Here is a 72,089-nt window from a genome sequence, read left to right as displayed (position 1 = left end):
GACCCTTCATCTTTATTTTACTGAATTTAACACTGGCGACGAGGTAAAAAAGGACCCATTTAAAAGAAAAAGGACTTCATTGAATTTAAAAAGGACATCATTGCAACCAAAGACAAGAAGAGAAACGTTTAAAGTTACTTTCCTGCTTCTGGGTACCCCACCGGTGTCTGAATCCAACCGACAGCTTCAACCCAGAGCATTGGAATAACCTTTGCTGAAGTAATACTACTACTAAATCATCTGGCACTAGAGCAAACTTAAAGGACTCCCTGTTTTCATCTAGGGAGTCAGCGTTTTACGTGAGTAACGTGGCTGCTGCTGTCTGTCCTAGGTGTGCCTGTGCTACTTCTGCAAACTCCTGTTTAAATGAAAGTGTGCCTGTGCTATTCCTGAAATCTGCTGTTTAAAAGATTGTCAGCTCACTTTGTGACTTCAGTTTATTGCCTGCGCAACTTGTGCCAACCTGCTGTTTAAAGGTCTCCTGTTTACAAAAGCGCTACTAACTGGGACCGTTACAACCTGCAATTAAAATTAAAGTCTGCCTGCATCAATCTGTGTGAACTCCATGTTTCGGTACCTTGGAGGTTGTGCACTAGCAGTTTGAGTGAAGAGACGGCTATTCTACTTTGTTATTTGGCTTGCCGTGTGGCCTACGCTGAGACCTGATGCCTATTTCTGCCAACCACGTCCTGAGCATACTCTGCAAACGGTGCTGGAATTCACATGCCAGCGCTTGGCTCTACACCATTTGGGAGTCTGTCTACATGCCTGACTTCGAGAATTGGAACTTGATCTGCACACCATTAATTTCTGACATTACACTACGTTTGGATCTGTAACCCGGGTGAGAGATCGCTCACCGGTGTTTGCTGTTTCATGACTTATTTATTTATTTATTTCCCTTGAAAAAAAAATTGTGTTCTCCAACAAGGTACTGTTTGATTTTCTTTACATTTTCCCATGGACATTTCTACAGAGCTGTTTGTGTATCCCTTCATTCAAATGACAACGGTGACTACTTTTATTATTTTGATTTGTTATGTTTAAGATGTTGTGAACAATTTTGCATATTTCATAATTTATGCAATGTGTAGTTTGCGCTGTAATTTACCCTTGAGTGCATTTCTTCTAAGTACTGTGGTGTGCTAAATATCTATTTATATGCTCAATGCTTAGAACTCTGTTTCTAGGTTATGTATGTATGCTGTTACATGTTCTTTTCTGTGTGGATTTCCAAGTGATACATTTTGAAATATTTTATTCTATTATTGCCTACTTTACTGGAGCCACGTTTGTGCTCAACCTTTGTTGAGGTGCTCATTTGCTTTCATTTTGGTGATGATTTGTAGGCGTTATGCTTATTGGGGTCATTTATGTGCTCAACTATGTTGAGGTGCTCCAATTTGTTTTCATTCTTAGTGATGATGAGCTAGAGTGATGCTCAATTTTGACGTTTATTTCTGTTATGAACCACTTTATAGTGCTCTATTGTTAGAGGTGTTCATGTGCTTGCTATTAGAAGCCATAGGGGCTCAATTTTATTGTCATTTCAGATGAACCACTTATAGTGCTCTATGGTTAGAGGAGTTCATCTATTTACTGTCAGGAGCCGCAGGGCTCAGTTTTATTGGTGATTTTCTGTTACTTACTGTGAGGAGCTGCATGGGCTCAGTTTTATTCTATTGATAGAGAAGTTGTGCATTTTCTGTGAAGAGCCCTTTTGTCATGAACCACTTTTACTGTGCTCTATGTTTAGAGGAGTTCATGTATTTACTTTGAGAAGTTGAGCTCATTTTTATTGTGCTTTATTTTAGAGCAGTTTTATTCTATTGATAGAGAAGTTGTGCATTTTCTGTGAAGAGCCGTTTTGTCAGGGACCACTTTTACTGTGCTCTATGTTTAGAGGAGTTCATGTGTTTACTTTGAGGAGTTGGGCTCATTTTTATTGTGCTTTATTTTAGAGGAATAGAAAATATTCGAATTTGAGGAGTTGATATTTCATTTTCTATCAACGGTACTGAGCGATACTGTACCTTTGCTCATTTGTATTGAGATGTTCAGTTTTCATTTCATTTAAGCTTACATTCTTTTGTTAGCTTACTGTGCTTGTACAAGCTTTGTACCTGCTCCTCTTTGATACTCTTATTTCCATCATGTTGAAGAGGGTGTTTATTTCTGGTGCATTTATGTTCTTTCTTTCTCCTGCCTTTCTGCTTCTGTCTTCTTCTGTTTCATCGTATTCATTTTCAATTAAAGGAGGGAGGTGTGTTATATCCTGCTCTTCCTCTCTCTTTGTCCCTCCTTAGTGTTAGTGTCTGCTTGTCTATGTCATGTCTCTGTGATGTCATCCAGGATTCTACCTGTTGCTGTTCAAGGGATTTATCAGTTACCTGGAGGCTGAGCAGGAAGTTATCTGCTCCCGGTGGGGTTTCTTACCATATTACATTCCTACCTGAATGCTGTACCTTCTATCTAATCTCAAGAATAAATATACTACATGTACATTACAACAAGGACCCTTCATCTTTATTTTACTGAATTTAACACACAGGTTAATATAGTGACTTCTGTGGTTCACCCTGATGGTAATTGAGGCTGTTGTTTGAACAGGGGTAACACCCCACTCAACCAGCAACCCAATATGTCACAATCAATATATTCAGCAAACAATTATTATAATTAACAAACAATGAATAAAGGATACTATCCTCTGCATTACCACTGTTATGCCTTGCTTGAGGAAGTGCAGGACTTTGGTGCAAATCACTGTCTACAATTTTTTGTAGATAGGAATCTGCTGGGAACACTCCTTGATCAAGACAACGCAAGGCAGTACATTTCGAATTGTGCAACTTTGTGTTATTTTGGATAAAAATCCCACACTAATTGTGATTTGCATTGGATTGTAAATACCACCACAAAACTTAAACAAACAATACAAACCTGCTGCAATGTGTTTGTAAATATGGTGCTTAAAATTAGTTGACACTCCGCAGCTATGCTTGCTTGTGAATAAAAATGTGTGCTTGCTACATAAAACATGAAATGTTAATCTCAAGTCAGACTCTTCCGCAATATGATGATTTACTAATGTAGAACCCAATCCCTCAACTACGTTGAATAAAATTGTATGCAGTTTATCAAACTAAATCAAGGACGTGGTACAAAGTCATTAGAAGGAGTCGGAGATGGTAATTCGGCAGGGCAGACGAAAAAGTAATTTTAAGTCAAAACAATACTGTCTTTGAAAAAATGTCCAAGACAATACAAACACACGAGCAGCAATCAGTTCTACTGAAGGAATTCAGCGGACACAACAAAGAGTTTTTCCACTGATGAGTATAGCACAATTAAGTCTTCAATTTGAGTAAGATGAGAGCCAACAAAAAAATGTCAATCAGGAAGCATGTTTCTACAGGGTAAGTGCCTAGATAGACCAGAGTTCAAAGATGGCCATTCAGGGGGGCATGGCTTGATGGCAAAAGATGGCGGTCGTGGGTTATTGGAGCTCCATGCCTGCAAACTTGATCCTTCTATCCTGCTCCATCCTGCAACATCCTGTTTCTGAGACTTGCTGGTTACCTGCATCTGACACCCAGGGGCACTTTGGGCTATGGTTTGGAGGGGCCATGGAGTATCAGATAATAAGCACCCTGGGACAGAGGCTGCAGGCTGAGGCTGGGCCAGAATGCATTGGGACTGCCATCCCTGGAGGGGAGAGGGGCTATCAGTGATACCGGTGATCCCACACATGGGAGAGCAGCAGCCGTGATAGAGAAGGTGCGGAGGTAGTGGCTAAGCGGTGCTCGTGGCTTCCGAGGCGCCATATTGGAGGCCTCTCATGGATATGCATGGCACCCCCAGGGAAGCTGTGCATGTGTGACTCCACTCTAGACAGGAGAGGATTTTGATGGACAGCTGCTGAGGCGGGCAACCCTGCAGCAACTTAAGGGGCCCCTGGGCGGCCAGCTAGAGCCTGCGGCTGGTGGCTCTGTATGAAAGAGGTTGGCAAGCCCCCTTCTTCCTGGGGACATTGGCGTGCTGGTGCCGAACGAGACCTGCGGCATTGGCTAGGCTGCCAACCTGGACTAAGGATGGCCCCATATGACCTCGAGGGCTGGCTCAGGATGAGGTGTCGATCCGCAGGGCCCTCAACCGGAGACTACACTGGCCAAACCGAAGTTAGACACATGGGAACCCTGGGAGAGGGGCATTGTGAGAGTCAGGGCCCCACCTGACAGGACAATTTGCGGTGCATTTGCCTGAGGTACTGCTGGACTCGGCCTTTTTGGCAGGTTCACCCCAAAACTTTTTGCGTTCTCCTAACCTTTTTCTGTAACCTGGTGTTGGTGATCTTAGGCCTCTGAGCACTTTTCCACTGGGGTCCAGTGTAAAGTGTGTGTGTTCTCTGTGTAGGTGTGGTGAGATGGGCCTGCCCTCCCATAGGCCTGCATGGCGGATATGTGTGTCCCTGATAGTTCCTGGTATGAGAGGAGTGCAGGGGCGAGTTTAGTACGTATAAACTCGTGAGGATAAATGCTGCGCAATGGTGTGCACAGATTTATGGTGACTGGTGGAGGAATGCCACTTTTAGAAGTTGGTACAAAAGGGGGTGGTGATGGACGGAGCATCTGAATCACTCAAACACTCACACCCAGTCAAAAGATCTGGGTTTAATCCATCACAGTTCTTTAGCCCACTCTGTCACCCCAGTTCAGACATGGCTATATGCAAATCAGTCTGACCCTGTGCCTCATGGGAACAGTCCAGCCCGAACTGCCAAGCCATGTCTTCCCTGGACTGAAAACAAGCTTCCGATGACCGGTTTCTAGCATTCCAGCCGTCGTCAGCCCGGCTTGCTTGAACCCATTGACAAAGTGAGCAAGGGACTCACGTCTGAGCATACCCTGCCACACTTATGGCAGCCAAAAGCGGTACAAAAGGGGGTGGTGATGGACGGAGCATCTGAATCAATCAAACACGCACACCCAGTCAAAAGATCTGGGTTTAATCCATCACCGTTCTTTAGCCCACTCTGCCACCCCAGTTCAGACATGGCTATATGCAAATGAGTCTGACCCTGCGCCTCATGGGAACAGTCCAAACCGAACTGCCAAGCCATGTCTTCCTTGGACTGGAAACAAGCTTCCCAGGACCGGTTTCTGGCATTCCAGCCGTCTTCAGCCCGGCTTGCTTCAATCCAGGGGCAAAGTGAGCAAGGGACTCACATCTGAGCATACTCTTCCACACTTATGGCAGCCAAAAGCGGTACAAAAGGGGGTGGTGATGGACAGAGCATCTGAATCAATTAAACACTCACACCCAGTCAAAAGATCTGGGTTTAATCCATCACTGTTCTTTAGCCCACTCTGCCACCCCAGTTCAGAGATGGCTATATGCAAATCAGTCTGACCCTGTGCCTCATGGGAACAGTCTAGCCCGAACTGCCAAGCCATGTCTTCCCTGGACTGGAAACAAGCTTCCGAGGACCGGTTTCTGGCATTCCAGCCGTCTTCAGCCCGCCTTGCTTGAATCCAGTGGCAAAGTGAGCAAGGGACTCACGTCTGAGCATACCCTGCCACACTTATGGCAGCCAAAAGCGGTACAAAAGGGGGTGGTGATGGACGGAGCATCTGAATCAATCAAACACTCACACCCAGGCAAAAGATCTGGGTTTAATCCATCACCGTTCTTTAGCCCACTCTGCCACCCCAGTTCAGACATGGCTATATGCAAATCAGTCTTACCCTGCGCCTCATGGGAACAGTCCAAACCGAACTGCCAAGCCATGTCTTCCCTGGACTGGAAACAAGCTTCCGAGGACCGGTTTCTGGCATTCCAGCAGTCTTCAGCCCGGCTTGCTTAAATCCAGTGGCAAAGTGAGCAAGGGACTCACGTCTGAGCATACCCTGCCACACTTATGGCAGCCAAAAGCGGTACAAAAGGGGGTGGTGATGGACGGAGCATCTGAATCAATTAAACACTCACACCCAGTCAAAAGATCTGATTTTAATCCATCACTGTTCTTTAGCCCACTCTGCCACCCCAGTTCAGACATGGCTATATGCAAATCAAGTCTGACCCTGTGCCTCATGGGAACAGTCCAGCCCGAACTGCCAAGCCATGTCTTCCCTGGACTGTAAACAAGCTTCCGAGGACCGGTTTCTGGCATTCCAGCCGTCTTCAGCCCGGCTTGCTTGAATCCAGTGGCAAAGCGAGCAAGGGACTCACGTCTGAGCATACCCTGCCACACTTATGGCAGCCAAAAGCGGTACAAAAGGGGGTGGTGATGGACGGAGCATCTGAATCAATCAAACACTCACACCCAGTCAAAATATCTGGGTTTAATCCATCACCGTTCTTTAGCCCACTCTGCCACCCCAGTTCAGTCATGGCTATATGCAAATCAGTCTGACCCTGTGCCTCATGGGAACAGTCCAGCCCGAACTGCCAAGCCATGTCTTCCCTGGACTGGAAACAAGCTTCCGGGGACCGGTTTCTGGCATTCCAGCCGTCTTCAGCCCGGTTTGCTTGAATCCAGTGGCAAAGTGAGCAAGGGACTCACGTCTGAGCATACCCTGCCACACTTATGGCAGCCAAACGTGGTACAAAAGAGGGTGGTGATGGACAGAGCATCTGAATCAATCAAACACTCACACCCAGTCAAAAGATCTGGGTTTAATCCATCACCGTTCTTTAGCCCACTCTGCCACCCCAGTTCAGACATGGCTATATGCAAATCAGTCTGACCCTGTGCCTCATGGGAACAGTCCAGCCCGAACTGCCAAGCCATGTCTTCCCTGGACTGGAAACAAGCTTCCGGGGACCAGTTTCTGGCATTCCAGCCGTCTTCAGCCCGGCTTGCTTGAATCCAGTGGCAAAGTGAGCAAGGGACTCACGTCTGAGCATACCCTGCCACACTTATGGCAGCCAAAAGCGGTACAAAAGGGGGTGGTGATGGACGGAGCATCTGAATCAATCAAACACTCACACCCAGTCAAAAGATCTGGGTTTAATCCATCACCGTTCTTTAGCCCACTCTGCCACCCCAGTTCAGACATGGCTATATGCAAATCAGTCTGACCCTGTGCCTCATGGGAACAGTCCAGCCCGAACTGCCAAGCCATGTCTTCCCTGGACTGGAAACAAGCTTCCGAGGACCGGTTTCTGGCATTCCAATAATCTTCAGCCCAGCTTGCTTAAATTCAGTGGCAAAGTGAACAAGGGACTCACGTCTGAGCATACCCTGCCACACTTATGGCAGCTAAAAGCAGTACAAAAGGGGGTGGTGATGGACGGAGCATCTGAATCAATTAAACACTCACACCCAGTCAAAAGATCTGGGTTTAATCCATCACTGTTCTTTAGCCCACTCTGCCACCCCAGTTCAAACATGGCTATATGCAAATCAGTCTGACCCTGTGCCTCATGGGAACAGTCCAGCCGGAACTGCCAAGCCATGTCTTCCCTGAACTGGAAACAAGCTTCCGAGGACCGGTTTCTGGCATTCCAGCCGTCTTCAGCCCGGCTTGCTTGAATGCAGTGGCAAAGTGAGCAAGGGACTCGCGTCTGAGCATACCCTGCCACACTTATGGCAGCCAAAAGTGGTACAAAAGAGGGTGGTGATGGACGGAGCATCTGAATCAATCAAACATTCACACCCAGTCAAAAGATCTGGGTTTAATCCATCACCGTTCTTTAGCCCACTCTGCCACCCCAGTTCAGACATGGCTATATGCAAATCAGTCTGACCCTGTGCCTCATGGGAACAGTCCAGCCCGAACTGCCAAGCCATGTCTTCCCTGGACTGGAAACAAGCTTCCGGGGACCGGTTTCTGGCATTCCAGCCGTCTTCAGCCCGGCTTGCTTGAATCCAGTGGCAAAGTGAGCAAGGGACTCACGTCTGAGCATACCCTGCCACACTTATGGCAGCCAAAAGCTGTACAAAAGGGGGTGGTGATGGACGGAGCATCTGAATCCATCAAACACTCACACCCAGTCAAAAGATCTGGGTTTAACTCTGCCACCCCAGTTCAGACATGGCTATATGCAAATCAGTCTGACCCTGTGCCTCATGGGAACAGTCCAGCCCGAACTGCCAAGCCATGTCTTCCCTGGACTGGAAACAAGCTTCCGAGGACCGGTTTCTGGCATTCCAGCCGTCTTCTGCCCGGCTTGCTTGAATCCAGTGGCAAAGTGAGCCAGGGACTCACGTCTGAGCATACCCTGCCACACTTATGGCAGCCAAAAGCGGTACAAAAGGGGGTGGTGATGGACGTAGCATCTGAATCAATCAAACACTCACACCCAGTCAAAAGATCTGGGTTTAATCCATCACCATTCTTTAGCCCACTCTGATCCCCAGTTCAGCCATGGCTATATGCAAATCAGTCTGACCCTGTGCCTCATGGGAACAGTCCAGCCCGAACTGCCAAGCCATGTCTTCCCTGGACTGGAAACAAGCTTCCGAGGACCGGTTTCTGGCATTCCAGCCATCTTCAGCCCGATCTTTTGACTGGGTGTGAGTGTTTGATTGATTCAGATGCTCCGTCCATCACCACAGTTCCTTTTGTAGTGTGCCTGCGATATTGTTGCTGGGTGCGTGTGCAACTGCTTTACACATGGCCTCCGGTATAAGCCTGACTGCTCGTGCCAAGCTAGGAAGGGGGTGAGCAGGGGTTATCTTTGGCGTGTAACTCCCTTGCCCTGACTAGAGTGGTGGTTTCTGCCTGGCTTTGGCGCAAGCCTTACCCAACCAGAAATCCCATTTCTAACAGGTACCCTCACTCCCCCAGCCCACAATGGAAATTTGCACAGTTCAGTGGTGGTGTTGAATGGTGGGGCGACGACTTCACTAGAGCAGTAAGATGGTTGATTGGAAGGCGCAGGTCCGCCAACATACATACGAGTGGGGACTGTGGTGTGATGATCATGTCCTAAGGTCTGATACCTCGCCATGGGGCAGGACAAAAGTGGGAGCCATGCTAGGACATGTAAAGATAGACATATTTACTAAGCGTGGGCTGGCGGGACGATGGCATTTGAGGATACAGCCCCTTCCTAGTGATCCAATCACCCAGGCCTCAATCTTGCAAGCGATCAAGGATTCACACAAGGACTTAAATGATTGGAGGTGTGAGCTCTGAGCTCTCCCTACTCAGGCAAGACCTGAAGAATCTTTCCACATGCACTGCAGAGATGGAGCACAGCATCTCTACACTTAAAGATGAACTGAATCCAGCACTAAAAGAACTTAAACAGCTGCAACTACTATCAGATATCCTAAAGTGGAGGGTGAGTTATGCTGATGGTAGTACCTGCCAGAACAACCTGTGGCTCGTGAACCTTCAAGAGAGATTAAAGGGCTCGTGATTTGTTGTCTTTCTTTCACAGTGGTTCAAGTCCTGGGCACTCACTGACCTATCACCGTGTTTCATCATTAAGTAAATGTACAGGGCATTGGCGCGTAGGCCCCAACCAGAGGCCCTGTCTTGCCCCTTCATTATTCAGAAACTGAGCAATGCAGACCCTAATGCAATCCTTTGGCTGGCCTGTCAACAATTGGTCTTCCGCAATGCCCCCGCAAAAGTTTTAGAGGTTTAGCTGGTTCCAAATTACACTAATAGGACACAACTACTGCTCAAATCCTTCCTTGGGATTAAACTAAAACTAACATCCCTTTAGTTACAGTACATGCTACTCTATCCTGACTTGGAATGTTGATGGGTTGAATAATGAGATAAAGGGAGGGGTGCTGCTGCACCGTTTCAAGGCCCTGTGTCCCTCAGTACTTTTCCTCTAGGAGACTCACGTCCTGGCCTGTAACTGTACGTTCCTAGACCGCTTCAGGTACAATAGGGTTTACCACTCAGGATTTACCAGGGGATCCAGGGGATTTGTAATACTGTTTTATAACATCTTCCCAGTGGTAGTCACAGAGACCCAGGCTGACCCTTTAGAGTGCTTTCTCAGAATTGCAGGAATTGTCAAGGGCAACATGTGATCAATGTTTAGCGAATATGTCCCACTGGCCATGAAAAGCCAAACCCTGGCGGCCCTTACAGAAGTCATAGCCACATCTCCAGAGGTGCGCACTATAATTAGTGGTGACTTCAATAATATCATGGATGCATTCCTCAAAACTAAAGACATGAAAGCTATATGGTGAGTAGGCACACTCAGTGATTGGGCAGACTCCCTGGGGTTACACAACATTTGGAGGTGTTTACATCCCGACACAAAGGCATAGACCCAGTTTTCGTATCCCCCACCTCTCGTACTTGAGACTAGACTATATTTTCGTACCAGCGTTGGACTTGCTGTGGGTCGAAGGCACAGTGATCCACCTAAGGGGGGTGTCGGATCACTGCCCAGTTGAAATAAGATTCTGGGGCACAGAAAGGGGATATAATAGGCAATGAAGCCTCCATGCCAGTTGACTCAAGAATGCTGAATTCTGGGTTAGCATCGGAGAAGGGATTGAGGACTATTTTATGCTAAATACCTCCATAGAGTCAACCTGCTCTAATCTTTGGGAAGCTATGAAGGCAGTGATACCAGGGCAGATAATGTCATGCATAACGGTAAGCGCAAGAAAGAGGAAAGGGACTGTCACTTCCTAGAACAGCATATCCAATTCCTTGAGGTCCAGCAAATCTCCTCCCGATGGGAGGAGGGGGCCAACCGTTGGAAGCCATCTGGCTAGCCCTGACCCAAAAGTTAATGGACAGTTCGAGAGCAGTTTTGCAGGTAACACAACACCAAATATACAAATTTGGTGATAAATTAGGTAAACTTTTTTACTGGTTAGCCTCTAGGAAAGCAACCTCCAGATTAGTGCCAAGAGTGAGGAAGGCTTCTCTACAGCTTCACATCCTGTTCAGCAGTCTTTTGCAGATGGGTGCCCTGCCTCCTGGAGCCTTTTTGAATTCCAAAAAAGAGACTATGTCCAAACGGTTTACGATGCACAAGGGGCGGCGAACACCTTTGCGGATTACTATGAAGCGTTCTATAGTTCCTTGTGAAAAACTTCCCTCAGCCCTAAGAGATGAATGGGTTACCGACATTTGGGAGTTGGAAGAGGAAGTTGGGTAGAAGCTAAAACGGCAGTCAAGCAGTTAATGATTCCAGCATGCCTCAAATTAATCCAATTTAAATTGTTGCACAGGGTCTACTTCACACATCAAGGCTATGGAAGATGGGTAGTGCTCGAATCTCCCAGTACCTCCAATGTGGAGCCCCAATTAGGGTGTGGATACACACTATGTGGGAATGCCCCATCCATAAATACTGGGACAGATTTTTTTTTCAAATTAGGGGAGTTGATAGGCTTCCCAATAGAATGAGATCCCAAAGTAGGATTACAGGGAGTATTTTATGGATGGGACGGCCTCAGGGAACAAAGGATACTAGTGGGGATTGGGAGGCATATTTACAAGAACTGACACATCAGAATTGCTGCGTCAGATTTCTTGCGCCTGCCGCAAATGCCCTAGCGGTGCCATGAATTCTCTGTATTTACAATATAGTGTTTCATGGCACAAGGATTCACAGATATGTCAAAAATTCGGACACATCTTTTGGCAGTAAAGTGATGCATTGCTGGAGTTGGTCATAAGACTGATGCAACTCCAGCAATGCGACAGATCCCTGAGGCGAGTCCCATGTTAAAAGCCCTGTGTCAATCCTTAAACCTGGTTTGAGAAGGCAAAGGGATGCAGTGAAAAGTTGTACATTTCACTGCGTCAGTTCTACGTGGCTTTCAACATGGAAACGGCTACCTTGCATACATTATACCTAGCATGAGTATAATGTGACGCAGGCCTCTACAAACTGATGCAGTGGACCCATTGCACCAGTTTCGAAATATGAAACAGGGTGGAGCATGGATTGCAGGCTGCTGCATCAAAAAACATTATTCTGTGGCATTGCTATTTCCTTGTAAATATTCCCCCTAGATGCATACTCGCCAAATGAGACATAACCAATAATAGGAGATCCACAGCTCCACCATTGGTCGAGGAGTGGCTTAGGGGCATGGGCTACTATGCAATCACGGAAGAGGAGTTTATAAATCACAAAGCTGCCCGCACAAGCACACCAAGATATAGGATTCTTGGTTAGGCCAACTCCAGACTTCATCTGGAGGGGTTTAGGAGTTGGGGTGGGCTTTTGGGAGGAGAGGCTGTTGGGATGCAGACTTGTTGCACTGGAAGTGGGGGGTGTTTGAAAGGGTTAAAATATGGTCATGTTACACTGTTATGAAGCAGATTATATCTATAATCCAGTATGAGTAATGCCAATGTGTACCATACCAGTTGCCTGGTTTGTTACCTTCGAAATAATAAAGAATAATAAAAAAAGATGCCCATTCATGAGCGTCAGTTTGGTTTGGGTAGATGCATCAAGTACTCACCATTTTGGCTTCCATCTTTGTAGTATAGAACATTACTTAAATCTGGATTCGATGTTACATACACATTAAATCAATATTCAAGATATAAATGATCTGAATAACTAAATGTAATGAATCATAAATCTACATAATTCTTATGACTATCTGCCTTTATTTTTTTCAAGTGAAGAATCTCATCCTACTTTGATCACAAGTAATATATTCTATTCTGATAATTCTAACACAACTCCTACCCACACCCTTGAGGCACAGTACCCCTGCGAGCTTGGTTGGTAGAAAATAATAATTTTTGTTTTTAGTCTAGGTGTATTAATATGTGTAGCTGGTTCCCAAGATTTCTCTGCCTGACCAAATCCATATCCATCCACTAAATACTGTAGTGTACCTGGATGTACCTGGGAATCTAAAATTCTTTTAACTTCTAATTTTTCATTGGACCCTAATATAATAGATGGAGGTGGCTGTACCAGATGAGTGTTGGATTTCACCTGTTAAAATAGAGGCTCTTGAAACACTAGGTGAATATTCATTGTTGGGGGCTAAGGCTAATTTCACAGCTGAATCATTAATTATTTTTGTGGTAGAAAATGGACTAATAAAACAGGGTTGAATGTTTCATTTACAAAGCAAGTAGAAAACAAGACTGAATACCGAGGGTGAACATTAGAAGTCTTAGGAGGTTGTTTTAGACTCCTTATGCAGATTAGAAACCAGGGGCATATGTACGAGGAAGTGGTAAAGTGAGGCGTTAGCCGTCATGGCTTAACTCCGCTATTTCAGAAACGTACAGCTGCACCATATTTACAAGGATATGGTGCAGCCTTACGTTTCCCTCAGCGCTGGCACTACACTTAGCAGTGTAGAAAGAAAGAAAAAAAAAGCATTTGCAATGCAATAGGTCTCGCATTTGCAAGAGTTTAAGCAATTGGCATTGTAAATGACAATGCCTTTTATTTATCTGTTTTTATAATTAAACGTAAATAACAGGCATTGTCATTATCAATGCCAATAGCTCAAACTCTTGTAAATGGGAGACCTCGATCGCCATGGACGGGCTGCTTGGAAAGTGAAAGCGTGCTTAGCGTGCTGAATGTTGCAGGAAAGCATGTTGTGCATGCAGTAGGAGAAACTCATTAAAGACAATAGTGCTTACAGACCTAAAAAGAGGCTGCATAATGCTCTTTTCTTTTTTGCTCAGTGACATTACGGACCAGGAGCAACCGTGTACAAATCAGTCTTGAGGCTACCCCAAAAGAGAGAGGGGGACAATCCAGTGCAAACAACTCAACCTCTTTGGTGGTAAAACTGCTATGAAGCTGTAGTGTTGGCTGAGTGATGCATAGAAGATAAAGGCCTTTAACCTGCATACCAGATTTGAGGATTTCTTCTTGGTGTATCCGAACAGTTTGTCTTGACTGAGCCCACGCTTCCTGCATAGCAATAAACGTGTGCAGTGTGTTATTAGGAACAGCCTGTTAAAAAGGCGGGTTGCCATGTTGAACAGTACAGACATTTGTGTACTTGTTTCTCTTTGTCCCCACACATTTATTTGCTCTGTTCTTTCTCCCTACACACGTCGGTTCCTTCAGCACCAACAAAATGACATAGAGCACCATGCTGCGGCCTTATTTCTTATTATTTAGCCATCTGCAAGTATGGGAGATGCTGCACAACGTAGTGTAAAATCCAGTGACTAAACTAACAGATCCCAAAGTCGAGACACACTGGCTTTGTCAGTGGTTGTTATTATTCTCACTGCACTGTCTCTGGATGCTCACTGCACTAGACTCCTGTTAAGGCCATGCGAGCGACACACTCTCTCGGTATGTATGTTAACCTCACCCACCCACGCGAACTGCACTCTTTTTACTCTTGTTGTGTTCCAATTGGATCCAATATCTGGCAGCCCCCAACCTCCAAAAACATCCCTAATACAGTGCAAAAATCACGTGAATCTTCACACATCTGTGCAGAGATTTTTGTGGGGGGAGGTGGGTGGAGTAATGACCCCAACTCTTCTCCCTCCCTCTTAGTCTGCTTGACTTTCACTCTGCTCTCATTTTACAGAGCACACTTCCTCATACCAGTTGCATAAAATACTTCTGCGGTTGGCGATCACAGGAGTCCCGGGGAGAAAGCGTGAAAACAGAGATGCCCACAACCGAACGAAGGCAGCAAGCAGAAGTTCACAGGTTAGCTGCACCTCCAACAAGTCACTAAACGTGCATCTAAACTAAACTAAACATCGGGTCTCATAAGTGCAGCCTTTAGTGCAAGATTGTATCATTCACCAGAGCTTTTAGGGTCCGTTTCTGGTACACACGCTTGTACTGTCTCTAGTGCAGTACTGTCTCTTACTAAGGCTGCATCGTGTGGCCATCACTGAAGTACACTTCTTCTCACTTGCTCTGTCGCTGGTTCTACCTAGGTATTTCTTTAGGACTGCTGCTCGGATGCCTCTATGTGGGACGGATTTGGTGTTGTCTGTGTGTGTGGGCTTTCTCAGCTCCACGGTCATGCCACTAGTGCTGCTTGAGGACAAGTGTAGCATAGGTGGCTCCTCTAACTAGTGCTATTTGGAGATTGACTTACTTTCGAATTTCCAAACAGTAAGGACCCCCCCTCTGCCCCCTTCAGCGTGCCGATCTACAGGCTCACTGCAACTATCTCCCCACGAATTCGGCCATAAAAAAAGTGCGTTTTTAAATATTTTTTTTGAAGTCTGTTTGCGCCCATGTCTGCTCTTTGTGTGTGTTTTTGCCTTTAACGGTGCTACCATATTTTGTCCCCTTTACCTTCTCCCTGCTACTCAAAACTATCAATGCATAGACAATTAAAGATGGCGAATGGGAGGGGGGCAAATATGGTTTTGTCCAGTGCTTTCCAAGCAAAGGCCAGCTCTTGATAGGAGAAAAAGAATATTGAGTAATGAAAGCGTGCCCTGTGCATATTAAACTTATGAGCTGGCGGCCTGAGAAGCATGAGGCACGGCAATTTAAAAAAACATAGTGTCCCTATACGAAGCAGATACTGACCTACAATGTAACAAATCTGTAGGTGGTCCGTACTACTTGCCTTAAAACGGAAGTGACATTTCGGAACGGCACCCAATAATGAGCAACAAAAGCAGAGCAACACTAGAATGAACCAATGGCAAGGGGCAGGCAGGATAACCCTCCATATTCTGTTTACTACAGGTCTTGCGACAGCGCATGCGCTGTCTAGGCGAGACTTAAAAAGGGAAAATTGAGGGACAGAATGCAGAACAATGTCATACATTCACCCCAGTACAGAGATCTGGGCCTCAATCCATCGTTTTTTTGCTCGCCATTCCAATTTGGACCCAGCCATATGCAAATCAGTCTTGACCCTGCACCCAATAGAAACTGCCAGGCAAGGTCCTCCCTGAACTGGAAACAAGCATCCTAGGACCGGTTTCGGGCTTTAAGCCCTCATCAGCCAGGATAGCTTGACTCCAAATGATGAACAGAATGAAGAACAATGTTCCCATGAGTCACAGGGTCAAGAACTGATTTGCATATGGCTGGGTCTAAACTTAGGTGGTATGGTGAGCAAAAGAACAATGGATTTAACCCAGATCTCTTGACTGGCAGTGAATGTATGATTTATTCAGCAGTCCGTCCATTGTTTCTTTGCGTAGCACTTTTCGCTCTAAGTGGGATAGGTATGCTCAGACGTGGGTTCCTTTCTCACTGTCAGATAGTGTAATCTCCGTGCACTCCCGATTCAACACTAAATTTCAAAAGATACGGAAGGCGCAATCCTTGTCGCACTGTGCCTGGCAGTGCCTTACGTAATTTAGAGAATATGTGATGTGGAGATCACTAAGGACGCGCACATTTAACATGAAACCATGGGGTTTCTTCACTCATTAAACGTAGCTTCATTGTCTTATTTCAAATAAGTCAGTCATGTGATTTTTGAGATCATCATATGTTTTAATTCATTTTCAGATGAATTTTCTTGTCAACAATGTTTATAGAAATTAATTCCACACTTAAATCATTTGATAGCATTACTTCATGCCCAATGTTTTTCGGGTTAAAAAGGGTAACCCTCGGTCAGGGGCCTGCGAAATGAAAACATACAGGACCTTAGCAGTCAGCAAGCGAACCATTAACAACTGAAATGACATTATACATTCATTAAATATGAAATTACATGCATGTATAAAGCCTAAAATGTTATCATTCATCAAACAAACAAATTCGTAAACAAAAGCGCTACTAGATTGATTTGGAGCAAACTACATGTGACCAAACAAATGTTGCAAAATATCACCAGCATTTTAAGTTGTAGTTAGTGTAACATTTAGACTGCGTAAGACACAGTTATAGTAGAGTGTCAAGCTGTAATGGTGAATCGTGTAAAATAAAAGAAGGAGAAGGGAGAAAAATGACAGATATATGAACTTAGTGAATGAGTTACGCGCGGGGCTCTCGGCGTTTCACACACAGAACCGGTCTGTATGGCGGGGAGCCAATCAGGAAGAGTATTGTAGCCTAATGGGTTGATCACGTGGTGTCCGGAGCTTGTGAAATCTAGAGAAAATCTATCCGTGATATTAAACGGTATATAAACCCGAGGTGATTGGCCTGTACTGTTGAGCCAATATGATAGTCAAGAGGCAGAAATATATTACGGTTATCAAAAGCGGTTCGAGAACCATAAAGATTAGACGGCGCGTGGTGATAGGTCAGTGATGTACATCACGTGACAGTAACAAGAAAGTAAACAAGGAAGTAAACGAACAGCGATGTCAAATGCGATCACTGCATCAATCATTATATCGATCGGGATGGGGGAAACAATAAACATCGATGATTAAGAAGACTGTAGTGTCAGAGAAAACGTAAACTATGTGGAACCGGACTGTGTCTACATGTAGGATGTGAACAGTATGGATGTGACAAATATTCAGTCATGATAAATTACAGTTGGCATAAACTACAAAATACAGATACATATTTCGTCACAATATACCCAGATGGTGTGTAGCATTATAAGTGGTAGTGCAGATTAGCAGTCTTAGCTGATGATATTTAATCAAACAAGTCTCTAGTAGATGAGGTGAGGGAGCGAAGGGACCTCAGAGTTCCAAGTTGTGCCAAAATATCAAAGAAAACATGAAAATTCAATTCTATCATTTATCCCTGTTGGTTGGAGGGAATTGAGTTTTGATCCAGACAAATTCTGCCTGTAAACGCTGTTTCACAGGATCCATGTCCCAGCGTTGTGGGAGTATCTCCAGTATGGTAAACTTGAGTTGTGCTATTTGATGGTTGTTTTCAAGCCAATGAGTGGCTACAGCAGATTTCGTGTTCTTCGTACGGATGTTGCTTTTGTGTTCTGACATTCTTATTTTTATCTTCCTTTCTGTCTGGCCAACATATATTTTGCCACATGGGCATTTGATAGCATAAATGACATTTTTGGAATCACAGGTGCCAGTGTATTGTAAATCTATTTTGTGGCCTTTGGTAGGATGAATGAATGTGTTTCCAGTTATTACATTATTGCAATGTATGCAATTCAAGCATTTAGACATGCCTTTATGTTGAGTTTTGTCTACTTTTGTGGTGATTAGAACCTCCTTTAAGTTTCTTGATCTTTTGAACGCGAAAGTTAATTGATCGCTATACAAATTTTGTAAGTCTGGTTCATCTTTGATAAGCGCCCAATGGTGGTTGATGATTCTCTTGATTTTTTTGGCAGCTGTCGAAAATTTTAGTACACATACTGTTTTTTGTTCTGTAGTTTGTACTGCAGGAGTTAATAGACACTCTCTTGAGTATTTCGCCACTTTTTTGAATGATTCTTCAAGAATCTCTTTAGGATATCCACGGGCCAGATATTGGTATTGTTGCTCTTCAATAGTTTTTTCCAGTATGTGCGGGTCAGAAGTGATTCTTTTGAGTCGAATGAATTGGGATGTCGGAAGATGTTTCTTTAAAGTTTCAGGATGAAAACTTTGGAAAAGTAAACTGGAGTTGCGGTCTGGGGCCTTTTTGTATACTTGAGTTTGTAGTTGTTGGTTGATGATAGTGATTTGTACATCTAGGAACAAAATTGTTTCTTTGTCCATGGTGTGGGTGAATTTAATTCTGGGGTTTAATTGATTGAGTTCCATGATTTTGGTGAGTAACTGTTCCTTTTCTCCTCTCCAGATCAGAAATAGATCGTCGATATATCTTTTGAATATCACTAGATGGTTTGTCCAATTGGTATTTTTTAAGATGTTGTCTTGTTCGAATTTCGACATGAACAAATTAGCATATGAGGGGGCCCCCCCAAAGCCCATTGAAGTACCATTGCATTGGTTATAATATTTGTTATTCCATTCAAAATAACTATGGTATAACGCGAAGTGCATCAGTTCAATGAGAAAAACTTTGTTAGCTTCACATTCTTCATCTTGAAGTAGGTTCCATTCAAATGCCTCAAGGCCTTCGTTGTGGGGAATTGATGTGTATAATGACACAACGTCAACTGTACATAACCAGTATTCAATGTTTGCATCTAGTTGGATCGTTCTGAGCATGTTAAGGAAAGCTGTTGTGTCTTTTATATAGGTTTGTCCTTTTTGCATAATCGGCTGTAGGTAACAATCTATATATTTACCAATACTGTCAGATATAGACCCACAGGCTGACACGATTGGTCTGAAGGGTGGTTTCTCAATGTCTTTATGAATTTCTAGTAACAAATATAATTTTGGTCTGCGAGGGTATTTGGTTTCCAGAAATTTAAATGTTTTTTCATCAATCCATTTCATTTCAAGAGCGTGCTCTAAAATGTGTATGAGTATTCTTTGGTATTCTTCGGTTGGATCACTGTCCAAAGGTATGTATGTATTAGCATCATTCACGTGTTGGTTGACACTGTTCTGGTAGATGGTGGTATCCATAATGATAAGAGCCCCTCCTTTGTCAGCTCTTTGGAATGTGAGATCTGGATCTTTAGATAAGGTTATGACAGTGCTCAATTCTGCTCTCGACAAGTTGCTTTTTGTGTTTCTGCTGTAATCGATTTTTTGTATATCAGAGAATATTGATCTTTTGAATACTTCTATGGTCTTGTGCGAGTATGGTGCACAAAATGTGCTCTTAGGTTTGAATATTTTTGTGCTGGGTATAGATGAGGATGATACATCCTTAAAGAAATACTTGAGTTTCAGAGTTCTGAAAAATTTGAATAGTGCGATTTCAGTTTCAGCCAAGTTAGTCTTGTATGTAGGAACAAAAGATGTTCCTTTGTTTAATACAGCCATTTGAGCTGGAGTTATGTGTTTAGACAAAATGTTGATCACTAAGTCGTTTTTGGTGTTTTCTGACTCCTTGTTCTTTTTGCTATTTCTTCCGGAGATTCTTCTACCTCTCCTATTGTGACGGTAGGAGGTGCGTTGGCTGCTGGGCAGATGTCTAAAAAAGGCTGCTTTTTTGTTGAGGTGCTTGGTTGTTGTGTTTTGTCAATTGGTTGTCTAGTTTGAGAGATGTCAGATTCTGAAACAAGGGTTTCTTGTGATGAATTACCGATTGCTTTGGTTTTGGTTGTTGCCATTTCTTTTGGTTATATATTTCTGCCCAAGTGTACACTTCGTCGTATTTATAGTCAATTGTGTCTCTTTTATACTTTCTGACTTTTCAATCATTTACTTCCTTAGCGTACTTATCAAGTTTTTTGTTCACATCTTCAAGTATTGTTTGGATGTCTGGTAATTTGTCAAGCTCTTTCTTCATGCTGTCAAGATCAGATTCAAATTCCTTTAATACTTTAGAGAGTTCTTGTATGATTAGTAGAATTAAATCAAGTGAACATTTGTTTAAGATCTGGTACCATTTTTCTACGAATAGTTTATTGTTTTTGCACAACATTGGTTTGAGGGCAATTCTCAACCCTCTAGAGATTCTTTTGTTCTTGTGGTAGTGGATCAATGTAGTCGCGTGAAGCCTTTGATTAATTTCCTTTTTGCTTAGGAATTCAAACTGTCTGATTAATTGTGCTGTGGTTGAAACATTCTGGCTGAAGGCTCTGGTTTCCTGTATGAGTCCATATATTTCTTCTGCTGCCTCTAGTGCAAAGGCTAAAAGTTCAGCTTGGTTGGAAGTGATTTGAGCAATGTGAAGGACTGGGTTCTTTAAGACCCAGCGGTGCCAGGGGACAACACCTGAAACCTTCGTGGGTAACCTGCTCCGGCGTACAAATGACAGAGACACGGGGCACTTCCTTCGGCGTCAAAGATTCAAGGTTTATTTGCTGCAGGGAAACACAGAGATCACGGAAGTACAACGAGTGTAGTTCAGGGAGACTGCTTCAAATTGGTTCTGTGGATCGCTCCTTTTATACACGATTCTCCCATAGGTTTGCATAGCAGACAAAGGTTTACAACCCGGTTCCCACAATTATCCCCGAGAGGGGTCGCTTTGGTCACTTTGATACTCATAAGGTCCGGAACATAAGTGCGGAAACATTTGGCGGTTCCCAACTGTAAAAACCCATCTTCCCACCATTAGTACATTCCAATCAGCAGTAAAACAGATCGAAAAAGGAACATGGACAGGTGCAGAGGAAGATGGAAACAGTGGGGGGATTGGAAAGGGTGTAAAAGGGGAGGTATCGGGAAACACGAGCTACAGGCATCAAAGGGACGTGCCTAATGAGATGCACGGCTGAGACAATAAACCGACACGGCGAGATGTGCCTCGAGCGGGGCCATCTGCCTTACAGTATCATCCCCCTCATCATAAAGACACTTACAAAGAACATGTGTCTTCCGCAAATATCTTGGGAGTCCCAGGGTCGCGAAGCGGACAACGTCCGTTCGCTGGCTACTTGAGGGCAAGAGACAAAATGGATGCCGTATCTAAGATGGAACCCGTGGGTACAGATGAAAAACCCACGTAGCAAACGAACGGTTTACGTTAGCACAGTGAAACTGCGCACACTTACTAAACTCGTCATTTGCGGTTCGTAGATACCAGATTCGTGCGAGTCGAGAACATCACTTACAATTGTCACGGAACCTCAGACGCTCCTTTTGCCCTCATGTAGGCAAGCACTAGTCGGAATCATATTCGATATTCATCAGACCATCTAGATGTTGCTGTAGCATAGCTCTGTCCAACCGAGTTCCATTGGTAACAGGCGGCTGCCTCATACACGTTGTAGCGCAGAGGCCACATATGGCAGGACCGCACTGCACACAAAGGCAACACGTGAACAGGAACGCCACAACGACTCCGATGATCATCAGAATCTTCCAACCCCAAGTCGACATCAGGCCCCAAAACCACCCAAGTAGCGTCCAATCCCCTACATCCACGTGTATGGATTCGGAGATCTTATGCAACTTCGAGATGGCTTGATAGACAGTCGGAGCGTTATCAGGAATGAAAATACAGTAGCTCGAATGGATCACCTTACATACCCCACCTCGATCTGCTAAGATCACGTCTAAAACCATACGGTTCTGCAACGTCATAAGTCTATCCGCCTGAAGTTCTGTGGTGATATTACCAAGGGCACTGGCAGTAATATTAGCTGTCGATTCTACCACTCGAGTCAACTGTCTCAGGTTCCTACTATTAACCATAGGTCCCCAAAACGGGAGGAAACCCTTGAAAAAGTCTCCTGCCTCTTGACCGGCAGTATCCTCTTCGCTAATTACGCCTCTCACAACTCTAGTCTTGTGATAATCTGCATCTACAGTGAACGTCGGAGGCAACAAGTTTGCGATAAAACATGAGCCCATGAAGTCAGAGGGCAACCATGCATACGCACGATCATGACAGACAAAGTAGGTACCCTTGGCAGCCAGAAACACAGGGGACGAGATCATCGGCAGCATGTAATTTTCAGCGCAAGCGCTCTCTCCAAGTCGGGCTTTCGATCTTCGGCCACGACCCATTAGACAAAAATTACCAATGTGGGGTACGACCCATATCGGAGGCGAGCTTTTAAGCTGTTTATCACTCGTGAGCGCACTGTACTCGACCTTACTCAGGACCCTATAGGCTTGTACCTCTTCCACTGGAATGAGCGGCGGCTCATAGATATCTCTATCTAAGTCTTCTATCGCTATAGACAAAGGCTTATAGTACGAGCCAGGGCCAAGGGAGGGAGAACGTGGCTCTCGATTGGGTTGAGAATCTAGTGCGCTTCGAAACATTGTTTGAAATGCTCGAGCGGACCCTTGGGAACTATATGGTAACACCAGATATGGAATTCCCTTATCAGTGGTATGTGGCATCAACCCACACACCCAACAATTAGTAGTGTTAACCACTAACTGATGCTGGTGAAGGAGCTGAATAAAGGAATTGTTGCGGAATTCCGCACGTCTAGCCTGTTCGTGTTCGGGTAAGAAGTGAAAAGAATGGGGAGATGCAACAGTGGTAGATTGAGTATTAGAGGTAGGAGTAGGTATAGCAGGAGATAAAAAACAAGACATCATGTAATACACCCCACCCGCCAATAATGCAGAAACAGTCAAAAGCAATACGAATATTTGGAACATAAAACATTTGGTACGACTAAGTTGTTGCAACTTGAACCTTTGCGCTTGAGCTTCTTCCAAGTCCATCAGCTTCGAAAATGCCATCCCCTACGACCGTCCGCAACGTTTCTTGACGCACTTCGTTCTGTGTAGCAGTAGTCAATCCCTAGGGGTTCCCAGGAACCGACGGTCTTTAACCTAGTGTCAAGACCTACTAACCAGAAGGAAGTACACGCGCGGCCCTACGGCCTTTGTTCACAATTATGTATATGCAAAGTGTCTCTCAGCTGTGGAAGCAAAAATATGAGGAACGAAACTCAATGTATATATACAAAAATAATTACAATAATACGAGTGTTCAAACTGATCGTGGAAAACGGGATAATGCAATTGTCAAGGGACAGAACAGGATCTTTTATTAGTCTTTAGTGCTGGATCGCAAAAAGTATCGGGTTTTCCCAGGACGTGTCTGTTCGTCAAACAAAGGATCCGTTGAAGAGACAGCGTTCTGTTGATCAGTTGAATGTTCTGGTCTTGAGTCTTTTGATGACAAATGTTCAACAGTGTCTTTCTGCTGCACTGAGGATTCTCCGACAGGTTGTGCGTCGCTGAAAGGTACAAACGCCGGCAATCCTTCGGTTTCAGTTGATGCAATGCCTCTCCTCACCCACGAGTCTGCCGGCAACGGAATAGGGACTTTTTTGGTATGGGTGGCATGCACCCAATTTTTCCGCCCCTCTAGACGAACAGCAGTTCTCGTGGCAAGGAGGACCTGGAAGGGTCCAGTGAACCTTGGCTCCAAATTCTTCTTGCGCGAAAAATTGCGCGTCACCACCCAGTCTCCGGGCTGGAGCTGGTGGCCTGGACCCTCAGTCTGCGTCGGCAATGCTTCGTAAACCTGTTGGTGAATTAACCTCAGTTTAGCAGTCAAGTCATGAAGATAATCGATCAGCATTGGATACTCAAGATCACAGAACACACCCGGCCTAGGGACCCCCCAAACATTTGCAGGACGACCGAACACTATTTCATAGGGGCTAAGCCCTACTCGGGAGTGTACAGTTGCCCTTGTTGACAATAATGCTAAGGGTAAAGCGTCAGGCCACGAAAGACCAGTCGTAGCCTGAATCTTCGCTAGCTTCAGTTTAAGGGTGCCGTTGTACCCCTCAACCAAACCAGCTGACTGGGGATGATTGGCGCTATGGAATTTTTGATTAATTCCAAGGCTCTTACACACGCTCTTCATCACACTCCCCACAAACTCACTTCCGTTATCGGACCACACAACTCTAGGCATTCCGTACCGAGGAAAGTATTCCTTCAGTAGGATTTTCGCAGTTGACAAAGCAGTGTTGTCCTTAAGAGGGTAGGCTTCGATCCATCGGGAGAACGCGCAAACCACAACTAAAACGTATTTCAGGTTATTGCATCGCTCCATATGGATGAAGTCTAATTGAATCACCTCAAAGGGACATGAAGGGGGAGCAAAACTACCAGGAGGAGTTGGGGTTCCCTTACCAGGATTATACAACATACATACCATACAGTTCTTAACCAAGCGTTCAGCACATTTCGTGATACCATCATTCTTCCACACAGGAGACAACAACTTGCAAATACCTTTCGCGCTAATATGTGCTAACCCATGTGCCATTGTCACAACAGCCAGCACATATGCATCAGGCAACATCCATTTTTTCTGATCCGATAAGTCAATCCAACAACCATTCGCATCCAACTTTCCCGTACTTTCTTTCCACTTCGTCTTTTCAGTCTCGGTGGCCTCACTCTGAATTGCTTTCACACTCTCGATAGTGTCCTCACACATGCTCGATTCTGTAGGCCACCTAACCGAACTGGTCACATACATTCGAGTGCTAAGGTTCCGGGCAGTCTCCTTAGCAGTCTCATCCGCAAACGCATTACCACGACCAACATCATCCGTCACCTTACGATGCGCACTACATTTAACAATCGCCACTTGCTTAGGCAACGTAAGTGCATCCAAAAGATCATTCACAAGCTGACAATGCTGAATCTTCGTTCCATGCGATGTCAGAAAACCTCTCTCTCTCCACAACCGTCCAAAGCTATGGGCGACGCCAAAAGCGTATTGGCTGTCGGTAAACACATTCACACGTTTCCCTTTCGCTAACACACATGCTCTGGTGAGAGCGATCAGTTCTGCAGCTTGGGCAGAATTCTGATTTAATCTTGCAGTCTCAACAACAGTATTCAACGTTACAACAGCATATGCAGTAGTCACATCGCCATTCGGTAATTTAAAACATGAACCATCCACATACAGCGTTCCATCTGGGTCTTCCAAAGGAGTGTTTTTAAGGTCCACTCGACCTTTTGTTTCCTCTTCTGTCCTCAAATAACAGTCGTGTTCTGTTATTTCATCTGACTCTGAGCTAATTGGTAACAAAGTCGCCGGATTCAGAACATTGCAACGTTTTATCTGAATGTGGCTTGCCAGCAGCGTCAGCTCGTACCCAGACAATCTCGCACTCGTCAAGTGCTGGGTTTTCGTACGATTTAAAAGAGTGTCGACTGCATGCGGAACCATTACCGTAAGCATATTATCCATGACCAATCCTGCTGATTGTCGAATGGACACCGCAGCTGCCGCTGTTGCTCTCAAACAACTCGGCAATGCTCTAGCTACCGGGTCCAAGGTCGATGAAAAATATGCACATGGACGTTGCTTACCACCAAAAGGTTGCGTTAAGACACTCAAAGCACAACCTTCCCTCTCGTGAACATATAATGTGAACAGCTTGCTATAGTCAGGAGTACCTAACACAGGAGCCGAACACAATGAATCACGTAATTCAGAAAAACTTTTCTGACATTCTTCCGTCCATGGTAAAGGAGTTGAAACATCCTTGCACGTAAGAGCTACCAATGGTTTCGCTAGCAATGAAAAATTTGGAATCCATTGCCTGCAGTACGACGTGATACCTAAAAAGGCACGCACATCTCTTTGGGTTGTTGGCACAGCCATTCGTGCAATTGCTGCAATTCTCTCTGGGGTCAACCGCCTTCCCTCCTTTGACAATAAGTGACCTAGATAGGTTACTTCTTGACAACAATATTGGAGTTTAGAAGGTGACACCTTGTGATTTAACTCGCAGAGATGTTGCAGCAGCGACACCGTAGCAATTTTGCAAATGTCCTGAGTATCTGCAGCTACCAATAAGTCGTCGACATATTGGATTAAGGCCGCACCAGCCGGCAATGAAAACGCATCCAGTTGACCCTTCAAGGCCTGACTGTAAATCGATGGACTCTCACAGTAGCCCTGAGGAGCGCATTTGAACCGGAAGCTGCGTCCACCAAGAGAGAAACCGAAAAGGTCTCTGCTCTCTTCTGCAATGGGAATGCTGAAGAACGCATTCTTCAAATCAATCACCGAAAACCAAGATGCAGAAGCTGGAATCAGAGTCAGTAGTGCCGTGATGTCAGGCACAACGGGGAACTGAGGAATCACAATTTTATTCACCTCCCGTAAATCGATAACAAAACGATAAACAGGTGGTTTCGAAGGATCAGTACGTTTTAGAATGGGCAGTACAGGGCTGTTGCACACGTTTCCCCGTGTTTCCTCAATAACGTCTTTCTCGATCAAATCATAGATGATCGCTAACAATGCTCGTTCACCATCAAGAGAGATACGATACTGGGGAATACGTGGCAACCGCACATTAGATTTCAACTGAACAATGTAAGGGGAGATGTCAAGCAGGCCCACATCGTTGGGACCTGTTGCCCACAAAGATGCAGGAAGAGAACTCAATTCCGGTGGAAGCTTATCGAGAGACAAGTACATAGGAGAGACAACCCTCTCTCCCAACGTAAGCTTTACACCCGCAGGGGAACAATACAGGGTTGCATACAAACGTTTAAGCAAATCCAGACCCAAAAGATTTTCACCACAGCCCGTGGTCAAAATCAACGGAGCTTGCAGCTCACGAGGCCCAATTGTAAGGGGCAGAGGGCGCAAAACTGGATTGCTAACGGGGGCGCCAGAGAATCCAACGGAGACATTTGTTAAGCCAGACAAAGGTGCGCCAGGGAGTTTCGAATGCTTTATGGAACTTTTCGCTGCACCAGTGTTCAACAGAAAAGGCTCAACGACGCCCGATGTAGCAACCACGACGTAAGGCCCTCTCTGATCAACCGGAACTGATACCACTCCCTCTCCTTGTCTATGGCTGTCCTAATAATTACTGTCGTCAGTTCCCTGATCGACGTAATAATCGTCTACATTGTACTGCGCAGATCGTCCTTGCGATGATCCACGTTGATCAAAACAATTATCGGAATTTGATGAGTTATCTGAACGGTCATTCTGAGCACCACGACCCCTACCGCGTGATGTCTGCTGTGAACCACCACAACCTCCTCTAGATGAATTACCACTATTACGATCGTTTAGAACAGGACAATTGAATTTGATATGACCCTCCTGTCTACAATAGGCACATTGATTGTACCCTAACGAAGATCTTTGGAAAGAGGAGTCATTACGAGATTGTGATCGGTTCGATTGCGGCTGCGATCTATTTTGTTGCGAAGCATTCTGATTCGAACGTGGGGGATAGGCCTGCTGTAACAACACTTTAGTTTTGAGTTCTTTCGTCTTTTTATCAGCACGGTCGTTCTCTTCTTTCTCTCTATTCTCATAATACTGTGCCGTAGCCAATATTTGAGCTGAAGTAGAAACGGCCCACGCACTTTCTGAATTTTTTAATTTATTGCTCAAATCAGGCAATAAGTTTGAAACGAATTTGTCCACAAACAACCGTTGACCACCCTCAGTGCTCATATCCTGGCCACTATGGTCGATGAATGCCTCCTCGAATCTCGTAAAGAAGTCGGAGACACTCTCGTCCTTCTTCTGTCTACAAGCTGACAATTTGTCCCAATTCACCCTCATAGCTGGCATAAGAGTTTTCATGAGCGTTATTATTCTTTGAGGAAGAGCAGCAATCAACTGCTCGGGTTTAGCACCACCAGTTTGCAAACCATCCGCCGCTACAATGGCAGCCCAATCACCACCTAATTCGTTTGGATGATTCTCCTGACGAATCATAGCCCATACCGGTTGAGGCACGACATTGCCGAACAACATGTCGATATCGGCAAGATTCATTATCGTAGCGTCTACGAGCTGTGATAATTCTTTATAGTACCCTGCAGGATTTTTGCGAGGGTCAGGCAAAGATTGCTTCACCTGTAACACTTCTGATCGTTTCCATGGGAGATGGATCCACACTCTCTGGAAATGTGGCAGAATAATAGGAATAGCATTAGCATCACCTGGCATCCATATTGGTGGAATTTCACGCATAGGAAATTGACCAGACTCATCTGGCTGTCTTTCAACATCCTCAACAAACAAGGCTTGAGGTATAGGAGTGGGACGAAAAGATAGCAACCGCTCAACCGCACGTCGAACGTTGGTATCCACTATCAGTCCAGTCGAGAACTGAAGCTGCAAATCAGACAAAGCGGTCAGCACCTCGTCAGGTGCGTCGGCCGATATCTGATCGCGAAGAACCTTACACATTTCTTCGAACACGAATCTTTGGGTTGGTATATTGAATTGACAAAACGTATCGAGTACAACACGTGTATTTCTAAGGGGATGCGTCATCCAACCCATCGCCATATTATATAGCGAAGCGCGTTCCCTGTTACCTGGAAGCTGACTACGTCTCTGAGGACCATCGGAACCAGCGGACCCAAGAACAGGTCCGAGCGAATGGAAGAAGCTAGCCGCAAGAGGAGAAGTACGACTACGAGTAGAGGGAGAAGTATAGGACACAGGACTAACAAGCGAAGGAGTAGAGACAGAAGCAACAGCAGGAGTTAACAGAGCAGGAGCAGTAGCGGGAGCAGGAGTATGTGGAAGCGGAGGAGCAGTAGGGATAGCAACAGGCACAGGAGCAGGAACGGTCGGAAGAACGGGTGCAGGTTGAGGAACAGGTGGAGGAAGAATAGGTGGAAGAATAGGTACAGGGGGAACCACAGGAGCTGTGGTACCCTGTACATATGGAGGTGGCGACTTCATAAGATAGGACATTAAAGGATCCTCAACTGCTTGTTCCTTCTTTTCCGACTCCGTAGGCAAAGCAGGATAGCATTTATCTATAGTCATGCGCTGTAGCCTGTCAAACACTTCCTTTTCCTTAACCTCCTTGTCACGCTGAAATTGCTCTGCTTTCTTTACAATGGTACTTCACAAAGAAATGCCCCCTCTCCAAAATCAATTATTCAAAATTATGGACCAAACACACTTATTTTAGTCCGGTCCGGTATATTTATTTATACCTTTCGCTCATATTTTTTGGACTAATTTTTAAAATAGCAGAGAAAGATAACTCTATCCAAACAAATAACCACAAAATACCTTATAGAGCTATATGACAAAAACAAAAATTCACAATTACACAAAATTATCAAACAATGAACATAAACAATACATCCAACATTAGATTGCAATATTTAGGCAATGTAGAAAATCAATTATTGAGTTATAGAGTTATCTTTCTCTGCTATTTTAAAAATTAGTCCAAAAAATATGAGCGAAAGGTATAAATAAATATACCGGACCGGACTAAAATAAGTGTGTTTGGTCCATAATTTTGAATAATTGATTTTGGAGAGGGGGCATTTCTTTGTGAAGTACAAGTTTATATGACCCAGCCCTCCTTCAGCCCCACCAAGGGTCTACCTCCTTTTTGTGCTTTCTTTACAATGGTAGCAACACCATCTCTCTGATTTCGTTTAGTCTGTCTGATTTCTTTCTGTCGGGCTTCTTTACGCCACAACCGAAAGGCATCAAACATGGCCGGCCTTGACTTTTTCTCGAACAATTTAGCCTCTAGGTTGTCTAGGATCGGGGTCTCAAAGCTACCATGAGGTGGCCAACTAAGGACACCGTCCTTCTTTGTATAGCGAATCCAAAATTCATTAAAAGTAATCGGGCCTAGCCCATGTTTGCTGTACAGTTCATAAGTCGGAGTTCCAACCGGAGGTATCGGACACGAGTCCTCCAGTCGGGAATCCGCACCACAACGTCTGAAACAACTAAACAAAGTACTGCGACCAGGCATCTTGCACACTAGTCGAGTTTCACAAACTTCAAAGGTTACGGGATTTACCAAGTCCCAGCAAAAAGCAAAAACCCTCGGTTTTTGGCGGCTGCAGTCGTCAAACAACACAACAAAGTACCAAGACTACAAATGCAATGGAACCATGCAACCACTAAGCAACCACAACCAAGAACTCTGGGAGCGACCCACAAATACTTAACTCAAAGATCGATGGCGTCACCAGGAAGGCCCGTCAATCGTCTCGCTCTACCAAGGTCTACGCCAGGCGCCAAAACAGGTCTACAGTCAGGGCAGCAGTCCGTCGCAGCCGTCAGGAGGTGGGAATCTTCGCGGGAAAAGTCTTCGGGCCACTTGTTTCGACAACAGGATCGATGAAGCGGAGTGCACCTTCCCTCAGAGATTTCACACGAAGTTCCTCACGATCGTCGGGCTTGGACCGGTACCACTGATGCAGCCCCACGTTGGGCGCCAACTGAAGGACTGGGTTCTTTAAGACCCAGCGGTGCCAGGGGACAACACCTGAAACCTTCGTGGGTAACCTGCTCCGGCGTACAAATGACAGAGACACGGGACACTTCCTTCGGCGTCAAAGATTCAAGGTTTATTTGCTGCAGGGAAACACAGAGATCACGGAAGTACAACGAGTGTAGTTCAGGGAGACTGCTTCAAATTGGTTCTGTGGATCGCTCCTTTTATACACGATTCTCCCATAGGTTTGCATAGCAGACAAAGGTTTACAACCCGGTTCCCACAATTATCCCCGAGAGGGGTCGCTTTGGTCACTTTGATACTCATAAGGTCCGGAACATAAGTGCGGAAACATTTGGCGGTTCCCAACTGTAAAAACCCATCTTCCCACCATTAGTACATTCCAATCAGCAGTAAAACAGATCGAAAAAGGAACAAGGACAGGTGCAGAGGAAGATGGAAACAGTGGGGAGATTGGAAAGGGTGTAAAAGGGGAGGTATCGGGAAACACGAGCTACAGGCATCAAAGGGACGTGCCTAATGAGATGCACGGCTGAGACAATAAACCGACACGGCGAGATGTGCCTCGAGCGGGGCCATCTGCCTTACAGTATCATCCCCCTCATCATAAAGACACTTACAAAGAACATGTGTCTTCCGCAAATATCTTGGGAGTCCCAGGGTCGCGAAGCGGACAACGTCCGTTCGCTGGCTACTTGAGGGCAAGAGACAAAATGGATGCCGTATCTAAGATGGAACCCGTGGGTACAGATGAAAAACCCACGTAGCAAACGAACGGTTTAAGTTAGCACAGTGAAACTGCGCACACTTACTAAACTCGTCATTTGCGGTTCGTAGATACCAGACTCGACCATATTCGTGCGAGTCGAGAACATCACTTACAATTGTCACGGAACCTCAAATGTCATCGAATTGCATTCTTCTTTTTTGTGGGTGCACAGGGGATGAGGTAGACAAAAAGGTATACGAGTAGGCTTTAAGGCGATACGTAGTCCTCTAGGGATTCGTTGATCTTTATGGTATCTGATCAATGTCCCGGCGTGAAAGCGTTGATTAATGAACTGCAGCTACCGTAGCAACAACATCCATAGCTCAGGCAACCAGGAGCAAAAGAACTTAGTTATCAACATTTCGAAAACACCATTGTCTACCAACCAAATGAACGTGTTACAGAAAGGAATATCTTTTGTCCCTACTTATCACCCCAATGCATTGGAGTTGGAAATTTGTTTTTTTAAATTCATGCGTAATCTACGGTTACGTCATTTTTTTACCAATGTAAATCCTCCATCAGGTTCTTCAACCGAACACACCTGCAAACATCTGAGAAGCAAGAGCTCCTGTAAGCCATAAGATTTTTGACTCATATGAGACTATAACTTTGAACGCATTGAAAGGCTATTTCAAAATTCCGCACTCGAAATGTAGCAACTTCAATATCAAAGATCATAGAGCTCTTAGAGGAATTACAGAGAGTAAGAACATCATTTGCTGCAAGGCCGATAAAGGGGGAGCGCTAGTCGTTCTAGACCAAGATATCTACCAGACCAATGTAACCGTTCATGTGAACGACAAGAACCTCTACATGAAATTGATGTCAGATCTTGAGAACCATCCTTGAAAAAGCCATGGAAATGGGGACTATCACCCAAAAAGACTTGAAGTATTTGATTCATCCTCATCCTAAATGTCCCAGCATCCACATGCTGCCGAAAATCCATAAAGACTTAAACCACCCACCATTCAGACCTATTGTGTCCACAAAGAATTCCATCCACGAACCCACCGGGAAATTCGTTGACATGTACCTTCAGCCCATTGTGAGGGGCATGTCCATGTACATACGTGATTCCACAGACTTTCTCAACCACCTGAACAAAGTGACTTTGAATCCTAGTACTCAATATATTCTGGTAACCATCGATGTGTGTGCCTTATACACATCCATACCACACAACAGGGGTATTGAAGCTTTGGAATCCTTTTTACAGAACTATACCATGAACGATGACCTAAAGGTGTTACTACTTGAGCTGATGCAATTTATGTTATACCACAGTTATTTCAACTGGAACAATGAGTTCTACATGCAATTAGTTTGTACTTCGATGGGCAATTACGCAGCTCCCAGCTACGCAAATCTGTTTATGCACCGTCTTGAAATTGATCACATTTTGAACAACGTCCAATAAAATCAAAACATACTGGAGATACATCGACGATATCTTTCTAATTTGGGCAGGACCACCAGAAGAGATACCAGAGTTCATTTCTCACATCAATAATGTGGATGACCATATCCAATTTACCCACAATGCAAACACTAAGAGCCTACCTTTTTGAACATTTTAGTCACTCTTGATAATGCCAATCTAAAAACCTCTCTGTTTGTCAAAACCACAGATTGCAACAATGCTCTTCTGTACACCAGCTGTCACCCGCCAGCATTGAAAAAGCATTTACCCTTTTTTCAACTGTTGAGGGCCAAAAGGATTTGTTCCGAACCTGAGGAATATCTACACACCGAAAAGAACATTCTGCAAAAATACAGAGAGAGAAAGTATCCTGAAGTCACTCTGCAGGCCGCCCGCGACCGCATGATGCTCAAGAACAGAGCGGATCTCTTAACCCCTCGCACTGTCATTTGCAAAACTGAAAGACCGGTATTCGTGTCCAGATACTCTTCTAGAAGTTCAGCCATAAAAGACATTATCCTAAAGAACAGGAAGATGATACAATTTGAACCAGATTTTCAAGGCCTGATCAATTGCGTTCCACTATTCGCTTATCAAAGAGCAAACAATCTAAAAAATATGTTGGAACTCAAACCCAAACCCTCAGACACTGTTTTTTCTGGCACCAAACCTTGCCACAATTGTAGTCACTGCAATAATGTAATCAAAGGCAACCATACTAATCATCCATCATCTGGGAAACAAATCAAATTAAGGACAAATGCCACGTGTGATTCTATGAATTTGGTATACTTATTGAAATGCCCTTGTGGCTTACCCTATGTTGGGAAAACTGAGAGAAAGCTCAAAGTTAGATTAACTGAGCATAAAAGCACCATAAGAAACAAGAATCTGAGATCTCCTTTAGCAGCCCACTTTATTGCATCTCAACACAACATCAGTCAGTTGAGGTTCCTTGTACTGGAGGTTGTACCTGCGAGATCTGGCGTGGATAATCGAAAAAAACTGCTACAACGCGAACTGTTCTGGATCAAACTGTTGGACTCGTGCCAACCGAAAGGACTGAATGATCGCATCGAATATAGTTGTTATCTCTAAACATGTGTTTTGATATCCTCTGATTCTGTATAGTTCTGTTCTGTTTACTCCTTAACATTCATTCATACTTTTTTCCCTTTTGGTTCCACCTTACCATTATGACTTTGTGCCAACTATTTTATATATTTTTTCGCACTTCCATCTGACCTTGCCTTATACTTTCGTTGTTTTTGCTATTTTCAATATCTGCAAGAATGTTTTCTCTGAACTTCCTTCATATCTAACAACTGTATATTGTTTGTTGTATCTGTTGTTTGCATTTCAGCGTTAGATTGACCTCCCCTAACTAAGATGGCCGACACCTAACGGTGTTTTCTTGTTCACCTTTTGTCAAACATTTTTTGCCCATTCTGCAATCGTATTTTACGTCACTAAACCATACTTTAAACTTTAAACTTCACGCTTATGTTTTGGGCTTCCGAATATGGGTTGCACGTTCACTAACTTCCCACACGCAAGTCTTTGTTGTTTCCCGCAGTCTGCTTTCTATGCAGACAGCGGAACCTCGGTTTGCTTTTCACCTCACATGACCTTCTTCCTTAATACACTCCCATTCGCTCATAACGTTTCCTGCTACCAGCTTCTGAATGCGATATCCCATTTGTTTTGGTAAGTTTGTAACTTTTGTGCGGTCACTTTGATTTATTTCCAGCATGCATAGTAACGCGCACAATTACGGGTATTTTTTATTGTGGGTTCCTCAGGTTTCTTCAGTTTGACCTGCTTTCACGCACGTATTCACTTTAAACAAACGAACCACTGCTTGAAGTTCCCGCTTTTCATCCTACCATTTTACAACCCCAGTGCACTGTTTTAGCGCATTCGACCAACCCACTGATTCTTGTTTGGCACTTATGTTTTCCCTCTAGTTGGCCCTTTTTCAGTCATTTTATAATTTGATTGAGGTTCCAGTCCCCTTCCTGAAAAAGTGTTTGTTTCCTTTCTAGATAAAGTCGAGCCCCCTGATGAAGGGACTTTTGTCCCGAAATGCATAGGGATTTTTCTGCACTTCTGAAAATGTTTACGATGGATAAGACATTCCACAACCCTACTTAAGTCTATATGAAAACAATATATGACTACTTGAATAACATCTTGATGAAATTCATTGACTTTTGAACTCGAATATTATTGGAGATTTAGAGGTTTGTTATACCTCCAGAGGTGCACCTACGGGATTCAGTGTGGGAATCTCCTACACTCCCTCTACACTATTATAGGGGGATCACAGTGGGGTTACTCTATGAGCAGGAGCTGTCACCCGTTGGCGTTGCCCCCCCCCCACTGACCCTAAGGCATGCCTGCAGTGGCTACTGCTGGGCTTAGGAGTGTGGCGTGTGTTGGTGTGGTTTGGATGGGGACTAACAGTTTTGTTTAGGACCTGTTCTTGGTAGGGTAGGGGGATGGGGAAGTTGGGGATTGGGATGGGTACTAGGGGTCACCGGTGTGTCCAATGTTGACGATGGAAAGGAGAAGAAGTTGAATTGTGATAATGGGCACAGCACATGATTTGCGATGTATTACTTGGAATGTGCGGGGGCTACACACTATGACTAGGAGGCACAAGGTCCATGCATATTTAGTTAGGAGGGGAGTGCACATAGCATTGCGCCAGGAGACGCACCTTACTAAGTCGGAGGGGTTAGCACTGCAGCGTAGATGGAGGGGACAGGTTTATAGCACAGCTTATTCAGCGTTTGCGAGGGGTGCCTTGGTTTGGATCAGGGCAGGGGTTCCTTTTCAGAACCATAGATAGCGAGGGCAGATTTGTGGCAGTTGAAGGGCGCCTATACGGTAGGGAAGTAACCCTGTGTAGCATTTACGCACCTAATGAAGAGCAAGCGCGATTTCTAGATAGAATGTCCGGGGCACTGGCGCAGTTCCTGGCGGGCCCAATAATGCTGGATGGAGATTTTAACTCAATAGCAGATGCGACCTTAGACAGATCTCACCCCCCCTTGCGAGACTCACCAGTGCATACACTGTCTAAATATAGGCTTGCATGGCAGGATAGATGGTATCTGATAGATGTGTGGAGGGCTCATCATCCGCAAGATAGGGATTATTCCTATTTTTCAGCTCTGCATGAGCTTCATGTGCGGCTGGATATCATATTATGTTCCTCACAAGTTGCAGCTTCCGTAGTTAGTTCCGAGTATCTTACTAGAACCCTGTCCGACCACAACCCACTGCTGCTCACTTTGCACTGGACAAAGGAAAAGGCTGACATCCAAACGTGGCGATTACGCCCAGAGACATTAGAGGACCCAGTGTTCAGCAGAGAGGTGGAGGAGGGGATAGCATATTACTTTTCTGAGAATGCAGGTACTGCTTCTATCAGAGCGGTGGAATGGGGCTCTGTAATAACAAATATACTGGAGTACGCAAAACATTGCTGCAGGATGTTGAAAAGGCAGAGGAGCAGTTGCGGTTGGCGGAAAAGGCAAGGCCGGAGTATCCGGAACTGCAGAAGAAGGTAATGGAAGCCAAGGAGGTGTTGGCTCGGAAGTAGAAAGGTTGCACTGTTTTGACTATAGCAAGTATGTTGAGAAGGCCCACACGGAGGGCGATAAGTCGGGGACACTGTTAGCTTGGTTAGCGAATCCCGCGCCGCGGGGCTCCCCAATCCTGGCACTGGAAGCGGAGGGGTGGGACATGGTTTATACCCAGAGGGGAATTCTGCAGGATTTCCAAAAGTACTACGAGAGGCTTTATAAGAGCACAATGACTGTAGATGAGACTGATATAGAGACATACATGCAGGACTTGATGCTTCCGCAAATCGAAATGGAACATGCACAGCATTTAGGCCAGAGCATTACGCTTGAGGAAATCAGATGTGCCATTAAACAGATGGCACGGAACAAGACCCCGGGGGTAGATGGATTGCCGGTTGAATTTTATTTGCTACGAGGAGGCAAGGGAATTGGGTCAGCTGCCAGGAACGATGCGTGAGGCCCTCATAGCCCCGTTACCAAAGCCGGGACGTGATAATAAGGACAAGGCGGCGTACCGCCCACTGTCAAAACTGACAACGGACTATAAAATTCTTAGCCGGGTTCTGGCATCGCGCCTTGTACAGCATATGACTAATCTGTTGCACAATGATCAGGCTGGATTTATCCTTACCCGGAACACTGCCACTAATGTCAGGAGACTACTGAGGTTTTTAGAAGAATCATCTGGAAGCACGCCCCTGGCGGCAGTAATGTCGATAGACATAGAAAAGGCATTTGATAGCCTAGAATGGAAATATTTGTATAAAGTCATGGGGAGATTTGGGTTGGGCGAGGGATTTGTGAGATGGACGACGGCGCATCTAGAGTGCGGGTTGGGCAGATGATTTCCCCCCAATATGAGGTAGCCCGCGGGACGCAACAGGGTTTCCCACTCTCCCCACTGCTGTTTGCTTTGGCAATAGAACCGTTGGCAGTGCAGTCTCGATTGGGACCGTGGTACGAGGGGATAGCTTTCAGAGGGGCACAGCAATACATATCGTTATATGTAGACGATTTGTTGTTGTTTATGGCGAATACGGGTGATGCATTGAACGGGGCTGCGCAGATGTAATCGGACTTTGGACAGGTGTCAGGTTTACGAGTTAACTGGTCTAAGACATGTTTATTTCCAGTGCTTCCGGGGATGGTGGCACCTGATTTGCCTCTAACGGTGCGGTGGAAGCCATCTTGCCTAGCATACCTCGGAGTCTATATATATCATGGACATAATGACATCCTAGAGGGGAACATTGGAAGGTGCGTGAGAGCTTTAAAGGGGAGCATGACCTTCTGGAGCACCCTCCCGCTGTCAGTGATGGGGAGGATTGCCTTACTGAAGATGGTCCATCACCACCCCCTTTTGTACCGCTTTTGGCCGCCATAAGTGTGGCAGGGTATGCTCAGACGTGAGTCCCTTGCTCACTTTGCCACTGGATTCAAGCAAGGCGGGCTGAAGACGGCTGGAATGCCAGAAACCGGTCCTCGGAAGCTTGTTTCCGGTCCAGGGAAGACATGGCTTGGCAGTTTGGGCTGGACTGTTCCCATGAGGCACAGGGTCAGACGGATTTGCATATAGCCATGTCTGAACAGGGGTGGCAGAGTGGGCTAAAGAACGGTGATGGATTAAACCCAGATCTTTTGACTGGGTGTGAGTGTTTGATTGATTCAGATGCTCCGTCCATCACCACCCCCTTTTGTACCGCTTTTGGCCGCCATAAGTGTGGCAGGGTATGCTCAGACGTGAGTCCCTTGCTCACTTTGCCACTGGACTCAAGCAAGCCGGGCTGAAGACGGCTGGAATGCCAGGAACCGGTCCTCGGAAGCTTGTTTCCGGTCCAGGGAAGACATGGCTTGGCAGTTCGGCTGGACTGTTCCCATGAGACACAGGGTCAGACTGATTTGCATATAGCCATGTCTGAACTGGGGTGGCAGAGTGGGCTAAAGAACGGTGATGGATTACACCCAGATCTTTTGACTGGGGGTGAGTGTTTGATTGATTCAGATGCTCCGTCCATCACCACCCCCTTTTGTACCGCTTTTGGCCGCCATAAGTGTGGCAGGGTATGCTCAGACGTGAGTCCCTTGCTCACTTTGCCACTGGATTCAAGCAAGCCGGGCTGAAGACGGCCGGAATGCCAGAAACCGGTCCTCAGAAGCTTGTTTCTGGTCCAGGGAAGACATGGCTTGGCAGTTCGGGCTCGACTGTTCCCATGAGGCACAGGGTCAGACTGATTTGCATATAGCCATGTCTGAACTGGTGTGGCACAGTGGGCTAAAGAACGGTGATGGATTAAACCCAGATCTTTTGACTAGGTGTGAGTGTTTGATTGATTCAGATGCTCCGTCCATCACCACCCCCTTTTGTACATTTACTGAAGATGGTGGCACTGCCTCGGCTACTATATTTTTTCAGAACACTGCCTATATGGGTGCCTTGTTCAGTGTTTACAAGTTTGAAATCCATGATAGTGGGATTCATTTGGGGATCAGGGAGGCGCAGGGTGGCCCTCCGAACATTGATGAGGTTGAGAGCGGACGGTGGGTTGGCGGCTCCTGAGCTGGAGTTGTATTACATAGCGGCGCAACTACAAATTCTTACACAAGCAGTGGCTATAGAGTTTAGGGGACCTGAGTCTGCAAGAGGTAGTGGGATCCCAAGACATGTCTTGTCCTTCATAGTAATACAGCAGCACGTAGAACTTAGTGATCTCAACTTGGAAGAGAGGACGCTGCAGCAGTGTTGGAACAGAAGCCAGAGGAAAGCAGGTTGCGGCACCCTTATGCGCCGGAAATACCTTTGGGTATGCTCACCGCGCTGCCTCATGGAGGAGACTGGATATTGCTATGGGAATGGGAACAGGCAGGGATCCAGGTCCTGGGGGACGTATATGAGGATGGAGCGCTGTTGACGTACCAGGTGTTACAGGAAAGGTTCGATCTCCCCAGAGGAGGTTTTCTGGTACAAAGCATTGGAGGGAGGGATTGATGGAACCTAAAACAACAATGGCATGTCAGTATGTGGTGGTGGCGAGCGGAACGTTTAAGGCAGTTACATGTTCATATTCCGAATGCTGAATGGAGGGTTAGCCCCACTAGATGCTCTGCGCTTGAAATGGGAGGAGAGTATAGGGAAGACCAAACCAGAGGCCGTGTTGGGGCATATCCTGCGTAGGGCCTGGAAGGGAACCAGAAATGTGCGAATCCAACTGGTGCACTTCTTCATATTACACAGAGCATAATTGACACCTGGTAAGATTATAGACTTTTATAGCACTAGTAATGCGATGTGTCCTAGATGTGCAGTTGTGAGAGCAGAGTTGGAGCATATGTTGTGGGGTTGTGTGAAACTGGGGAGCTATTGGAAAGAGGTAGGAGATCTACTGAATTTGATTACAGAGCGCCACTTGAACTTTGATATGGCTGTCAGCATGCTTCATTGGTTCCCTCACACCTCCAAAACAAAGATAACTAGTAAGTTCATAGATATAGGCTTAATTACAATGCATTGGAAAGCAAGAGACGGGCCTAGTATCAGGAGGTGGAAGGCCAAATTACTCAAGTGGGCTAGTAGTGAGGGGGCTGTTCGCCTGCGGCAAGCAAGACGGCAGAATAATGAAAAAGCGCTGGAAGCAGCGAGAGCATGGGAGGAGCTGGTTCAGGCACTGGTAAGCCGGTCAAGCGCAGAGGAAACGGAATGCAAGGGCATGAGATGAACTGCACCCCAGAATGTACATACTAGCTGGATATCAACACACACTTTATTTATAGGAAGGAATGATAGGAGGACGCACCGGTGACAGGGCGGGGGAGGATGGGAGTGGGAAGAGTTATTTAGTTGATTAGTTAAGTATAAGACATGTACATTTTGATGTTAACTGTTACAATGAAGGGCCAGAATAAGGAGTAGCATAATATTGTTATATCCTGCGTAAATGGAGGAGAACACGTATCGGTGCAATGTAATTGTATATTGATGATCGAGGGCCATTGAACGGACGGGGGGATGAATAACTCATAATTGTAATGGAGATTGAGTGTTTCTTATGGAAAAATCAATAACATTGTGTTTACAAAAAAATCAATTCTTAAAGACCTATCCAGTACTCACCTTTTAACATAATTAGAAAGTAGTGATTCCTTATATAAGTCGAAAATGCTCACAGCAACAGGTATAGAACGCCACTTCAACACAAAGTATTGTGTATGATGAAGACATATTTACATAGAGAAGAAAAACTACACACAGTAACTTATCATGTCCTTCTAAACATTAAAGAGTATTTGAAAACACTCTCTGTGACATATTTTATGTAGAACAATTTGGTCTCTTTTAATCCTGAAACTCTCTGGTCTCTACTAGTCAAGCATGCCTTTCTATTCAATACCATACTGGTACGTTGCAGAAAGCTGTTCTGAAGCCATGTGCCATTTTATACATCTCTATAATAAAAGTCTCTGGCATTTTTTAAATATATGTTCAAAGATAGTAGGTCCTCAGGTACATTCATTATATATGTTAGCTTTCTCAAATGCCTTTAAAAGATACAAACCATATTTGCACAGATATGTACTCCATCCATCTCTTGTTCCTTCAGCTCTGTAGAAGCACATCCCATTGACCATTTTTTATGGTTACTTATACTTATCTTAAAAATATTAAATAATAAAAAAGTATATACTATAAATTTAGCATCTGTGGAAGACAAGAAAAAATACAGTTACAATATATATTTTACAACACAAAATAATTTGTAAAGCGTTTCATTTGCCTTTTTTGCTGTTCTCAGAATATATTGAATTTCACTAGAAACAGTGAGTTCAATAGTACTCATCACATAACAGCGGGCAAAAAAAAGACAATCAATAAGATTATCCTAAAAAAAAACATACAACATTCTCAATAACAATCTAAAAAATATAAATAAAACATATGTTAAATGTTTTTTTCTAAGAGCAATTTCTTACGCAAATATGAGACATCTCAAACAATCCTAAAATAACAAAACATTATGATTAATTTTCATACACTGTAAATAATGTTACTTTCAAATATATGCTGACAAAATATACAAACAAAAAGTCCTTAATGGTTTTAGATACTGAGCGTCCGCCTCCCAGCCTTCTGATCCAAACCCACTGACATCATTTGCGGCGTCACCCAGGGCTCATCCCTCAATCCGACGCTATTTAACATCTACATGGCCACCCTCACACAAGTGGCCGGCCATCACAACCTCAACATCAACTCCTACGCCGACGACACACAGCTCGTCCTCTTCCTCACCAAGGAGCCACATACTACCAAAAGCAACCTCCAAGAGGGAATGAAAGATGTCGCCAACTGCATAAGGAGCAGCTCTCTAAACCTGAACTCGGACAAGACGGACTCACCCCTAAGCCTGGGACGACTCCTGGTGGCCAACTACACTGTGAACAATACCAACACCTACCAACCATGTACACAACCTAGGATTCATCCTCAACTCCTCCCTCTCCATGTGTAAGCAACTCTACACCGTCTCCTTGTACTGCTACAACACCCTCCGCATGCTCCACAACATTTACAAGTGGATCCTAACCGAAAGAAGAAGAATAGTGACACAGGCCCTCATCAGCAGCAGACTGGACTACGGCAACACACTCTACGCAGGAATCCCAGCCAAACACCTATAATGACTACAACAAATACAAAACACCTTCGCCCGACTGATCATCAATGTCCCCTGCTGCAGACACATCACCCACCACCTGATATACCTAAACTGCCTCAACGTCGACAACAGGATCATCTTCAAGCTCCTCCCCCTCACTCACAAAGTACTCTACAACACCAGACTAGCCTACCTTAACAGCAGTAATCCTGAAAGGCCAAATTGTGTTCCTAAATTTTGGCTTTAAAAATATTAGGTAAGAATTTAGAAATTCTTTATGCAAACGTTGTTTAAAAATCAATTGACTATCATTACAATGTATCCAACCTTTCAGACATTTTAAATAAACAGTGTAATGTCCAGATGTTATAGAAGGACCATCATGAAAAATAATTGCTACAGCTAGGAAAGTTCTTCCTGATATTGATACTTGAGTAGCTACAACATTTTTAATTAAAGTTTCCAATTTTCTTCCATCAGCTCTACAACGTTGAAGCATTATTATTACATACTGTCCATATCTTTGTATAAATAATCTTGTTGACATTTGTGATTTACATTGCCTACACTCCATGTTTTGACTTGCTCCTCTAACTAGATTGTTAAAAGACACTAATTCACAGTCTGGTAAAGTCAAATATATAAATCTGTCAGTGTCTATGTTAGTGCTACTTGTAAACAAACAATTTTCACAGTCATGTTGCCATTTATAAGAAAGGCCAAAAAGATTTTCCATATCTATACCTTCATCTTATAATACAACAAGCATATACATTAGAAATTCCTGACAATCTTGCTGAATATTCTGCGTAAATTGAGTAGAACCAGAACATATGTCCAAAGCATTTCGAATATCAGAAACACTTTGTATTTTACTTTTATCACTACTACATTTCTCATAAACAGAATACAACAACGAACAAAATCTTTTTTCACGATTTTCAACAATTTACTGTTGCAAACATTCCAGAAAAAAACATTAACAACTACATTAGCATAGCAGTTGACACCAGAACTATTTTCAAACTGATAATAACCAACAATCTCTTCAACAGAGTCCTTTTGCTTTTTGTTTGCAATCACAACTTCATCTTGCTGTTTTTTCTTTCTCTACAGCTTCACTACAGATATTCTCATATCTTCTTTTTCTACCTACCACACGCTTTTCAAATACTGGATATTGACCTAAATTGGGTGCATATTCTCTTCTTAACCTACTATACTCTTTCACACAATTTGCATCTGCACTAATCTTTCTCTCATCAAAATCAATCAAGTACAATCCAGATAAAGTTCTGACTCGAGACAAAGCAACATATGCCATACTCTTTTTAAACAGAGTACTTTCAATATTCACTAAAGCACTATCTACACTTAAACCTTGAGATTTATGAATGGTCACAGCATACACCAAAAAAACAAGAAACTGTTTTCTGCAAACAAACAAATCTTTTACAAGCAAAAACCGAGCTGAACAACGACAAAATTGTTGTACTTCTTCAATTTGATCAAATTTGATTTTCAAAAATTCAATACCATCTCTATTTACATAATTAACGATATCAACAACTTTACCCATTGCTCCATTTACTAATCCTTTTTCCACATTCAAATTACTTCGTAAAATTACCCGAAAGTTTTTACATGCATATAGATTCTTTTCTAAACCAGCAGTTTTACATATCGATTTCTCTAAAGAATCCAATTTCCTCTTCAACTTTTCTGTCAAAATAATAGTGATTCCTCCATGCTCTATTTTATCAATAGCTTCCAATTTTATAATTTCTTCATTTTGCAACTTTAAAATCTCTTCATTGAATATAGAACATTCACGCAGTGTTGGCATTAAGCAGATTACAGATTCGTTTTCTGCAATTCTCATATATATTTTCTCAGGAACAATATTTTCATTTGGAAACAAATTAGAAAGTAATCGTCTCTGTAAAGCTTGTTTGCCATGTCAGTCACTTTTCCAATTCTTATATCTTGAAGAATAGTTCCATAATCAGCATCATTTGCCTGTCGCATATTTGTAATAAATTCCTTTACTCAAAATATGACCAAATGTTAACAGTTCCAATGCTCCCCAAAGACTTTCTGGTATCTTCATGCACAAGTGTTTTAAACACTGGTTGTCCTTTTACAGGAGTAAGTTGTAGTAGATCTCCAAAAACTATGACGTGTTTTCCTCCAAATAATACGTCATACTCTGTTTTAAGAATTTGCTGCATTCTTAAATGCACAAAGGCAAGCATTAAGTTTGATACCATGCTTACCTCATCAATAATGAGAAGTTTCATTTTCTTCAAGACTCTTGAAAATTCACAACAAGCTTCTCCAGATAGCTTGTGGTATTCCAATTTGTTTTCAAGCTCTACTGGTAGCATTAATAAACAATGTAAAGTAATTCCTTTAATATTGTGTGCTGCCAACCCAGTTGGAGCAGTGACAACACAAGACAAATGTGACTCCGTTGTTTTCGGTAGATAAGTTGTAATTACTTTAATTAAAAAAACGTTTTCCTGTTCCAGATTGTCCACTCACGTACATTCGGATAGGTTGAAATGATGAGCAAGAGCACTCTTTCTGTTCATTAAGTATTTCATGGTCAATCTGTTCTCTCACTTGGTCATATATTTGTTTTTGCTCAACATTTAGTTGTTCTTCCAACTTTCCTAAGTTTGTTACATCTTCTTGAGCTTGATAAATTGCGGTTTCCACCTCATCCATGGCAGTTGCTGCTTCATTTTGAACAATTGGTTCTCCTTGTGGATCCTGACTCAACGAAACAGAAGTTTGACTGCCTTGAGAACTGTCTCTAGCAATCTCAGCTGCAATTGTAGCTTCTTGCTCAATTTCGTTGTTCGACATTTTCACATAATTAGCAAAAACAGGACATTGTATAGTATCTTTAGTTGCATTGAACGAATCTTCATAGCTCTCAAAATCTCCAAGAAATTCCAATTCTGAATGCCACGGCTTGAAGAGTTGAAAAGAGCTAAATAGTCAAATTCCCTTTTGTCAGGAGTTTTGCAACTCAGTTTACGGTGATTAATCAAATGTCCTTATCTTTGTTTCACCAAACATCCTTCAGAACCAATCACGGCATATATACCATTATTGATGTTTTCTGTAATATTCTGTTTAAAAATATAGTTTTACAGCACTTCATAGAGACAAATGTTCTCAAGATGATGACTTCTATTTAGATAATATGTATCCAACATATTTGTTTTCACAATATCTGTACTTTCTGGCTCTTTTTCAGCTAAATACTCAATTTCTTGTACAGATTTAAGTACACACTTTCGTGTTGCAGCACGCCCTAGACTCACCCAAATGATTCTTCTAGATTTGGAGTATAGACTTGCAAATGATAGGTGATACAAGCATTCATACACTCCAATTTCTCGATAAGATAACATCTTCAAACTATAACTATATAACTTCTTACTTAGAATCTTCTTATGGGAAATCTCTTCCAACATTTCCTTCAATTCAGTTTTTTCTGATTTTGTTATGTAGGATGTTACATATCGAGCAACAGCAATGGAATAGTCAACAACGTATTGAATATCCATGTTAGCTTTCCACATGGACAAAATAACTGGTTTGTAGTCATTTATGTATTTTGACTCTTCATTTCTTCTTAAGTTGTAAGTATTTTTTAGATACTTTCTTGTGATAATATGTCGCAAAGATGGCATAAAACTGTTCACTCTTCCTTTCGATATTACAGGACGTGGAAATCCAAAATGACATTTGGTGTAGAATTTGTCCTTAGATTTGTACTTTCGACAACAGTATTTCCCACAACGATGGCTTTGGAATCGTAAGACTTGTTTTTTTCATTTTTATTTATAAAGTTTTATATAGCGCAAACTTGATCCCGAAGGATATCAGAGCGCTTTACAATTTGAGGCAGTCCAAAATCTGCAGTTTTTCCTTCTCATTCCCATGGCCTACCAGTTTTTCCCTCCAAATTTCTCCTCTGCTCTGCGCTAAGACCTTTATGTTAAGCAGTGCACCCCCAGCCACCATTTTGTGTTAACAAGTCAGTGAAACCAGAACACCCGCCCGCCCCACCCCACCCGGCAACAGGGATCTTATACATCAGAGGGTGCGCTGAGACAGCAGTAATCTGCTGTGTACTGTTCAAACTGTATTTAATTGGGACCGTGCACTTCGTTTTTTGGCCAGGAGAGGGGGTAAGGTTTTATTCAAACAGTACTGTTAGAGAACAAGTTTGTTACTTACCTGCAGAAGTCCAAAGTGTGGATTGGGCCAGTCTTTCTCCTAGGAGATTCCTGAATAGAGCACCAGCTTCCAACTCCCTGACCAGCAAACCTAGTCTGAGGTAGCTGGGACCTTATATAGTCTGCTATTGTTTGGTACATGTGTACACCGATTGGTGGTTGTATCTGGTGTTCTGGTTGGGACTATGGCTAGGGTCAGGATTTCTATTGGAAGTAGGGACTAGGACTTCCTCTGTTATTGGTTGTTGGGACTAGGGTGGGACTAGGGCAAGGGTTAGGCCTTTAATAGGAAGTAGCGATTAGGGCTTCTGGTGTTATTGGTTGCTGGACTAGGTGTGGGATTAAGAGTAGGGCTAGGCTTTCTATTGGAAGTAGGGACTAGGGCTTCCTGTACCATTGGCGGCTTGGACTTGGGTTGGGACTACTGGTAGGACTAGGGCATCTACTGGTCGTAGAGATCAGGATTTTTTCAACTGATTGGTTGCATGGACTAGGGCTAAGATTGGCTGTAAAGTCCTGGTCTACTACTGGTTCCAGATTTCAGGGGTAGTGTTGTGCCTGGATAGTGTTAGGGCTAGGGTTCCCATTGTCTGAAGGGGTCACCTGATTACTAGGGCTACCAAAGGTCAGGGTTACGGCGTCTCAGCCTGGGCGGAGAGGACAAGGGCAGTTGCCTGTTTGAGCCTGATAAGGGCAGAGAGGACAAGGGCAGTTACCTGTGTTAGGCTGTTCGAGACTGGTCAGGACCAGGGCCAGAAATGTTGCCCATGTTCCCATTCAGTAATACCCACCCCACACTATCCACAAACATAGTAACATACTCGCACCAAATGTACACCACACACAACCCTATGCACAAACCAATGTACCAGCATACACTACAAAACCAACCAAATCACATCTATACACCCTTCTATCCCAACTACCACACACACCCACCATTACATACAAACAGTACACAACTCTAACCTATGCCACTAACCCACTCCTCACTAACAACGCACAACACATACACTGCACACCACCACACTTTTTAACTCTTGCAACAAACCAATCTAAGACAAAGACTCTTACCTCTACTTCAGGGGTCCCCAAACCGGTCCTGGAGGGCCGGATCCATGCCAGACTCTTTGGATATCCCCATTGAGATACATGTAGTAATTTTAAAAATCTGGCATGGATCCGGCCCTCCAGGACCGGTTTGGAGACCCCCGCTCTACTTCATTCCCTCCTACACACAACATGCACTCTACTGATAAACACATCACCACCCCCTCTACCTTAAAACCTCCTCTCACAAACAATACTATACAACCAAATCCATTGCATGAAACAAATACACCAGCACCCCTTTTCACTACTCCTCAAAAACAAAACATATTGCACAAGTTACTACTTGTGTAACGACATATCTGTAAGAGACATTAGTTAGTGATAGATTCCTTACCCCAGAATATCCAGAGGCTTGGATGCAAATTCGAGTGCAGGCTAAACATACTCCTTTTGGATTACACTTCAGAGGAACGCCAAAGTTGCTGCCTTTTTTATTGTCAAATGTGCTTGTGTTATTTCTTTGAGTGTTACCCCTGTTGTCTTGTGAAAATCTTACAATGGTACGCTTTGTGACAGAGCAGCCCTTGCTTGCATGTGGGTGTAGTAAATTGTTTTGGCGCGTTTAATTGAAGCATGATAATCCCTGTCTTAAGTCCTTTTCTTCTGTGCTTTTGGGTACAGCACATGTAGCATATTCTTCAATAAAAGACAACACAGTATCATCCGAATCTGTTCCAAATTTGGGGACATCTTTGATCCATATTAGCATATGTATGTGAGGAGCACCTCTCGCTTGATACACCTTTCACCAAAAGAAAACCAGTACCTCTCCAAGAGGAAGATTTTTTTATTGGTGATAAAAGACATCATAGCTTCAAATCTATGATTGAAATACCTGCATACATTAACTGGATCCAAAGAGCACAATTCTCCAGGTGTCTTGTATTCAATATTTATTATATTTGGATTTGCCTCTCGAAGAAATTGAAGTAAATCATCCCAAGCATATTCAGCACAGCTTAGAGTAAGGAACCATGTAGGAGTTCCTAAGTTCCTTAACATACATTTAAGTTCTCCATGACGATGGTACCAGTACTCATTAGTACCACGCTGACATGAGATTAATCAGCTGAGATACTAAAACATTATCTTTCTGCTGTACTTTATCCATAAATTCCTTTGCCGAAACATTTTGCAGATGTACACCTGTTTTTAATATATGGTTCACTGCATAGGAAAGTCCAGACAAGTCACTCTCAAAGAAAAGATGAAACAAATACGAAATACATTGTCAAAACTAGGATCTTCTGCATACAATCTTGATGTCCGGTATTCAGATGCAGGAATCTGCACAGGTCGTTCATCATATCGTCCTCCTTTTCCTGTTGGAAAAAACTGAGGGAAACCACGAGCTTCCAAGCTTGGTTCCCATACTCTAATGGGACTTCCCATTGCTTCTTTCATTTGAAATAACTCAATAGTATTCCCTATCACTTCTTTGGAATGAAGTGGATAAACACTGTAATGTTTGTAGATTTCTTCAGTTCTGGACACATCCACTTTTTCAATTTGTCCAGTTGACGCGTCACTATTTTCTTCTACAGTTACTTCTTCTTCTCCCACATACACATTTTTATAGAACTGATTATTTTTTACCAGATACAACGTTGCCTTTTTTACTTTCCTAACATCCACTAATTCTTGCCAGATTTTCTTACTCTTAGTAGGAACACCATTAACAAGAATAACTAGAGGTTCATCTTCTACATTTTCTACACTAATTGTTCCAATATTTTTCTTTAAATCTAGAGGCAAATATACAACTCTTCCCATCAATCCTCTCTGTAAATCTGAAGGAGGCAATTTCCCTGTCTTAGGCTCCATACGAACAATAGCCTGAAAGGGATGCACACATTGAATAAGAATAGACTCATATGTACTTAAATCCATCAGAAAAACCAAAGGTGGTGATGGACGGAGCGTTGACAATACAAACACTCACCCCCAGTCAACTGATCTGGGTTTAATCCATCACCGTTCTTTAGCTCACTCCACCACCCCAGTTCAGACATGGCCATATGCAAATCAGTCTGACCCTGTGCCTCATGGGAACAGTCCAGCCCGAACTGCCAAGCCATGTCTTCCCTGGACCGGAATCAAGCTTCCCAGGACCGATTTCTGGCATTACAGCCGTCTTCAGCCGGGCTTTCTTGACTCCAGTGGCAAAGTGAGCAAGGGACACACGTCTGAGCATACCCTGCCAACTTAGGGCGAACAAAGAAAAACCAAAGGTGGTGATGGACGGAGCGTTGACAATACAAACACTCACCCCAGTCAAGATCTGGGTTTAATCCATCGCCGTTCTTTAGCTCACTCCGCCACCACAGTTCAGACATGGCCATTTGCAAATCAGTCTGACCCTGTGCCTCATGGGAACAGTCCAGCCCGAACTGCCAAGCCATGTCTTCCCTGGACCGGAATCAAGCTTCCCAGGACCGATTTCTGGCATTACAGCCGTCTTCAGCCGGGCTTGCTTGACTCCAGTGGCAAAGCGAGCAAGGGACTCACGTCTGAGCATACCCTTTTGTATCGATTTAAATCCATCAATTCAGAAGGAATATTTACCAATTCAAGATTATTATGCAGAGCTCTAGCAGGCATTTTGTTCTCGTCTAATTTGTTATAACAATAATTACAAATACGCTGATCAGAACCCAAATCAAAACAATTCTCTACCAACAAATAAGTTGCAAATTCCTTCCACTCATTATTATTTTCCTTTTCACTTTTTAAATACAGATCAACAGGCCTGGTCTGATTTTTATAATGAGTTCGTCAACAACAAATACAAGAATAATTTGGCCTCTCACTTGAAATCACCTTGTAATTTCTTGCTCAAGATTTTCTGTACTACAATGTTGTACATTCTCTTCCAAATTTCCTTCTATTAATGTATCAGTTTCTGCTCTGTCTTCCTCAGGACCAAAGTAACTAACCTTAATATCTTCACAAACGTTCAATACATCTGATAAAGATCCACGCAAAAGAGCACTGTTCAACTTTTTTAACATTAGTGCTGGACTTTTTGCATAATACAATGTTCTGACTAATTTCCCCATTTGAGTATGATGTCCTGCTAACATCCTGAAATGGTGAAAAACACTTCGACATACTTTTTTAGAAAGACAAGCAAGAGAATGACCTGGCAAACCAATATTTTCTCTCACTCTGCAAGGGTCTAGTCCTTGCAACATCCTAATCTTTTGTTTAACACTTTTCTTAGTATAATTACATAAGAAATTGCTTAAAAAATCAATATATTCCTGCCGTACACTACAAAAAAAACTACTGCAATTCCAAGTGTACACTCGAGCTTTAGGACGTCTCCCTAAAACTTCATCAGCTAACACCTCTACTGCATTTCTGGGAACAATTTTCTCTTTCTCAATATCACAACCATTTCTAACCTCATAAGCTCGACTACTTGTGTCAACTGCATGCAATAAATCATTACTCTGAAAATAACTCTCTTCATTAAAAAAAGGCTCAGAAATTGAACTATGTTTCCATTCACCCCAAAAAACTTCAGAAAAATTACTTCTGTTAATTACTCTTCTCCACTTATTTTTGGCCTTCATTAAATGGATTTGCTCATCTAGTGATCAAATTCTATTGATTACTAAAATAAACAACTTGTTTTTCAATTCAAAAGCCTTATCAACTATATTTTCTATACGTTTCTTCATATAAAATGCTGTTTTTCTTTTACATTTCTTAATTTCCTTCATCAAATTTAAAACAACTCTATTATAAAACATTATTTTTCTAATTTCCGGAAATTGAGTCTTCCTCCTTTTACTATACAGTATTTGTTTAGAAGATGATTTCCCATCAGTTTTCTTTTTTCTCTTGTTTTTCATTTTTGTTGCAGATACACTGTTTGCATTTTTCCCATTATCCAAACTACTCCTAGTGTTTGATAACTTCTTCAAAAAATCCTTCGTTATCTTACCAGGAGTTTTTTTTCTTTTTGTTCACACATTGTTGTTCAGGTTGTTTCCTCTTTACACTTTTTGAAGGCATGATGAATTTCTTTTAGTGTTGATAAATAGAATCTGTTATAAAAAATATATATAACATTATAAAAATAAATATATGAAATATACTATTCTATTACTAAATAAATATAATGTAAAATGACTAAGCATAAAAAACAACTGTGTAACTAATAACAGAAGTGCATGCATACTGCATAAAACATTCAAGAACTACATCTGGAAGAAGAGTGCCTTGATGAATGTATCAGTAGTTGAACTTTTGAGCAATGAATGGATTAGTTCATACTACTAAATGCATCACTAGAACAGTATAAAGGGAAACACATACTATAACAGCGGAACTGAAGGTATAAAAGACAAGTTTGCAGGTGCATAGAAGACTGCATGCATAGTGTATAGGGGTTTGAAACAGACCATGGGCTAAGGCCTACTTCACTGCATCAGTCCTTGGGTACTGACTAAATAATTACAGTTCTTTAATGAGATTGCCTGACTGACTGAATGTATAAGTGTTTCAGGGTTAGTGCACTGAATGGATTACCACAGACTGCTAAATTGGTCACTACAGTACTGCAAGAACAGTCACAGAGTGTTTGGTGGAAGTATAAGGAAACAGAGTGGATAATTGAAGATGTAAAACACAAGTGTACTGGGTGATAGAAGAATACATATATACTAGATAGGGGTTTGAAACAGTCCATGGTCTAAGGCCTACTGCACTGTATCAGTACTTGGGTACTGACTAAGGGCCCGATTCACAGAATGAACTTAAGACTAAATCCTAAACTTACTACTATTTGGTATTCACAGAATGCACTTACTACTTTCGGGATTCACAGAGTGAACTTACTACTTTCGGTATTCACAGAATGAACTTACTACTTTCGGTATTCACAGAATAGACTTAAGACTACTAACTTTACGTCCGAACTCGGGCCGTAAATTACGGCCCGGGGGCGGAATTTCCGGCTTGGGGGCGGAGCTTGCGGCCCGGAGGCGGAGCTTACGGGTTGGAGGCGGAGCTTCCGGGCCGGAGGCGGAGCTTGCGGCCCAGAGGTCGGCATTTCAGCCATGCCTAAATCCCCACTTCTGGGCCACAAGCTCCGCCTCCGGCCCGGAAGCTCCACCTCCGGGCCGCAAGCTCCGCCCCCAAGCCGGAAATTCCGCCCCCAGGCCGTAATTTACGGCCCGAGTTCGGACGTAAAGTTAGTAGTCTTAAGTCTATTCTGTGAATACCGAAAGTAGTAAGTTTATTCTGTGAATCCCGAAAGTAGTAAGTTCACTCTGGGAATCCCGAAAGTAGTAAGTGCATTCTGTGAATACCAAATAGTAGTAAGTTTAGGATTTAGTCTTAAGTTCATTCTGTGAATCGGGCCCTAAATGATTACAATTCTTTTAGTGCACTGAAAAAATGATCAGAGACTTCTAAATGGGTCACTGCAATAGTAAAAGAACAGTCACAGAGTGAGGGAAGTATAAGGATGCGGAATGGAGAATTGAAGATGTGAAACACAAGAGTGCACATGGATAGAAGAATGCATATATACTGGATAAGGGATTGAAGCAGTTCATCTGCTAAGGCCTACTTCACTGCATCAGTACTTGGGTACTGACTAAATGATTACACTTCTGTAAGGAGAGTGCCTGACTGAATTTATAAGTGCTTCAGAGTATAAGGACAGAGGAGGATTATGAGGAATGAGAGGAGAATATGAAGAGAGAGGGGGAGAATGAGGAGAGAGAGGGGAGTATAAGGAGATACAGTGTGTGTATAAGGAGAGAGGGGTGTGTATGAGGAAAGAGGGTGGAGAATGAGGAGAGAGGGGGAGAATATGGAGAGAGGGGGGAGTATAAGGAGAGAGGTGGTGTATGAGGAGAGAGGGGATAGTATGGCGAGTGAGGGAAGAGTATGAGGAGATGGAGGGAGTATGAGGAGAGGAGGGAGAATGAGGAGAGAGGGAGATTACGAGGAAAGAGAAAGGAGTATGAAGAGATCGGGAAGTATAAGGAGTGAGGGGGATATGAGGAGAGAGGGGGAGTATCAGGAAAGGGGGGAATATGAGGAAAAGGGAGAGTATGAGGAGAGGGGGAAGTATGGGGGAGAGAGGAAATATAAGGAGAGGGGGATTATAAGGAGAGAGGGGGGACTATGAGGAGAGAGGAAGGAGTATGAGGAGAGAGCTGGCAGTATGAGGAGAGAAGGGGGAATATGTAGAGAGAGGGGCGAGTATGAGGAGAGAGGACCAGTATAATGAGAGAGCAGGAAGTATAAGGAGAAAGGGGGTAGAATGAGGAGAGAGGAGGGAGTATGAGGAGAAAGACAGGTCTATAAGGAAATGGGGAATATGAGGAGAGATGGGGGTATGAGGAGAGAGGGGGGAGTATGAGGAGAGGGTGGAGTATGAGGAGAGGGGGACATATGAGGAGAGAGGGAAGAATAAGAGGAGAGAGGGGGGTATGAGGACAGGGATGAGTATAAGGAGAGAGAGGGGAGAATGAGGAGACAGGGGGAATATCAGGAGAGAATGGGAGTATAAGGAGAGAGAGGGAGAGTGTGAGGTGAGAGGAGTTTGTGGACAGAGGGGCGAGAATGAGGAGAAAGGAGGAGTATAGGGAGAGAGGAGTGTGTATGAGGCTAGAGGAGGGAGTATGAGGAGAGAGGGGGAGAATGTGGAGAAAAGAGAAATATAAGGAGAGCGGGTGTATGAGGAGAGAGGGGGTAGTATTAGGAGAGGAGGGAATATGAGGAGAGGGGGGAGTAGGAGGAGAAAGGGGGAGTATGAGAAGAGGAGGAAATATGAGGAGAGAGGGGAGTATGAAGAGATGGGGGAAGTATGAGGAGTGAGGGGGGTATGAGGAGAGAGGGGAGTATGAAGAGATGGGGGAAGTATGAGGAGTGAGGGGGGTATGAGGAGAGAGGGGAGTATCAGGAGAGGAGGGAATATGAGGAAAAGGGGGAGTATGAGGAGAGGGGGAGTAGGAGGGGAGAGGGGGGACTATGAGGAGAGAGGGAGGAGTATGAGGAGAGAGCTGGCAGTATGAGGAGGGAACGGGGAATATGTGGAGAGAAGGGCAAGTAGGAGAGAGGAGAAGTATAAGGAGAGAGGGGGAAATATGCAGAGAGAGGGGGGAGAATGTGGAGAGAGGGGGAGTATATGCAGAGACGGTGTGTATGAGGAGAGAGGGGATAGTATGAGTAGAGAGGAGGGAGTATGAGGAGAGAGGCAGGACTATGAGGAGATGGGGAGAGTATGAGGAGAGATGGGGTATGAGGAGAGGGTGGGAGTATGAGGAGAGGGCAGAGTATGATGAGAGGAAGATGTATAAGGAGAGAGGGAGGACTTAGAGGAGAGAAGAAGGAGTATGAGGACAGGGGGGATTATGAGGAGAGAGGGGTGAGAATGAGGAGAGAGGGGGAATAGGAGGAAAAGGGGGGAGTATGAGGACAGAGAGGGGAAGTATGAGGAGAGGGGGGAATTAACGGAGAAGGGGGGAGTATGAGGAGAGAGGGAAGAGTAAGAAGAGAGAGAGGGGGAAGTATGAGAAGAGGAGGGAGTATGAGGAGAAAGAGGTGAATATAGTAGAGAGGAGGGAGTATAAGGAGATAAAGGGGGACCGTGAGGAGAGAGGGGGGAGTATGAGGAGAGAGAGGAAGAGTATGAAGAGAGAGAGAGGAGTATGAGGAAAGAAGGGTGAGTATGAGGAGAAAAGAGGAATATAAGGAGAGAGGGGTGTGTATGAGGAGAGAGGGGAGAGTATGAGAAGAGAGGAGGCAGAATGTGGAGAAAAGGGGAGTATAAGGAAAGAGGGGGTGTATGAGGAGAAAGGGGGTACTATGAGGAGAGAGGGAGGAGTATGAGGTGATGGGGAGTATTAGGAGTAAAGGGGGTATGAGGAGAGAGAGGGTAATATGACGAGAGGGGGAAATAAGAGGAGAGGGGGTAGTATGAGGAGACGGCAAGTATCAGGGGAGAGGGTGAGTATGAGGAGAGGGGAGAGTATAAGAAGAGAGGGGGAATATGAGGAGAGAGGTGGGAGTATGAGGAGAGAAGGGAGAGTTTAAGAAGAGAGAGCGGGAATGTGAGGAGAGAGGGGGAGTATGAGGAGAGAGAGGAGGAGTATGAAGAGAGAGGAGGGAGTATGTGGAAAGAGGGGCGAGTATGAGGAGAAAAAAGGAGTATAAAGAGAGAGGGGTGTCTATGATGAGAGAGGGGAGAGAATGAAAACAGAAGGGGGAGAATGTGGAGAAAAGGGGAGTATAAGGAGAGAGGGGGTGTATGAGGACAGAGGGAGTACTATGAATAGAGAGGGAGGAGTATGAGCAGATGGGGAAGTATGAGGAGTGAAGGGGGTATGAGGAGAGAGGGGGAGTATTACGAGAGGAGGAAATATAAGGAGGGGGGAGTATGAAGAGACGGAGAGTATGAGGGGAGAGGGTGAGTATGAGGAGAGGGGAGAGCATAAGGAGAGAGGGGGAAGTATGAGGAGAGAGGTGTGAGTATGAGGAGAGAAGGGAGAGTATGAGGAGAGAGAAGGGGAGTGTGAGGAGAGAGGGTGAGTGTGAGGAAAGAGGGGGAGTATACGGAGAGAGAGGTGTGTATGAGGAGAGAGGGGGGAGTAAGCGGAGAGAGGGGGAGAATATGGAAAAAGGGCGAGTATAATTCCTAAATGTACACAGACGTAGTGTGATTCTAGACAAAAAATATAAGACCTTGCATTTTACCAAAACACATTTACTAGTCTACAACGGTTAAGTGACTGCACACATTCCATGTATATAACTACTACATTTCAGTGGACAACGCTGACTCATTTTGCAAATGCATATGCAATTTGCTGAGTTATTTTTGCCAACATTACATCAAAAAAGTGACACAATAGAACAACAAAGAGGCACAAGGGGTTTGTAAATCTGCCCCAGATTGTATGCAGCAGTGTATGTATACTGACTGGGAAATTGTAGATTTAAAACACAAGTCTGATTCTAGACAAAACACAATTAATTACTCTTGAAGGGCTAATATGACTGCACACATTACAGAAATATAATTACTGCATTTTACTGTACAACCATGAGTCATTTTGCAAATACATAAACAATTTGCTGCATTATTTGTGCGAACATTGCATCAAAAAAGTAACGCAATGGCAGCACAAAGACGCACAAGCGGCTTGTAAATATATCCCAGAGAATTTACAGTAGTGTATGTATACTGACTGGAAAATTGTAGATTTAAAACACAAGCCTAATTCTAAACAAGCAACACTATTAACTACTTTACAACTGAAAAAGTGACTGCACTCAAAAAGCATCTTTGTTGGTTGTGCCTTCTAAAACGAGAGGAGAAGCAGAGGTATCACGGACCGGTTCAGAATCATGCTCCACCAAGTATCAGCGGCATCACCTTCACTTACTTCTCGCGTTTCCCGCTACGCAGGAAACGCTCGCAGTTGGGGGCCTGTGCAGCGCACTTTGGAAAACTACAGCGCCCGGAAGTCTTAGGGGCAGCCTGACATCACCGCACCACGCCTCCCAAAGGTGTCATTTAATCACACTCACCACCCCGCAGCACGGGAAAGCATCTTTGTTGGTTGTGCCTTCTAAAACGAGAGGAGAAGCAGAGGGATCACGGACCGGTGGAGAACCACGCTCCACCAAGTATCAGCGGCATCACCTTCACTTACTTCTCGCGTTACCCGCTACGCGGGAAACGCTCGCAGTTGGGGGCCTGTGCAGCGCACTTTGGAAAACTACAGCACCCAGAAGTCCTAGGGGCAGCCTGACATCACCGCACCACGCCTCTGTAACGACCGGATTCTCGAACCAGATGGGATCAGCTCCTAAGAGCCCCTCCAACCCAGTCGGAACGTAATCACCTCCCTCCTTAGAACGTATTTACAATGGGTATATGTATATGTATGTACATCTCGTACCTAAGGATGGGGAAAATAGCAATACACATGCATAGGTTTTCTACAATATCCTATTCATACCAACTAATCTCACGGCCACTTAGGCCCAGACTAATCTACCCTGGGGCAGTTCTGATTATGTACCATTACACACTGATCACCCTCAGTGCTCACTCGACACGCAATCCGGCATGCCATACACACTGATCACCCTCAGTGCTCACTTGACACGCAATCCGGCATGCCATACACACTGATCACCCTCAGTGCTCACTCGACATGCAATCCGGCATGCCATACACACTGGGCTGCAGTCCCAGTGCTCTCTTTTTATCTGGTCCACAATCCGGCAGACCTACACACTGGTCTCTCCAGTGCTCGCTTACTTACAACCCGATCCACAATCTGGAGGATCTACACATCAGGCTTCCGCCTGATGCTCTCACTAACGCCGCTTACCAACGACGATCACTCTCCTATGAATACCTTTGGAAGGAATCTCTCATTGGCTACTCGGGATGATACTACAATAATACGAATTAGCACAGCTTTCCAAATTGAATCATGTACCTTCTGCTCTCAGCATCAAATGGTCCCTCTCTCCCTCATTATTCAGTCACCTATTACCTGACCGGGATTTACATCCGTTCATGAAAATGATGTCTGACTAGAAGACCAGGTTACCCTGATTGAACAAGAATACAAGGCACATGTCGGTTCACTAAGAACTGGGGTATTTTATTACAATGATTATAAACACAGCACTATACTATAACATATATCCTGCAAAGAAAAGTAAAAGGTTAGAATATGCACACTAAAAGATGTGGAGCAGATGTCACCTTATTAACGTGAAGTCGGGGTTCGGCAGTCATCTAGATTCCCTTCTCGTCTGTGCCTTGGCTCGTCTCGGAATCACACTTCAGCAGTCACGAGTACACGTCTGCACCGCTATGCTCTGTCTCCTCTGCTTCCCTCCAAGTCACTGGAACCTTTCTCCTTATTAGCTGCTGTCTCTCTCTCTGTCTCTGATCGCTCTGCGCTACTTCTCCTTCTTCTTTAATCTTTCTCAGAGAGTCTCAGCTTCATGATCTTTCTCGGACTTCAAAATGGCGACTGTCTGTCTGGAAATGATTAATGGCATTGATGCTAACGGCTAGCTGCCGCCTACAGACTGACTGACTCACAGCCTAACACTTTCGCTAATATGGAAGCTTGTCCTTTCATGGAAAGTTACGGCCAGTAACCTGCCGCCCACCAAATTCTTGTACCTCCCCGTACCAAGGACACGTTCCCAGCTGGCCAGCCTGATGTTGTGTCTTCGGAATGGAGAAAAATACAGTCTTTCGATAAGGGCCAGCCTGAGCCGGTTCTCTCCAAGTGAACAACACTTCGAAACTAAAACATTACACTTGACCTAGAAGCCTCTCAAGCTGCCGGGGCAGAAAGCAAGATGGAGTCTCTCCCGTTTGAGGCCTACAAGGCCCGAAATAAGCATAACTCCATAGAAGGTATACTAACACTCTTGCAAAAGGACGGATTATCACTAATACTAATATATCTATCCCCTAGCTTAAGTTTATAAGCCCTGATCTAAGGAAAAGGGTACGAAAATACACTATTGTGCCTAATGAATAGGCCCTATTTATAGTTCTAATCCCTGCACTAGGAGGGTAATAGGCTGGAGTCACCTTCAATCATTCTCCCTCCAAGGAGGGCCGAAAAAGTCCGTCAGAACAGCCTCCCACAGGTGCATTTAATCACACTCACCACCCCGCTGCACGGGACGAGCCGGGCCAAGGGCGGGCCTGTCTGAGCCCGTCAGAGACAGTAAGAGACTGGACTGGGCCACCCCCTTTGTCTTTTTATATTTTATATATTATTATTGTGGGTTTAACAAACTATCTGTCTAAGCTGAAAGGTATTTGAGTAATAATTGTTGACAACTGCCTTATTGAAGACTGCACTTAAGCATGGTGTCCAAAAAACCCAAAGGCAATAAATCTGGTAATACGGGAGGTGGTGGGGGAATTATTGGCCCCATAGATGCCTTTATCACCATGGCCGCTTCGGCCCTGGAAAAGGAGATTGATTTAACGGTTCGCCGATTATCTCTTGACCCCGTGTTTCAAAAAAGATCTTTGTTAGGGAAAATAGCATCAGTGATGTCCCCTGTTCAAGCCCAGACCCAGAGTGCCCTTACAAGTCAGACAATTAGGGAGCATTCGATCACATCTGATATAAGTGGACTGGACACTAGTGTGGTTTCTTTTATGGCTTATCTGAGTATAGAGACGGGGGTTAGACAAAGCATTGAGCAAACTAACAAACTCTTACCTGCTCATAAACCCTCAGAAAGCACGCAGATGTCTGCATTAAAGCGCAAACGTGCTGGTAATAGACAAAAGGGTGGGCGTATTAAGAGGTTGAAAGGCATTTCACCCAAACATAGGGCAAATGCCCAGGAAGATCGCAAGAACACTTCTATACAGGGGGAGACACCTGGTCATACACAAAATAGTTCCATTCTTGAAATAACTGATAATGCACCCACAAACACGGTGGTTATAGCGCGTGCGTTAGATAAATTTGAACACCTGGTGAAGCCTCTAATTCTTCCACTTGTAGAGTGTTTGCGAAGAATGGGTACTCAGCTAGAAGCCGTTCACAAGGTTACCCTGGCCAACTCGGATACGCTCAAGAAATTGGAGGAAGTTAAACACTTGCCGATTAGTGCACCCACTTTGACTAACCCCCCCAAAAAAATTCAGAAGCCCCCATCCAAAGAGAAGTTGTCTAAAGGGGACTGTGCCTCTTCTAAGCAAGGTGAGGAGAAGTCCAAAAGAAAGACCCTCCAGCCAGTAAATCAAGCGTGCAAAGCTAGTGTTGCAGTCATTAATAGTCAGAGTACCCCCATGGGGTCAGAGAAAATAGACACTAGGGTAGATCAAGTATATCCGGTGGCGCCAAATAGCCGGAGCATTAATTACAAGAGAGTTGATCTGCCACGGGAGTCATATCCCTTCGTAATTGTATTAGCCGGGGTCCCAGAGTGGCAAAATGACAGGGTGGAGACCTACCATGAGTTAAAAAACAAGGTGATGTTCTGGTTAACGAAATACCGGCCCCTTACACCAGATTTACAGGGGGGTATCATTAATGTTAGAAGAGTAAGCTGGGTGGGACATAAAGCAAAAGATGTAGAGGGAGACTGCATCATAGTGAATTTTAGAAACCCACAAGTAGTACAGTTCATCAGTGGTTTCCCTAATCAGAATAATTTTGGTGGGATCATGTCTTTTGACTTAAGTCACTTTTATCCACTGGCCACTGTTGTGCCTGGTAGTGGGAGTTTTTTCAATCCATCTTACGGGAGTAATTATGTAAATAGAAGGCACTGTGTTAACACTCCGGCAGCATTCACTACGTTTAGAGGTTACCCCCAAAATAATCTTCATAACATTCATCAAGTAGGAAACCTTTTTAAAGTCCCCACTATCAATCGTTTTGACGCACTGTCCGATCTGGGTTGGATAGATTGACAAGTTGGGGAGAAAGTGATTGTAGATGGAAATTAAACTTTTCATTCATTGTGCAACGGCCAATAAAGTGAACCTGGGCCCTCTGGATATGGGTGTGGAACTCGCACCAGTTAATTTGAAATCCCCTCATGGCTGTGATTCTTCAACAAGCTTAAAGTGTCCATTAGACAGGTTGGCTAATCTACCCAGTAGTACAAATATAAAGCTTGTAACTTGGAACATCGCAGGCTTAAGAAATAAAGTAGATGACCCAATCTGGAGAGAATCTATAAGGACAGCAGACATCATTGGGTTACAAGAAACCTGGGACACAGGGAATATCCTTAGCCTAGACGGTTACATTACGCATTTTCTTCCCGCAGTGGTATCACCCATGGGGAGGGCGAAGGGGGGGCTGGTTATATTAATTGCGGCTACTATCCCTGGGGTCCATACTCAGATAGTAACAGGTTCCCCTTATTGTTTGGCAGTTCAGATTGCCTGTAAAGGGGCTTGCAACATTTTAATTGTAAAGTTTTATCATTCTTATGACAGAGCCACTATGACTGATCATCTGGCTACCCTTGACTCTTTCTTGGCAGATTATAAGGAGGTCAATGGTAACCACTGTTCAATCATTCTCCTGGGAGATTTTAATATTCATGGGTGTCCAGATAATTGTCTGTCATCAGACCAGTTAGGCCCCCTTGAACAGGGTGATATTCATTTTGAGCACTCTGTACAAGGAGTTCTCCTCGAAAAAATCTTGGCTGATAATGGCCTGATGCTCCCGCAAAGGGAAGACGAGGAGATACCTACCTTTAAAGGTAGAGGTAGTTGCTCAACTATAGATTATATTTTTATAAGTCTTATGTTGGGGAACAAAATTAATGGTATTTCTGTGGCGTGGTCACATTTTAGTGACCATAATCCAGTGACCCTCAGCATTATAGACTTAGTTAAAATATTAGAGAAATGCCAAAAAAGGGTTGATAAGTATGATATTCGCCCGACAGAGCAGGCTCGAAGGATCAGATGGGGCAGGGTTATTCCTGAAGATTTTTTAAATAATCTTTTTATCAATAAAGGCATTGAGTTGCACACTTGTATGGACCCTGAAGCAGGGGATAAGGAGGTTTTAGATGCTTATCTAATGTAATGTAATGTAATGCAATGTAAAGCACACCTTACACCGCACGGTTTCTTGGCGCTGTTCACTAATTCAATAGGAGGCATAAAGGGGAGGTGAAAGAAGCTTATGTGTAGACACTGCGGAAAAGGTGGGTTTTGAGGAGAGATCTAAAGTGAGGGTAAGAAGAGGAAAGTCTAAGTTCCAGCGGAAGAGAGTTCCAGAGTGAGGGGACCAGAAAAGAGAATCTGAGACCTCCGTGTTTTTTGCGCCTAAACCTAGGTGTCTGGAGGAGCGCATGGTGAGAAGATCGGAGGTGTCTGGGGGGGGCATAGGGGTGCAGAAGAGAGGAAATGAAGGAGGGACCGATGCCGGCCAAGGATTTGTGAGTCAAACAGCCAACGCTCCGATACAGGAAGCCAATGAAGGGCTTTGAGCAGAGGACGGACGTGATGATGTTTTGGTTGATGGTAAATCAGGCGGGCTGCCTGATTCTGTATCAGCTGTAGTCTTTTAATTTGATATTGTGGGATACCTGCGTACAGGGCGTTGGCATAGTCGATCCGAGAGATGACTGATGCCAGCAACACCAGGGTGAGAGCTTCGGTGGTCAAAAAATGGGCTATTTTACGAATTTTCCTAAGCTGGAGGAAGCAGGAGGACACTGTGGCACTGACCTGATGTTTCATGGAGAGATCATGTGAAATGTAGACCCCCAGGCTTTTTACCTTGTCAGCAGGACAGGGAGAGGGGCCAAGGGAAAGGGGCCAGAAGGTGGAATTCCAGGGGTTGGATGGGCCTCCGACAAGAACAAGCTCCGTCTTGTCGGGATTAAGTTTGAGATGGTGAGCGCCCATCCAGTTACTGATATGGCAGAGGGTAGACTGAAAGTCCTGAGCTGCTTCATCCGAGGAGTCAAGATTGAAAATTAGCTGAATGTCATCTGCATAATTAAATGCAGTGACATTCCTTCCCCGGGGGAGCGGATCAGGGGGGTGAGGTACAGATTAAAAAGGAGTCGGGACAAGGACAACCCCTGCGGCACACCGCAGGTGAGCTTCATCCTGTCTGCGGAAAATTGGGAGAGTCGGACAGATTGGTGGCGGTTCGTCAGGAAGGAACGGACCCAATTAAGGGCCGTCCCTCTGATGCCCGCCTCTTTGACACGGTCGACCAGGATGGTGTGGTCGACCGTATCAAAGGCCGCCGACAGATCCAAGAGAATCAAGGCTTGGCTGATGTTGGAATCAGCGCCTCTACGGAGTTCCTCCATTACAGAGAGGATGACCGCCTCTGTCGAATGGGTGGGTCTAAACCCAGCTTGCTGAGAGTCTAGGAAGTTGGAGTCTTCAATAAAGGAACTGAGGACGCTGGTTACATATGTCTCAAGTACTTTGCGTAGGTAAGGAAGGAGGGAAATGGGACGGAAGTTGGCTATAACCGTGGGGTCGGCGTTGGGTTTCTTTAATATGGGTACTACCTCCGCGTTCTTAAACTGGCTGGGGACCTCACCGAGCAGAAGGGAGCTGTTCAGGAGGGCCAGCGGAAGGACGGGGCAAGCCGAAAAGGTAGCCCGAGAATCGCGGGAGGGCAGCAGTCTGTGGGGGAGCCAGAGGAGACTTTGTTGAGCAGGGCGAGGAAATCTTCTTCTGATATGGGGGGGAACTGAGTCAAGGAATGAGGGTTAAAAGAGGGAGCAGCCTCTACGAGGGGTCTGGCCGGGGGTCCAGAGGAAATACTGTTTTTGATTTTGCTAATTTTTTCTATGAAAAAACAGTTAAGGGAATCACAAAGTGCATTTTCCCCTGTTTTTAACTATATCTTGCTGTGCCCACATACTTCCACTGTAATTGGGCCCCCCACCGCGTTTTGAGCGGACTCTGTGGTTTCCTGCTACCTTCTCGCCGGCACCTGGTCGCCATCTTGGGGGTGGCTAGTGTAGAACGTGCCACTGGTTTGAGCGCTCTAGCGCTTCTTAGGAGCCCAGGTGAGCCGATACTTAAGGCGAGCAGATCATTTGCTCGGCCTTGGAAAGGTATTAGCACGCACGCGCGCTATGCTGCTGTGATTCTAGTGTACAGCGCTGCTTAGTTTTAAATTTACCATTTTTGTATTTTGGTTGATCTAAATTGCATTTTCCCCTGTTTTTAACTATATCTTGCTGTGCCCACATACTTGCACTGTAATTGGGCCCCCACCGCGTTTTGAGCGGACTCTGTGGTTTCCTGCTACCTTCTCGCCGGCACCTGGTCGCCATCTTGGGGGTGGCTAGTGTAGAACGTGCCACTGGTTTGAGCGCTCTAGCGCTTCTTAGGAGCCCAGGTGAGCCGATACTTAAGGCGAGCAGATCATTTGCTCGGCCTTGGAAAGGTATTAGCACGCACGCGCGCTATGCTGCTGTGATTCTAGTGTACAGCGCTGCTTAGTTTTAAATTTACCGTTTTTGTATTTTGGTTGATCTAAATTGCATTTTCCCCTGTTTTTAACTATATCTTGCTGTGCCCACATACTTGCAGTGTAATTGGGCCCCCCACCGCGTTTTGAGCGGACTCTGTGGTTTTCTGCTACCTTCTCGCCGGCACCTGGTCGCCATTTTGGGGGTGGCTAGTGTAGAACGTGCCACTGGTTTGAGCGCTCTAGCGCTTCTTAGGAGCCCAGGTGAGCCGATACTTAAAGCTCGCACTACTCGCGCAGTGGTGACGCGCAGCGGTAGCGCCTGACTCGCGCCTGAGTCAAGCCAGAGTCTGCCCGTCTGCGCCCATCAGCGCTAAGGAAGTGCGGGGTGCGGCAGAACTCTATCCTCCTCGTCATGGCCTCTTCCATCATCAGGTACTGTCGAGCAGATTTATTGGCCTTTCGAGAACGGCTTCCCACCTGTTCTCTTCCGCTAGTAGCACCGCTAAGGGGCCCGTATCGGTGCACTTGCTGCGTTGGCGCCTGCCTCCACCCACCCGCATCCGTTCCTTAGAAACTTCATCCCGGCAGATTAACGTGTTTGGGGTGAACGCTATTAGTATATATAGCTTAAATGTCAGATCTTTGGTCAAGCATCAGGCGGAGATCTTAGATATTCTTACTAATGACTCCCCGGATGTGTTCTTTATGACCGAGACTTGGCTACAGGATGCTGTAACAGCGATATTAAATCTTGCTCTCCCCCCTGATTATACCGTGGCCACTCTTAACCGCGGCTCGAGAGGGGGTGGAATTGCTATGGCAGTGAAACGTCGTTTCCCCTGCGATTGGAAAGAACTTAAACTTCCGGGTTGCGAATGTGCCCGCTTTAGAATCTCTCTGTCCCACTGCTACAGCCTTTCTGGCCTTCTAATATATCGACCTCCGGGCTGGGATGCCGCCTTTAGGGCCGCTCACCCAGACGTCATTAGCACAGAAGCTCTTGGCTGTGCGAATTTCAATGTGGTAGGAGATCTCAATCTGCATTTTGATTGTACATCGCAATCCTCCATTAAGAGCTGCCTAGCTGATCTAGAAGCCTTGCAGCTCCTACAGAGAGTGTCGTCCCCCACCCATCTAGGTGGGCATATACTGGACCCGTTTTTCACCACCTTAGAGGACATAACAATATGTCCACCTGTCCAGTTCACTTGGACGGACCATATGCTGGTGAAGGCAACCATTCCCGTGTCAGATCCTCTCTTTGTGACACAGAATAAAACCTCTCTTTCTCGCCAGTGGAATAAATTAAAACTAGAAGATTTTTATTCTCTACTAGGAAAGAAACCCTTACCTCCCTTTTCGGATGCTGACTGTGGTTATGATTCATTTTGCAACTGGATTGGCATGGCCTTGGATTCTCTAATCCCCCTGGTTCGCTCCAAATGCCGGACTAAGGTCCATAGCCCGTGGTACGATGAGACCTTAGCGTCTCTCAAGAGAGATTGTAGGCAAGCAGAAAGGCGATGGAGGAAAGCCTATGACCCCGCGCTTAAAACCTGCTACCTCACTTTAACCAAGGCATATCATAGAGCGGTTTGTCGATCGCGTGCCGCATACTATGCGTAAGAGTTTCGGAACAGCCCTAACCCCTCTAAACTAATTTTTAAGGTCCTAAAAGACCTTATGACTAAGAGGGCCTCCGCAGTGGAAATATGCACCGACTCGCATTGCGAAAGTCTGGCCTCTTTCTTTGTCCAAAAGGTGCAATTAATCTATTGCACTTTTCCAACTATCATGCACCGCTCGGACCCAGTCGTCTGTCCAATGGCCAATGATATGACTCTGTATATACTGGCCCCCCTTTCTGAGGAGGGTTTTGATTTATTGAGCCTCAAAATTAAATCTGGCTCTCCTGCAGACCCTCTTAAACCGGCCCAGTTTAAAAACATGCAGGCAACTTGTCGCGCACCCTTGCTGGCCCTTATCAACATGTCACTGGCCTCAGGGATTGTGCCCACCAAGTGGAAGCAAGCGGTAGTTACACCCATCCTAAAAAAGCCTACCCTAGATCCTATAAAACCCGAGAACTATCACCCCATCTCATTGCTGCCGTGGGCGGCTAAAGTCACCGAAGCCCACGTGAATGGGATCCTGGCTGTCCACCTCGCCAAAACTAACATCTTGGATCCATCGCAAAATGGATTTCGTGCAGGCCACAGTACGGAGACCGCCTTGCTGTACATGGTCGAACATCTGCGCTCCGTGCTGGATACCGGACGAACAGCGGCACTCTTGTTGTTAGATCTGAGTGCCGCCTTCGATACGGTGTCCCACGAGATCCTGTTGCGGCGCTTAGAGGAAGCTGGGGTTAAGGGTTTGGCTCTAGGTTGGTTCCGCTCCTTCCTTTCCAACAGATCTTTTCAGGTTGCGATCCCACCCGGTAAATCCACCTCTCACCCGCCCACTTTGGGGGTCCCACAGGGATCATCTTTGAGCCCCACTCTATTTAATCTATATGTGAGACCGCTGGCTGCGGTAGTCAAACGCTGGGGCCTGACAATGGTGTCCTATGCGGATGACACGCAGCTGGCGATCACATTAAGTGGGGACTCAGCTGTGGAAGCCCTCAACTTTTGTGAGGGGTTACGTGAGGTGGCCAATTGGATGAACCAGAACTGTCTCCAATTGAACACAAAAAAGACAGAGGTTATGGTGGTCGGTAAGCAACCTGGATGGTGGAATGACAACTGGTGGCCTCCCGAGTTAGGAATGATCCCTTCTCCTGCTATGGAGATAAAAAATCTCGGGGTCTGGCTGGACCCTACGCTTAGTTTCACCTACCAGACTAAGAGGGTGGCTGCCTCCTGTTTTGGCATCATCAGGGGTGTCAGACCAGTGCTTAAATTTTTTGATGCCCCCACTAGACAGCTTGTGGTTCAAGCCTCTGTACTATCCAGGAAAGATTATCCCAGCGCTCTGCTAGCAGGTACGAACAAGGCAGAACTTATGCGGCTGCAACGAGTGCAGAACGCCGCCGCAAGAGCGGTATTAGGGTTGCCCAGACGTTGCTCAGTGTCCAGAGCATTGCAAGCGCTCCATTGGCTGCCTGTTGCTCGGCGGATCGAGTTTAAGGTGCTTTGCCTGGCTTTTAAAATTTTGAAAGGCACGGCCCCACCTATTCTAATGAACTTACTGACCCCATATGTTCCCTCTGGATCCTTGAGATCGATGGGCCAGAATTTGTCTGTTGTTCCACGCTTTTTGCTGAGCAGGATTGGAGGTCGCTCCTTCCGAGTAGTAGCCGCAAAATTATGGAACTCTCTTCCCAATGAAATTCGAGTTCTGGAAGACCTATACCAGTTCAGACGTGCCATCAAAACTTTTCTTTTTAATAAAAATCCCTGATTCTGTTTGCGTTTTGTGATGTTGTGTATACCTTCCTGGCGCCAGGACGCCCCTTTGCTGGGGCAGCTGTGCGCGGTACAAAAACCATTAACATAACATAACATAACAAAGTGCCTGAGATGGAAGGGGTTTAATGGTCACCCTATCCGGATGTGAGAGCTCCTCCACAATGGCGAAAATGTCTTTACATTTTTGCGCGGAGTTAAGGATTTTTGTGGAGAAGTAGGCAGTTTTGGCGGCTGAAATTGCCAGTTTGTATTCTCCAGATAATTTTAGAAAGTATAGTTTCTCTGAGGGATCATAGCTTCTACGCCAGCGGCGCTCGGCTTGGCGGAGTCCTAATTTTAATGTAATGTAATGTAATGTAATGTAATGTAATGTAAGAGACATTTCTAATGCGCAACTTTCACTCCAAGGAGTATCTAATTTTAAGGATTTAAGGCTATCAGAGAACCATCGATGTGCGTCGTGGGGGCGCTTAGTTCTAATTAACTTAAGGGGGGCGACCTTGTCGCTGGCGGACTCTAGCCATTTGACAAGTGCGGCTTCTTGGGAGTCTATAGGGCTAGAACTGTGCAGAACTGAAGATGTTAAAGAGGTAAGAAATAGGTCAAGGTCTGCTTTGTTCCAATTATGAGCCAAAAGGCTAGGGCATCGGCTACGGGGGGGCGGAGGAGGGACCAGGAGGAGAAAGGAAATTAAATGATGGTCTGACCAGTGGCAAGGTAAGATCGTAAGTGACTTGATTTCAAGATTGTAGGTCCACACCTGGTCTAGGATATGGCCCTTAGAGTGAGTGGGTAAGTGAACGTGTTGAAGGCCATTGAGCCCAGTTAATAGATCAGTAAAAGCCATAACATCTGTACCCAGGTAGCTGAGGATCTTAAGCGCCCCGGTAAAGCAAAGGACCCCGGGGGGTTGGCTGGTTTGATCATAATTGCTCACTAGCCAATCAAAAATTAAGGACTGCCCTGAAATGTAAACCAGTTGACAGGTCTCTCGTGGCTTTTTTAAGGAAAGCCTATAAAAGTGCTGTGGAAGCTAGAAGACGAGAAATTAGGGCAGCAGCCTGGGAAGAATTAACCTCTGTTGATGTACTAAGGAACAGTGCCAAATTCTGGTCTGTTGTAAACAAGACTTATTTTCACGACTCATGTAATAATGAAATGGATTGCGGTATACAGGAACAGGAGTGGTTCCCTCATTTTAAAACAGTCTACGAAGGGGTAAATACAGGGGAGGAGGTTTTCTCCACCCCCACCGTACATCCGTATACTTTATTGGTTACTGAGGCAGAGGTGGCAGAAGCAATCGGGAAAATGATGAGCAACAAGGCTCCAGGTCCCGATGGCGTTCCTGCCGACCTCTTTAAGTCAGATGGCAAGATATGGTCCAAAGTTTTAACCAATGTTTTTAACAGAGTGTGTAATTCCGGCATCCCGGCTACCTGGTCCGAATCAGTCATTGTACCGATTTTTAAAAAAGGCAATAGAGGGGAACCTGTGAATTATCGCCCGATCTCGCTCATTGACTCTGCAGTGAAAGTCCTAGGTCGTGTGGTCTTGAGTAAACTAACAGATAAACTGGAAGAAACAAATACCCTTTCTGGTCTCCAATTTGGTTTTAGGAAGGGGCGAGGCACTATAGACCAAAGCCTCAATCTCCAATTATTAATTGGGAAATATACAATAGCCAAAAGGGGTATGCTATGCATAGCATTTATGGACCTGTCCTCGGCCTTTGACCGAGTGAACAGGTCCAAACTATGGGGTTTGCTCCTAAAATTAGGCATTGATGAAAACATTGTGCATTTCCTAGCAGATCTTCATAGGGACCTCACGGCCACAGTTAGATATGATCGCCAGGGCATCTGTACGGGTAAGATCGGGATAACGAATGGGGTTAGGCAGGGCTGCATATTAGCCCCCCTACTTTTTACCCTCTATATCAATGAACTGGGTGCTGTGTTAGGGGAGGCGTGCCAGGACATACCTAGGGCAGGCAAGTTTGCTATACCGGCATTACTTTATGCGGATGACGCCGCTCTTTTAGCCCGCACAGCTATAGGGTTACAACACCTTTTAAACACTGTTTATGATTTTATGAAAGTATTAGACCTTAGTGTCAATTTCTTAAAATCCCATGTAATGGCTGTGGGCAACAATGGTAAAAAAAATGACGACTTTGCATTGTGAGGGGAATGTGTTCTCTAAGGTCTCGAGATTTCCCTACTTAGGGGTCATTTTTGATGACAGCTCCACATGGTTGCCCCAATTGGCTGCCAAACGCAATGTTTTCGCAAGGTCTACTTTGGCTGTACTTGGTTTTTCGCGAAAATTAGGAATAAAGCCGCTGCAGGCAGTCCTAAAAGTTTATGATGCCAAATGTGTTTCTTTAGCAATGTACGGAGCAGATTTATGGGGCTTTAAAAATGTAAAGATGTTGCAGATCGTAGAGGACAAGTTCCTGAAGACTATTTTATCGGTTCCCCAGTCAACCGCTGGTTACATTGCCTACCAAGAGTGTGGGGTGCAATATTTGGAAGATCGAATAGCTTTAGCTCCACTTTTAAAATGGATTGCAGTGTGGTTGAATTCTGAACTGGAATTAAATCATGAGATTTTGAGGGACTGTATAGCCCTGGAGCATAGCAATTCCATCCCATGGCTGAGTTAAGTTAAAAAATTAGCGGCTAAACTAGGACGCCCAGAGCTGTACGATCAGCCAACTAAATTAGTTAAGGGGGATGTGAAATGGGTAAAATACACATATATGCTCTGTAAGGGAATCGACAGAGAAGATAAGGAGTTGACCAAACCAACTGTAAGGGCTCACCAGATATTGATAAATTCCAACGAGATGGAACTTTATCTGAGAATGGTCAATAATGCCAATCACAGATTCCTGTTAACCAAGTTCAGGCTGAATAAATTCCACCTTCTTCTCACTGAACGTCCAGGTTGGACCAAGTCGACAGGCTTGGAGATCTGCCCCTGTGACGGATTTTCCAATAGGGAAACCACACACTTTATGTTTCTCTGTAAACATCTTAACCCAATGAGAAAAAAGTTCATTTTACCACTAATTAAAGATAAAGGGTTCAGACAAGTTAAACCGGCTCTTATGTACCTTCAGCTCCTGTCTAATACTTGGGAAATTTTTAATGTAGCAGATTTTTTTGACAGTAGCCATGAGACTAAGGAAAAAATTAAATGGACCAGCCATACAAAGTAGATTTTAGAAATTGTATTAGAATGTCGCCAGAGGATGATTTTTAATATATCACTGTACTGTATGTATAATTGTTTTTAATGTTGTATTCTACTTTGGCCCGATTCTTGATGTTTGTATACTTTTATGGTTTTTGATATGAACCGAATAAAGTACTTCTGACTGACTGACTGCACACATTCTACATATTTTAGTACTGCACTTTATTGCACAAAGCTTATTCACTAAACACATTAACTTACCAAATTGTTTCATCACAATAGTTATCCAAATGCAGACAAACTCAGAATGTGATTCTACACACTTTAGAAGGATACACACATTACTCTAACTAAAAACAAAATGCACCACATACATTCCCTTACAAGTTATCAACTCACCTTTCAAATTGATTTGTAGATTAAGAAGATTGCCACTCACACCGCAGAAATTCTTATACAGAATCTCTCTACTTCAGTGTTCGCAGCAAAACCAGAAAATGGCACACTTTCCCTTTCAATTTACACATATATACATGGTAATAACAAATCAAATTGCTTCACACATTAATTCAAAACCAAACACACATTTCTATTGGTGGAAAATTTGAACGCTTTCCAACTGACATAACTTTGAACCCTTCCCCAAGCAGATCATGCAAAAGTCAACTGTCAACAGAGGTCAAAAGTTCAGCACACTCTAAAACACTCCTCCTCAACAAGTTTAGACTCTGCAAAAGATATTTACTTATAAGTACCAATAAAGAGAAAAGCTCTTGTTAGAACCAACCAACATCTAAACACATAAGCTTGATAGATATCTGTAAAACATATTTTTTAAATTCTTTTTTTTTGCTCAGGTACGCGTACGGGACGACTTAGGAACCTCACACCATACGTTGTCCGGCCACGCTAGGTACGCGTACTGTAAATTTACCGTAAAAAAAAATAACCCCTATCACAAATTTTTATTATCCCCGGGGACCCCATCCCCCGGGGCTCAAATAAAACATTGGGGACCGTGGGGGGAGCCCCCACGATCTCAGCCGGCTCCCCGTGTCCTTCGGGAGCCGGCATTGCTTTTCGTCAGAGAGAGCAACTTACATGCTGCTCCCCCTGGCGAAAAGCAATATGCTTTCCTATTTGAAAGCAGTTTGCT

This window comes from Lissotriton vulgaris, chromosome 8, assembly GCF_964263255.1.
Source record: "Lissotriton vulgaris chromosome 8, aLisVul1.2, whole genome shotgun sequence".
Taxonomy (NCBI): Eukaryota; Metazoa; Chordata; class Amphibia; order Caudata; family Salamandridae; genus Lissotriton; species Lissotriton vulgaris.
This window is presented reverse-complemented; position numbering follows the sequence as displayed.